Source organism: Colias philodice, chromosome 3 (assembly GCF_061535455.1).
Source record: "Colias philodice isolate Cphi_HAF_F1 chromosome 3, ilColPhil1 Martin Lab GWU primary, whole genome shotgun sequence".
Classification (NCBI taxonomy): domain Eukaryota; kingdom Metazoa; phylum Arthropoda; class Insecta; order Lepidoptera; family Pieridae; genus Colias; species Colias philodice.
In genome coordinates, this window is record NC_143088.1 from 10,758,858 (window position 1) to 10,820,780 (window position 61,923).

At 32.9% G+C, this 61,923-nt stretch overlaps 3 protein-coding genes across 5 annotated transcripts; 1 reads left to right on the top strand and 2 right to left on the bottom strand.

Annotated features, from left to right (window-relative positions):
• The first annotated feature begins 29,654 nt into the window (after positions 1–29,654).
• Positions 29,655–31,284, top strand: LOC149490008 (uncharacterized). The gene is made up of 6 exons (XM_089714783.1): positions 29,655–30,027; positions 30,116–30,225; positions 30,323–30,560; positions 30,688–30,759; positions 30,878–30,960; positions 31,065–31,284. Exons 1-6 carry the CDS (start codon positions 29,971–29,973, stop codon positions 31,276–31,278), a joined length of 774 nt encoding a protein of 257 aa, XP_089570909.1. The 5' UTR covers positions 29,655–29,970; the 3' UTR covers positions 31,279–31,284.
• A 13,210-nt stretch (positions 31,285–44,494) lies between these two features.
• Positions 44,495–48,268, bottom strand: LOC149490009 (uncharacterized). Of its 3 annotated transcripts, none has more exons than XR_016318398.1 (9): positions 48,177–48,268; positions 47,904–48,002; positions 47,413–47,569; positions 46,806–46,948; positions 46,527–46,587; positions 46,148–46,265; positions 45,596–45,691; positions 44,942–45,112; positions 44,495–44,546 (listed from the first exon to the last, which is right to left on the bottom strand). XR_016318398.1 is itself a non-coding variant. In XM_089714993.1 (8 exons), the coding sequence occupies exons 2-8, from the start codon at positions 47,998–48,000 to the stop codon at positions 45,020–45,022; spliced, it is 765 nt and encodes a 254-aa protein (XP_089571119.1). In that variant the 5' UTR covers positions 48,001–48,005; positions 48,177–48,268; the 3' UTR covers positions 44,941–45,019. The 3 variants fall into 3 exon arrangements, 1 of the variants encoding a protein (XP_089571119.1); XR_016318397.1 differs by having other exon boundaries at positions 47,904–48,005; XM_089714993.1 differs by lacking the exon at positions 44,495–44,546 and having other exon boundaries at positions 44,941–45,112; positions 47,904–48,005.
• Positions 48,269–50,430: 2,162 nt separating this feature from the next.
• LOC149490010 (uncharacterized) lies at positions 50,431–55,004 on the bottom strand. Its single transcript, XM_089714994.1, has 7 exons — positions 54,926–55,004; positions 54,090–54,219; positions 52,930–53,069; positions 52,296–52,356; positions 51,633–51,744; positions 50,812–50,907; positions 50,431–50,649 (listed from the first exon to the last, which is right to left on the bottom strand). The coding sequence occupies exons 1-7, from the start codon at positions 55,002–55,004 to the stop codon at positions 50,587–50,589; spliced, it is 681 nt and encodes a 226-aa protein (XP_089571120.1). The 3' UTR covers positions 50,431–50,586.
• Positions 55,005–61,923: the final 6,919 nt, after the last annotated feature.

The following is a 61,923-nucleotide window of genomic DNA, read 5'->3' on the forward strand; positions in this document are numbered from 1 at the left end:
GCTTAACTATGCATTATTATGTTAAGGAATATGGTGGGTTTTGAATACTATCGTCGTCTGAAAGTATCTCCTTTCGATTAACTGCATTAAGGATGCAGATCTGATCCCATCTTTGTTCCGTAGGAATGCTACGACAGTCTAAACGTTACACTGAACAAAGAAAATTGCCCTGAATATAGTCGGTTGTTCCAACATCCGTAATATGGCTAGCCTAAGGTTAGTTATCCCTTGATTGTGACTGCTACCAATGGAGGCATTGCTCTTGTGTTGTCCACAGTTGTGCGAGTGCAAAAATGAAGAACTGAGCTCGTGGGGAGCTATGTCGAATGAATCTGTGTTAAGATTATGACAGTATAGGACAGTTAGCTGTGGATGCGAAGACAGGACATTACTTTATTCATCCGTAAACACGCGAGGCAGCCACGGACAGCGATATAGCAAGAACTAAACTAGCAAAGTTTAGTTCGCTTACCAGACTTTGTCATGTTTTAAATGCAGTATATCCTCTGAATAGCATTGCATTTATGACTATTGATAAACTTAATTCACCCGTAAACACGAGAAGCAGGCACGGATAGCGATATAGCAAGAACTAAACCAGCAAGGTTTAGTTCGATTACCAGACTTATATTTTAAAAGCCGTATAGCCTGTACATTTCATTTATTGCCCCCCCCCCCCCCCCCCCCCTCAAAGCAAAGAAATGAGAAGTCATTTGGCAGAGCTTTCTCGTTAAGGGTAGGGGTTCCAAGTAATATCTAATAATAAGAGGCTTTTGTTTGGAAAGATTGACTTTCCGTTATTTATCCTCTATCCTATGTAACTCAACAGTCAGTATTCTCAGCATTCGTTGAGTACTTAAACGTTTTACGTTAATAGTTGTATATAACTTTATTATACAATATAATAATCCTGGTGGGATGACAAAAAACTTGTCTAACAAACGATTATCCTAATCCCTCAGCGATTTATTGTTTGAGCCCCGAAGAAAAGTCTCATGGGTGCAATAATGAGGTCAAATGGGTTGAAAAACGAGTCAAATAAATTGCCTACAAGACCGGGCAACTAAAATAGGCCTATGAGAGGTCAACTATACGTAATCAATCGTCATTTGTTACATTCAATCGCTTTGCGATTAAAAAATCTCTTCCGATGTTTGTATATGAAAATTGGTCGGCTAGTGCCATTTAATTACGATACCAAACATACCGTTGACACAAGGCTTGGTGACAATCCTCGAAACCACCGCCACAAATCATCTGCGAGATGATATTTGATCCGACTCGCCTTCCTTTGTTGTGATTAGGCTTTGCATTGGTAAATACAATTTGTTCAATTCCAATTTCCATAATTGGTAAACCAATGGTGGTTTCCTGATTCCTGAAGCGTAAACTTTTAGGATACGAAGTATCAATTTCATGCGCCCATTATTTGACGTATCTAACCTTTATTGTATTTATTAGGTCATTTACTATACTGCCCACTGTGAAGTAGATTTCAAAACCTTTTTCTACCTACCTTAGAAGAGTGAAGATCCGATACGGTCATATCCAAAACTTCTTTCGTGGGTCCTCGTTGACAAAAGCAAATATCTATGATCATTTTAATGATCAATCCTTTGTATATTTGCACCAATCGCCATTAAAGCCCCGCGAGGGCTGATATATATTTGCACCATTTCCCCGTGGGGACGGTTGTTATCAAAGCCCCGCGAAGGCTGATATATATTTGCACCATGTCTCCGTGAGGTACTGTTGTAATCAAAGCCCCGCGAGGGCTGATATATATTTGCACCATTTCTCCATGAGGGACGGTTGTAATCAAAGCCCCGCGAGGGCTGATATATATTCGCACCATCTTTTCCGTGAGGGACGATTGTAATCAAAGCCCCGCGAGGGCCGATATATATTTGCACCATTTCCCTGCGAGCGACAGCTGCGCGAGGGATGTTTGTAACTAGAAATAAGTAGGGCCTGCCAAAAAATGCTTAAGAGACACCCTGCGAGGGTGAATTTGACCTGGCTAACCCCTGCGAGGAGTAGTGGCCACATTTATGTATTCTGCTTCGAGCAAGAATACACCTTAGTGCTAATATAAAAATAGCAGTAAATAATCATTTAAATAATATAGCAATTAACAAGGTCCTTTAACTTATTTTCCAATGTTAGCGACATTTAATAAATTCATAATTCAAATCAATTCACTAAATTTTAAAATGAACTTCGATTCATATTTATTTTTGTTCATGCAATCGATGTAACATTTAGTTGCTTTATATCCGTTAACATTCCTTACGAACGCAACCATACCGTCGTAGGACGTTATAATATTTAATTGCACAAAATAATCTCCACTCACCCGCAATTTTTTACTTTTTGTCAAGGTGTACAAGTTTATAATATTATTCTAAAACGTTAGAAGTGAATTGTAAATCCTTTGAAATAAGTGTATCTAAATCTAATTAATTATATTAAGATATCTCGATAATTATTATACGATAACCCTTTCAGCACAAGTTCAGTAAACCAAAGAATTTAATTGTAAAATTTTTGGTACTTACTCGTTTTAACAAAAAAGTTGCATCATTTGAACATAGGAAACGTAATTTTCAATCAAATTAGCCGTGTGTAATATGTCTATTTTCACATAAAAACGGATCAGAATAATACTCATAAAAGGACACGTATAGACTACGGATAGTTTTGAATGTGTGGAACATTCATGGTACGTATCTACTATACATGAGCGAATTCCATCATTATTCAGTTGAGCGGTAACTCCCGTACGATTTATAAAATAATATCACAACGTGTTCTGACATGTCGTGACTTCTTGGAGCTGACTCATCTCGTTCGATAATTTTTAGTAATAAACTATGATAGGAATTCCGAACCGTTCCTAGCGATAACGACAATGTAATAAAGTCGTAGCAATGGATTGTATGCCTGTAAAGCTTTGAGTTGGCTCATATCCATACTAAGTATTAATTGTAATTTTTCCACGAAAAATTCACTTGTACCCTTGTAATAAAAACACATTATTAAAAATGAAATAAAATATTAAAAATATCTATATACAAGAGAGGGTATTTGATATATCTAGTAATATCAAATAATCACAAAAGTAATATTAACGATTCGAGTAAAGCCGAACGGTAACACCGTTAAAATAGCTTTACTCACAGTATTAAAAATTCAAATATTAATTAGTACATATTGCATAATGAAATATTTCAAAAGAAAAGTTACTATTTCAAGTAAAATGTAACGGTTGTATCGTTAATTTTAAATATCTTTATTCATGCTATTAAGTATTTAAGCATATTGAAAAATAAACTATTGCTGAAGGATTCATTAAAAACCTCAGCATTTTAAATAAAGTCCAACGATTATACCGTTGACTTTAAAGATTTTTACTCATTTTTAAGTAAAATATTATTAGAATAGATGTAAAAATAACTCACTGTACCGATCCGACGGGATACACTTTTTAACACTTTTAGCACTTGCTTTAAGCAATACTTAATACTTAATAGCACCAAGGTTGTAGTCTTGTAGACAACCTTCTCGCGGCGGAAGCTAGACGCCAATGAAGAAGATCAAGCGCCTGCACATTATCGTGCGCCGGCCGCGCCACCTGGTGGGAGGTGTGCCGTGTGCGAGAGAGATAGCATATATACAACGAGAAAGAGAGGGAAAATAGGCGGAAAAAGCTAGGTACCTTCTCAATAAGTAAGCTTCAAATTACGGTCAAGTGTTTAATGTATTTTTAACGTCACAGCAATAAAAATGATAACTACAAAGAAAACTATAAAAAAAAGTTAAATAAAAATATTATCGAACGATTACAATATCATTCTTTAGCAAAAATACACGAATTAATATTGACCTTTCAAAATGGTAGACTCCATTCCAAACTACGTACATTCTCCATAAATTTTATTGAAATTCACAGTGTTCACTACAATATTCACCATTGAACATCGCTATCAGGCAGCACTTGTAAAATAATTCGGAATAAAATTATAATCAATATGCAAAAGCGTTACAGAATTCACTTTCCGCTCGAACGGTTATAAAATTCGACAATCGTATTGAAATCGGCTTAAAATTTGCTGACGTTGACTGAATAGCAAGTCGTAATTGAAATAACGACTTCGCATATCAGCCCCCCTACCATGTCTTTAAGCAGTATTATTTCCAGTGTGGAAAAATGACAACGCTATATAAGTTTTCTAGCGCCATCACTTTCTTATACTGGAAATAAAACTGCTAATAGAAATTATGGTAGCCCCAAAACTGTCAATAACTTTCTCTAATTGAACATCAATGTTATTTAGCTTTGCTTCTTGCTAATTTGTAGTTTCATAAATACGTAGTTAGTATCTGATATGATATAATAAAAAAATGTTAATACAGTAATTCTGGGACTTTGTATAAAACAAAGTCACTACCCGCTATCTGACCGTCCCTATGTATTTTAGATGCTTTAGCTATGGAACGGATTTTGATGCGTTTTTTAGTAGATAGTCTCTAGGAGGGTTTGACCATATAATTTGTTAAGTTTTAGACAGAGCGGGCGAAACCGCGGGTGGAAAGCTATACAGCTCGTAAGTCTGATTAGTTTTGTTAAGTCTGATTAGTTGCATTGGTCTGAAGCTTGATTATTAATTATACAGAAAAGCTGGAATTTCCTCTTGAACTGATGACACAATATCTGATTAAAACTATAAATAACAGTACAATGGAACGCATTTGACGTTGGATTCGATATCCCTAAGGTAGCATTTACCTGACCGATATATAGTCCTGTATCTATTTGTAGACATGTTATTTAATAGAGATACCACGTGGACTGTATATTAGGGAATGCAATCCCGATCCCGCGGGATCCCGATCTCGCGAGATCTCGTGTAATTTTTCGGGATCAATCCCGACGCATTATATGACGAGATCCCGTTCGAGATTGACGGGATTGGGCGGCAGTGGTCAGTGACGCAACACACAACCACTCGGGGCGCAAGCGGCTTCTAAAAGTCCTTTTGCAATTTGCACATATATCCACGTCCACGAGCTTAGACAAATTAGAATCTACCATTAAAAAAGAAATGGATTTGTTTGAGTGTGGAGGAACAAGGGGGCGATTTTTGCAGTTTGCATACAGGGTGTAATCGTTAAGTGTGCACAGGCGATTATTCCATAAATATTATAGATATCAAAAAACTTTAAACTGATATTGAAAGTACTATACCTAATGAGTAAAATGACAATAAGAACTTTTTTAAAGTAAAACGAGAAATATCCAAAAATGTTACATGAAACGCTCCCATACATTTGATTTCCCATACATGTTGTATTCAAAGCAAATGTTCGAAATGGCATCCTCGATATGGAATACCATTGTATTCCACATCGAGCTCTATTTACAGTTTCCGAATGAACTTTCATTAAAATTAGCGAAGTAATTAAAGCACAAAATCAAATAAAAAAGCAAAACCTTTCATATTACATGTATGAAATTGTCATATTTCATACTAAATATATGGGAGCGTTTCAAGTGACATTTTTGGATATTTCTCGTATTATTTATAAAAAGTTAATAATGTCATTTTACTCGTTAGGTAAAGGGTTTTCGATATCAGTTTAAAGTTTTTTGAAATCTGCAATAGTTACGGAATAATCGCCTGTGCACACTTAACGATTACACCCTGTATAATTGCTTCGCCAGTGGCGAATCGCCACGCTGTTGCCAACCAGCGTTGAGTCGGAGAGGGCATTCTCAGCAGCGGGGTACATTGCAACGGACATTAGATGCTGTTTAGCAGATGAAACTATTAATACCCTTTGTTTTTTAAGGAGTCATTTAACATTTTCAAAATCACTTTTTTTCCTAATTTCCTTGAAATAAGCTTATTGTTTTGATTACCTAATTTATCTTCGTTAATTTCTTTACAACCTGATTATTATTTAGTTGGTAAGATTAAAGAATAAAGGTTTTTATTTTCTTTCGAGTAATATGTTATTTGAGTTAACCTTACAAATCACAAACAAGCAGTTATTAGCTTTTTCAGTCATCTGAACTCAACATTTTTTTTAAATTAGACGGGATCCCGAAAATTCCGGGATCCCGCGGGATTGATATTTCTAATCCCGCGGGATCCCGAATTTGCAATCTCGAGTCGGGATTGCATTCCCTACTGTATATTTTCCAGGTTCCTAGTATATGTTGCATGTACGTTTTCCTTTTAATAGGAATACCTACATGCAACTATACTCCACAGATCGTCGATTTGAAAAAATATTTCACTGTTAGATAGTCCATTTATCTTAAGGCTTTTATATCATCACGCTAAGACCAATAGGAGCGAAGGAATATAACTCGTAGGAGTAGTAGGCATATTACAAAATGTAGAAATAAGTTATTGATAAACGTTTTACTTACGACAGTATCAATAAACAACAATTGTCGTCTGTAATGAAACATACAATCAATATGGTAAATTAGGTTCGGTGTATCAAATGAATTTGAAAAAATCAGGGTTACCATTGTACACTTTTAGATAACAATACAATAGGTAAATCTATATTTACTTAAACACTGTATTCCATCCCCTTTAATACGTTATTGTTGCATCTTCCTGTTGTCTAAATGTCTCATTTATTAAATGACAACGATATTGTCCAATCATTTATTTATCAATCATCAAAGTTTATATTCGATCAGCTATTTTTGCGTGAAGAGGAACAAACATCCATAAATTTCAAACTTTTCAGTAGTATATGTTTAATTTTCATATTTTTTTTTTTTAAATAGAAAAAATTATTATTATATATAAATTATATTATATATATTATTATATTACGCAGATATAAATGTATGTAGATATAAAACACAAAGCAACTAAAGGTGTTGTGAAGAGAGCTTGAGCCCTACACGATTTGTCTCAAGGGCCCTCTCTCGACTCTGAAATAAAACACCAATAAGGGACTCAAAGGAGATATTGCTTTTGAACACGGGTTTTAATATAGAATTTATTATTGGATTTAAGACAATTTGGATGATTTTGTAATAGGAAAATAAATTGTTTGTTTATTTTTATAAAGAAACAAAAACAATACTATTTTAACTTCATGGAAAGGCTTTTTCACTAAAGTTTTAAGTAAAATGAGATGCTTTCATTTTGTTTGAAATTGTTTCACTTATTTGCGTATGTAGCTCTTTTCTTTTAAGATACTTTTAATTAGATAGAAATCTAATAGAAGCCTTTGAGATTATATTTAAAACTAGCGGTCCGCCCCGGCTTCGCCCGTGGTACATATTAACGTTTTCTCTACATAAGAACCGTCCTCGTACTTCAAGGAATATAATAAAAAAAGAATTATCGAAATCGGTCCACCCGTTCAAACGTGATGCCGTGACAACGCGAAACCGGTTTCATTTTTATATACATACTAGCAGTCCGCCCCGGCTTCGCCCGTGGTACATATTTACGTCTTCTCTACGTAAGAACCATCCTCGTACTTCAAGGAATATAATAAAAAAAGAATTAACGAAATCGGTTCAGCCGTTCTCAAGTTATGCGCTTACCAACACATTTTGGGATTCATTTTTATATTATAGACTAGCGGTCCGCCCCGGTTTCGCCCGTGGTACATAATATTTACGTTTTGTCTAAATATGAACCATCCTCGTACTTCAAGGAATATAATAAAAAAAGAATTATCGAAATCGGTTCAGCCATTCTCGAGTTATGCGCTTACCAACACATTTTGCGATTCATTTTTATATATAAGAAGATATAGATAACCACGAATTCATAAGAGGTGGTTAAATGAATTATTGAAAGCTTTTCTTGCAGGAAACGACAATAATTCATTCATTTATTCGAGCAACTATAAAGAATCAATGCGATGACTATATTTATTTTGTACTTTTAATTATTTTATTGGGGAAAAAATTGATATTCAAACGTTGTCTTGTATTTTTTATAAGATACCGGAACTTAAATACAACTGTTTATTTTAAAACATTTTTGAAGACAATTATTATTTGAGAAACATTCGACACGTCACGTTAAAAACACAGATGATTTATATTTGTTAAAGTTACTTGAACTCAGAGTCAAACAATAATTCGTTCTTACAACTGAAAAAATATATTTTATTAATCCCAAAAGATTTTCTCGCTAGAACTGAAAGAAATGTTGACATTTACAAAATATACGGGCAAAGTTTGAAATGTTCTAACTTTATTCCTACCAAGGATTAAAACATGACTTCAGCATTATTTATATGTGTTTTATGGATAGATTTTTCGACAAGAACCTTCATAAATTATGGTATTTCTCCGATATTTTTTGCAGGTTACTTCAGTGAATATAATAAGTATTTATTATCTAATATAATGAATGGTGTCCCATTTTGTTATGAATAGGTATAGTGTTCATTTACCAACTTAGAACATACTTTCAGATCAGCAAGCATTGTTTTTTTTATCATAATCAAGCGATTGACTCTTTGCTTGTAATAATAATATATGAGATAAAAGCAAACGATTGCAAATGTTATAACTCTTATTATGTGATTTGTATTCTGTAAACCAGTTATACAAACCGGTGAAAACTATGTTTAAAAAATATTGTTCTTTAGTTATTTTTCATTCAATTTGTCAATTTAATTGAAATAAATGTTTTCTTATCTTCTATTTACTTTTCAATTCTTTAACTAAAAGGTCACTGCCTTCGTCACACAAAAGCGCAAATAGCATTTTACAAAGCATTTTTAAGTAAAAGTCCGCCTTTTTGTAACGAGTTCTCTCAAAAAAATAATATTTCTGCACAGCTAAATAGTTCGTCGTCAATATATAAACAAACACAGGCTTCATTTATTTGCAATCATTAAAATATTTACTTCGCAAACGGAACAAAATAAACACGCAATACACGGAGCGTATCGAAATTGATATTTTTTATCACGTTTTATTTTTGCCTCTTCGTTATTTATTAGCGTTCATAGCTATTAAATCATTATAAATGCATGTTTTGATTGACGACTGGGATAAGCTAAAACAGTTCATGAAAATGTATTTATTTCGATTTTAAAGCCACAAAAAGGAACGTTTTTCATTTTGATTTTTTTGTAAGAGCGATTCTCATAAAGAATATATTCTTCATGTTGGGTAATTATAGGTATTTTTATGTTTTATAGAACAGGTTATGATTTCTGACATCAGATTATATAAGATAGAAAAACGTATATATGATTTTTTATCTTGTTTAATTTTAGGATTAAGAGCAATTATCATCTATACATATAATAAAATCGTAGGAAAGTCAAAACTGTACATTGAATATTTTTTTAAAAGAATACATATTCCATGATCTATAATCGATATAGAAGCCAAAAATATAGTTTTTAGAATTTTTGTCTGTTTGTCTGTTTGTCTGTTTGTCTGTTTGTCTGTATGTTTGACCGAGCTAATCTCGAAAAGTACTGCATAGATTTACTTCAAATTTTGCATGAATATTCCTTAGAGGTCGGGTGAGGATAGTTTATACATATTATCATGATATCACCTTCGGGGGAGGAGCTGTGAACCTTTATTTTTCTTACCTATTCTGTGTACTACGACAGCGTACAATCTAAAGACTCATGTTTAAATGTTGGTTTCGAGTAAGCCATGCTATTATCTAGCTTTACAAAATAAAAACTATGTCATTTACGTAATTTGGGCAGAGAAACAGTTAAATGAATCTTAGCAGTATAAGACAAATTTGAAACAGCGCCATCTATGAAGTGTCATGTCAAAATCAAACACACGTTAACTATTGGAAATTAATAATCAAATGACGCATATATAAATGTTGTTTGACAATATCTAGATTGACACTATAAAAATTATGCCATTTAAGTAACTTGGGAAGAGAAACATAAGTTGTATAATGTTAATTTTGTAACAGCGCCATCTATGAGATTTCGTAAAAATCAAATCAATTTACATGTTAACACTACTGAACACAATGTTAAAAATTAATAATTTAAATATAATTATGTTATTTATTTATTTAACTCTTTAACCCATATCTTCCCTTCCCTATAAGGTATATTTCGTGTAAATAATAAATATACTACATTTTTTTAAAGTGAGGGTAGATGTTTATTATTTTAAGTAAAACTAGACACCATTAACTACAGTTAATCTAATATTGATTGTGTTCATTGGTTACAATTTTAAAAATATTCGTGTTTTATAAAAATTTACTAGCTTACCGCCCGCGGGTTCGTCCGCTTTGTCTAAAACCTAATAAATTATATACTAAAACCTTCCTCTTGAATCAGTCTATCTATTAAAAAAACCGCATCAAAATCCGTTGCGAAGTTAAAGATTTAAGCATACAAAGGGACATAGGGACAGAGAAAGCGACTTTTTTTATACTATGTAGTGATATTTATAAAGCAATTGAATGCCATAAAACCAAAAATATCAAATGCAATCTTCGTGTTTTGTGAATTTTCACCATCATGCGTTCCCACAAAAGGTAAGTTGTTACTTATAGGTATTTATTTTTTATAATGATAGCAATTCATGTTTTTTGTTGGTATTAGAATGAAATATGTAAAAATAAAATGATGAATTCTTTTATTATTTTGAGGTGCATTGGGAACAGTAGTTTTTGATAAAATTTTATTTGTAAGTAGCTTTTTTTATAGATTTACAGTTAACTTTTGATTTTGTTATTTACAGATTCAATGCTCATAAAATTATATCGCCTTTGGAAGACGATTTCTGCTGATATTTTTACAACACCACTTGAAAATTGATGATTTGATGATAAAGATAGTAGCAGCGAGGATTAAGTGGAAATTAGTAATCATCCGCTTCGTCAATTTTTGACTGAAGTTAATGTCCAACGTCCAATGGTTCAATCATTGGAAGTATCTCGGGAAATTTTGGAGGATATTTTTCAGGAAGGAGAGGAGGGGCAGCCAACCACATATCAAACTACTACGTTTTAGTACCGAAAAAAATGTTATTGCCAAATGAAACGTAAATTTTGCACTCACAACTGTACAAGTAATGTTTTTATTTTGACTTTGCGGTTATCTGATTATAATATTTATCGTTATGGCTATCGAGGTACCGACCGTACTGGGATCAGAGTACATGATATACTACAGTTCATCATCCAGGATTGCTAAGAGCATTTTCACACTGAAAAAGATGTTTTCTTTGAATCGTAGTTGCTTCATTTATTTATTTTTAATCATTTTACATAATATGTTTTATATTTTATAAATATATCATTTTCATTATTTAAGTAGATAGATAAAATAAATTATGTAACGGTTTTATAAGAAAACACAGTATATTTATTAGGCGACGGTGATTTCTTCCAGGCAAAAGATAGGTATTCATCAGCTCAATAAAATTGAATAGTATGTTGTTAGTTATTCTTTAGATTCACAATTGTATGAGCATTTCCGCATGCAAGTTGTATCGTAGTTTAGATATATCATAGTTTTGACATATTAAAGTTCCAACAAAACCCTCAAATTTTTGAGTAGAGTTGAGCAAGATAATTTGAAAAATGTGCCGTGTTAAGTATTATAGATAAGGTTAGTTCGTTGGTAATTATTATTTCTTCTTCATTTACATGTTGTTAGTAAAAATAAACTTTGACTAACAGTCAAAGTACTTAGTCAAAGTATATTTTAACTAATACTACTTAATATCTATTATACAAGTATGTTCAGTATTTATCTGTATTATTATTGCTTGACAATTAAATATTTTCATGTCGTATACCAAATTATAAACATAAGTTTGATGTGTAATATTAGCTGGATTTATTTTTACACACTCACAGACTTATATTTTATGTTAAAAGCGTGTTAATAGTGTAAATCATAATATTTTTTCACAATTAAAAATAATCCTTTTTTCTGATGGTGTTGGCATTGAATTAAACCGCGCTGTCGTTTCGTTCCAAAAAGTGATGTTATGAGGAGCATATTCGGTCCTCATATCATAAAAAATCTGTGCGAAAACAATAAACACGTGTGAGGCCCTCACGGCAGATCGGGGCGGTCTGACGCGAAGTGGGGACAGCGTTGTCACTGTATCGCTCTTGCCACGCTGTTCAACAGACTTATTCGATAGTTCAGTTTTGTATTAAGACCGCTGTGACAACCAACCCGTGAGACAACCAAACCCGGTCTCCCCTACTATCCTGTGAGACCGAAACCTTCATTGAGAGGGTATGACGTCTCACAGCTGATCGCAAACGGCATATTGTACTATCCAGTGAGACCGAAACCCTCACTGAGAGGGAATTACGTCTCACTACTGATCACGACAGTCATATTTTATCTCGAGAATCTGAAACTTTACTCAATATGAAGACCGTTTGACAAATGATAGGGTGCATCATAATATTATTCGATCTCTTGAAGATGAACATGAGCATAAGCAATGACTAGAGTAGGGACGCGAATATTACAATTATATGAGACAAGAACGATTAATAAGTTTGTTTAATGAAAGATTAAGAATTGAAACTATTCGGTCTCTGGAAACGGACGAATAGCGTGAGGCCCGTCTTACTGCAGACAGATTGCCTAACTAAAAGTGATGTTATGAGGACCGAATATGTAGCCGCCTCAACTTACGGAAACGAGAGTAACCTGCGTTGTCTGTTAGTTATTGTATAGTCGAATTTAACGTTACATGGAAATTGGAATCTAAATATATTATGTATACTTATATTAAATCTGTACATGAAATATATTTCCTAAATAACTATCACGGGGTGATTAGGGATCGACACTGATGCCAAAGAAGCAAACAGTAAAATTTTTGTCCGTCTGTCTGTCCGTATAACCGTTATAGAAACAAAAACTACTCGACGGATTTAAACGAAACTTGGTATAATTATTTTACATATTCCTGAGCAGAGCAGTAAAAGTAGAGTTAAAGCTACACAGAAATCATATTGTATGAAAGAAATGTTCTCCTTATTATATAAAAAATATCTCCCGACATCATAAATGTATATCTTTTATGGTTGACTCACAATAACACGTGTAACTTCCGATAGCTTAGGAGTTCGAAGCTTTCTGATTATATTTGTCTATAACACTCTCAGTCCGTTTCAACTCAATTTTTATTTTCATGCATCAGTGCCACCTAAAAAATCTTTATCTCGAAAATCGAGCAAAGCTAAGAAAATGAGAAATAAGAGTTCTCAAGAATCGTTAGAGGTAAGAGGCTTACTATAGGCCGAAAACAACATGTGTTATGCCGAGAACCTGAAACCGCTTCACAACGAGAATTGCGGCTCACAGCTGACCGCGAACGGCATGTACTATCCCGTGAGACCGAAACCTTCACTGAGAGGGTATAATGTCTCACAGCTGATCACGGCCGTCATATTTTATCTCGAGAATCTGAAACTTTTACTCAATATGAAGACCGTTTGACAAATGATAGGGTGCACCATAATATTATTCGATCTCTTGAAGATGAACATGAGCATAAGCAATGACTAGAGTAAGGACGCGAATATTACAATTAATTGAGACAAAAACGATTAATAAGTTTGTTTAATGAAAGATTAAGAATTGAAACTATTCGGTCTCTGGAAACGGACGAATAGCGGGAGGCCCCTCTTACTGCAGACAGATTTCGACATAGTCTTAATGACTTAGATTAGAGGTAAACATAGAAGATCAATCTACGAATTCGGTGGTGGGGTCCGACAAATATAAAAGTGGGTTTGCTTAAAACCTCACAATTGATTACAGATCATCTTCTGTATAGGCGATATTAACGTAGTATGTTATTTTTGTAATGCTTTAAAGTGGAGTAAGGAGTCGGCTTTCGTTTGAAGATACACCGGAACCTTTGAAATCACTACTTTTAGAGGAACATGTGCAATATAAACAGTTCTTAGACAATATTCGCTCTTATAGTAGTGCGTTTCAAATAATCCTTTGGTGCTCAACAATTATCAGAAGGTCCTTTCATGCTTACTTTTAGGATACAAAGTCAAGTTTACCATTTGATAGGATCCCTTTTGCCTGAAGGCCAACCTAAGTTTCTTTAAATATATTTTGTATTCGACTACAACGAATAGTCTAATACAAGAATTATCAATATTTCTTGAATTTAAAACTGAACTCATTTCACAATTTTAGAACATGTTTCATCAGGTTAATTCGTATGTATGCAGTTTTAAATCGACATTAGAAGCTTTTCCTCAAGATGGTGATATTAATATAAAATTGTTATAAATGCCGATAGACGGACGTCTATCTGAGTGCCGATAGACGGACGTCTATCGGCACTCAGGAACTTCCTGGGCGTGTTATAACGCCCAGGCCACAGTATTACAATTTTTTCTACAGCAGGGCGACGAATGTATTTTCGCATAGCAACGGAGGGGAACTCGCGGGGGGTCAAGTGACGCGGGCCACGTACCATTAACATGCTTAGTTTGTGGTACCGAGCGCGAAAGAAAGTCATCGTGTTTTTGTTTTGTTACTATGTAAACTAACGTAATTTAATACTTAGGTACACATTCTATAACGGTGCGCTCAAACTGTTAATCTACATTTAATTTAGATTATTATTTGAAATACTAAGTAACGTAGAATTTAAATCACATTCATTCATGTTTTCCTCAGATTTTCGATTTCCTCCGATTTTAAGATTTTCTTATCAGTGTTCAATTTTAATTTAGTTAAATTTTATAAGAGACAATTAAGAACATTCAAAAATAAAGTGTCACGTATTTTTTTTAAACGACGAATGACGAAAAACGACCTAATCGCGGACGAAGTCGCGGGCAACAGCTAGTAGTAACTATATATTTCAAGTTGTGTTGTGTGTTCATAGTTGTGGGTAAAAATCTCCATTTTGTGGATCCCCGACAAGGGTAAAAGGCTGCGTGGCAGGCTCCGAATCAGATGGCGAGACGAACTGTACTCTCATTGCAAGGAATGGAATAGGAAGACGTGGACGGAGGGAAGAGAGGCCTTTGCCCAGCATGTCTGTACATGGTTGAATAATAAATAAAATATTTCTTATCAAAACTTTCTGTTATTTATATCCTTGAAAATGTTAAATAATCCCTCTATAGCTGAGTATTTTGCCTCCGTTCAGTAGATATTGCAAATGCGGTTGCATTATCGAGATGAGATACAGAAATAGAAGTACTACCTACATGGCTGACTAAACGTGTCCCGGTGTAAGCCAGCACTTCAATTTGTATTTGATACTAGCTTTGCTCCGCGGTTTCACCCGTGGCTCCGCTCCTGTTGGACCGTGATGATATATAGCCTATAGCCTTCCTCGATAAATGGGCTATCTAACACCAAAAGAATTTTTGAAATCGGACCAGTAGTTCCTGCGATTAGCGTGTTCAAACGAACAAACAAACAACTTCAGCTTTATAATATTAGTATAGATAAATGCCAATAAAATCCAATCCAAATTTTTGAATTCTCTATATAAATTATACAGTAAAAATAAAATAATTAGTAAGATTTCATGCGATTAATCCGCATGTTCCCTCAAATAAATACCTATTTCACAGTAATTTTATACAAAGTTCAAGACTTAAATATAAACTAAATATCCACACACACCTTACCAACACCACATCAACAGGTAACCATATTGATCAACAAAACACTAAATAATTAAACAGAAGTTTCGCAACTAATTCTCACGTGATATTATACTGGCGCCATGTTCTGTGATCCTACATAATAGATGTGACAAGTTACTTACGGAAATTTTCTTAACACACGACGTGTCGCGGGAAATACTTGTTCTTGGAAATTGTTGGTCGTTTATAGGTTACGACTTTTTTTATCGTGAGGACGAGGAAATGAAAATTGAGCCAGGTCTACACACATCATTTTAAGGTAGAGCAGTATCGTGGCTAAGAATTTTATTAATTGTATGAATCAATTAATTTATTAATAGACCTAAACATTTCTGTTTTAATCAAAGAATTCACAATTTATTCATACAATAATATAGGTAAATAAATAAGTAATACAAATTTCACAGTAAAAATAACATCATGCATAAGTTGGTATTTGTATTTTTTTCTACCAAGATATTGTGAAGTTTTTTTGAGGCATTTTTATTTACAAAACTGATTTATGAACATTTCATTCATAGTGATAAATATAAATTATCAGTTTTATTAAGCTCTTATTAAAGAAACATTGTATTTAAATATTTTTCCTGAAAACATCGTATAGTGTAACCAAGGGCATTATGTTGACGATAAAGTTTCTCACCATTCTGTTTTATCAAACGATATACGTAACCCTATTTCACTTACAATGTTACAAAACACATAGTTATGAATGATTAATTTATTTTTCTAGATTATAAAAAAAGTTTAAGATATTTAATTAAATAAGATTTTCATTTAATTTATTCAGTCTTATAATATAGAACTAGTTGTGTTGGAGGCCGTCTTTCTACAACTTTTTTCTTGCAACATAGGTACTTGAGATTTACATAGATTATTAATTTAAATTACCCGTAATATCATCATTTACCAGTACTTATATTTTGTTAAATTAATCGCATACAATTTCATACGTGGAATTTCATATCACATAATTTGCAAGAAAAACCTTTGAAATAACAAAATTCAAAAATATACAACTTCTGTAATAGGTATTTTAGCTAAAAATAGTCAAAACCTTTTCATATTCTACACTGAGTATTTCTCAAGTTAATCAGGATTTGTAGTAATAATATCTACATATTTTCTTTATAGCTCCTGAACTGAGCTTTATTCTCCGAGCAGCTTATATTCTCATGTACAATTCATAAAGTAATGTTAATATTGAGGTCGACTGTTGCTAGTTTTTGTGAAAGTTCCCAGTGGAACGAACAAGGACATATTTTATATGAATCTTATTATAATGAATCGCTTTTGACCTTATTTTAAATAATTTTTAAACTAAACACTCAATAATTTTTAAAATAATATATATTCGCATATGAATCTTATCTAACACTTTTATTTAAGATAATGCCCGTATTGATGGAATAAACTGTTATGGAAATTACTCAACGTATAATAACAACGTACACAACACAACTGAATGGCATACGAAAACATCGGCCCAAAATATTCATTATAGTCATATAAAACTATTAAAAAAACATTACTTTTTTGACGACAAAAAATACCTCCTAGGTACTTTCGATAATGGAAAAGCAATACTTTACACAATATAATTTCACAGATTCGTTGTTGAAGGCTGACAAAAGATAATTAAATTCAATCTGACACCCAAAGATCAATGCAACAAAAGGAAAAGCATCGACTTCAAATCCACATCCGTCATTTAAGTTGGAAACACAAATTAACTTTTACAAACATTTATAGAGCCTATAATTTCTAATATCCCCAGATATAAAAGAACTACCAATAACAATAATTCCTAAACTAGAAGACCATTTCATATTTTTTCATCAAATCGATTTCATACGTCATAATTGAAATATGTGCGAGAAATACTCACAAATCCTTTCAAAAGTGGAAATAAAGGCCACATGGAACCAAAATAAGTCTATAAATAGCTGGAAACGGGCACCCCGGACATTTTATCGAACAATGGATACTTAGACTGCGTTATCATTTCATTTGTTTCTTGACAAGATATTTTGTGCAATACTGCCAATGCTTTGGTTTGAATATACTTCTTCTTCTCTTTGTGTTTGGCCCCAACCAGGCTTGTAATTTAAATGACAGAATTTCTTCAAATGGTATTTCGCTTTTCTTACAATTAAATTAAACTATAATAACAATTATTATCAAATAGATTGGTTACATCCAATAATGTAGTACAAAGTAGTCTCTGGATTAAAGATGAAAATATATGAATACTACCTAATCTAATATCTAATATCTAATATCTAATATTCTAATATTCTAATATTCTAATATATATTATAAAGGCGAAAGTTTGTAAGGATGTATGGATGTATGGATGTATGGATGTTTGTTACTCTTTCACGTAAAAACTACTGAACCGATTACAATGAAATTTAGCACACATATAGAGGGTAACTTGGATTAACACATAGGATCGTTTTTATCCCGGAAATCCCACGGGAGCGGGAACTATGCGGGTTTTCCTTTGCAAACGCGGGCGAAGCCGCGGGCGGAAATCTTGTATATAATATTATGAATACTAAACAGTTCTTCGATGTTAAATACCTATTTTACAGCAGATAAGATTCGCAATTTGGAAGAAAGAAAGAAAATACGATTATTTACACAAGTAAGAAGAAAAATTTCAAAATATTGTTATGTTTGTTCCGTTCCAATATTCTTAAAATAAGTAGAATCTTTGAGAAAACAAAAGAGGGAATTATTTACACTCTGTTAAGTGTTTGATAATAATGTCAAAATAGCTGTGTTTTACCTGAAAATAAAACACATATTAAATACTTACCTATATTTGAAGCTTACTTATTGAGAAGGTACCTAGCTTTTTCCGCCTATTTTCCCTCTCTTTCTCGTTGTATATATGCTATCTCTCTCGCACACGGCACACCTCCCACCAGGTGGCGCGGCCGGCGCACGATAATGTGCAGGCGCTTGATCTTCTTCATTGAGTCGAAATCCTCAACAGGTGGACGTTAAGTGTAAGCTTCAAATATAGGTAAGTATTTAATATGTGTTTTATTTTCAGGTAAAACACAGCTATTAAACACTTGACCGTAATTTGAAGCTTACTTATTGAGACCTGTTTGTTACCCACCTGGTGTACAATATATGGACGCCAATGTGAATTTGAATAGGTACATAAGTAATTACTTATTTCTTTATTTGAAAGAGTAAGGTGTGCAGATAGTATACCAATAAATCACACAAATTTTTATATTATTTATATTAACAATCCCAGATGAAAAGTTAATCAAATAAGAACCAAAAAGTTAATCATAATGATTAAAAGTATTAGAACTTATGAGATTGGTTCAAGCGTACCTTAGTTAACCTTTTGGGCTTGAAAAGTTAAAGTTACTACAATTTTCACTATCTTTAGCGTAAATCTGCGAAAGCGCCAGTAACGACTTTCAATTACGCATTTAGATGTTACTTACAAAATGAAGCAACAGCTGATCCCGACGAGGCAAAAATACCTCAAACTCAAACCTTTATTTATTCAATTAGAACTCTGTAGAAGCACAATTGAATCATCTTAACATAGAATTACCACCTGTCTCAACTCACACAGTTTTAACCCAACCTGCTACAAGCGGACAAGAAGAGAACTTGGTCCTTACTTTTGGGGTCAGAAATAAATTTAAAAGGTCACCCCTTGAATAAGGCAATAAAATATCAAAACAGGTAAACGGTTTTAATTATAATACAGATTTTTAACATCCAACCAAACCGTGCGGTATCTATTAATGTTTAGAGCCAACGCCACCAATCATAATCTAAACATGGCTAGTACTTTCAGTACAATGCATGAATTATTTATTTAAAACTGATAGGTCATAAACTCTGTACTGGAAACAAATATACTGAACTTAAGAGACTAAAATGATAAGGAGCTTATCTGTGTCCCAAAACTGCAATTACTACAGCCAAGTACGTTACTTTTAATCAATTCGGTTTTAAGATATAATTATGATTTACATCAGAACTTATATACCGAAAGCCTCGGGACTACATAACGTGACTTATCTTCTTATTCTTATACTTATATAAAAATGAATCGCAAAATGTGTTGGTAAGCGCATAACTCGAGAACGGCTGAACCGATTTCGATAATTCTTTTTATATTCCTTGTAGTACGAGGATGGTTTTTATGTAGAGAAAACGTAAGTACCACGAGCGAAGCCGGGGCGGACCGCTAGTTTATAATAATAGTGTTTGTGCACAACACTAGGCAGTCAACAGCTATATGAACGTCAGATAGGAAAAGAGCCAAATTTATCCAGTCAGTAACAAAGGATTTTAACTATAGTTACTTTATTCTAATTCAACCAACTGCTACTAGCTACTCCGTATGTCTTTTGGATAGACGGAGGCAAATAGGATTTTTATTCCAACTATATCATTTGATATTTTGAAAATGTACTCCACATTTTCATACCGTCAGAGTCATTTTGCAGATTATAGTGGTGCAGCACTGAACACTGTCTATTAGGTGGCTGATGCTGCTGACCGGGCCTTCAGTTCCGCTTTCCAGAATACCTTCACCCTTCTAGGTGTTACTACTACTGAAATAGCGGTACTCTATCGCGTCGTTCAGGTCTCTAACTGACATAATGGCAAGAGAGATTATAAGCTTAACTATGCATTATTATGTTAAGGAATATGGTGGGTTTTGAATACTATCGTCGTCTGAAAGTATCTCCTTTCGATTAACTGCATTAAGGATGCAGATCTGATCCCATCTTTGTTCCGTAGGAATGCTACGACAGTCTAAACGTTACACTGAACAAAGAAAATTGCCCTGAATATAGTCGGTTGTTCCAACATCCGTAATATGGCTAGCCTAAGGTTAGTTATCCCTTGATTGTGACTGCTACCAATGGAGGCATTGCTCTTGTGTTGTCCACAGTTGTGCGAGTGCAAAAATGAAGAACTGAGCTCGTGGGGAGCTATGTCGAATGAATCTGTGTTAAGATTATGACAGTATAGGACAGTTAGCTGTGGATGCGAAGACAGGACATTACTTTATTCATCCGTAAACACGCGAGGCAGCCACGGACAGCGATATAGCAAGAACTAAACTAGCAAAGTTTAGTTCGCTTACCAGACTTTGTCATGTTTTAAATGCAGTATATCCTCTGAATAGCATTGCATTTATGACTATTGATAAACTTAATTCACCCGTAAACACGAGAAGCAGGCACGGATAGCGATATAGCAAGAACTAAACCAGCAAAGTTTAGTTCGATTACCAGACTTATATTTTAAAAGCCGTATAGCCTGTACATTTCATTTATTGCCCCCCCCCCCCTCAAAGCAAAGAAATGAGAAGTCATTTGGCAGAGCTTTCTCGTTAAGGGTAGGGGTTCCAAGTAATATCTAATAATAAGAGGCTTTTGTTTGGAAAGATTGACTTTCCGTTATTTATCCTCTATCCTATGTAACTCAACAGTCAGTATTCTCAGCATTCGTTGAGTACTTAAACGTTTTACGTTAATAGTTGTATATAACTTTATTATACAATATAATAATCCTGGTGGGATGACAAAAAACTTGTCTAACAAACGATTATCCTAATCCCTCAGCGATTTATTGTTTGAGCCCCGAAGAAAAATCTCATGGGTGCAATAATGAGGTCAAATGGGTTGAAAAACGAGTCAAATAAATTGCCTACAAGACCGGGCAACTAAAATAGGCCTATGAGAGGTCAACTATACGTAATCAATCGTCATTTGTTACATTCAATCGCTTTGCGATTAAAAAATCTCTTCCGATGTTTGTATATGAAAATTGGTCGGCTAGTGCCATTTAATTACGATACCAAACATACCGTTGACACAAGGCTTGGTGACAATCCTCGAAACCACCGCCACAAATCATCTGCGAGATGATATTTGATCCGACTCGCCTTCCTTTGTTGTGATTAGGCTTTGCATTGGTAAATACAATTTGTTCAATTCCAATTTCCATAATTGGTAAACCAATGGTGGTTTCCTGATTCCTGAAGCGTAAACTTTTAGGATACGAAGTATCAATTTCATGCGCCCATTATTTGACGTATCTAACCTTTATTGTATTTTATTAGGTCATTTACTATACTGCCCACTGTGAAGTAGATTTCAAAACCTTTTTCTACCTACCTTAGAAGAGTGAAGATCCGATACGGTCATATCCAAAACTTCTTTCGTGGGTCCTCGTTGACAAAAGCAAATATCTATGATCATTTTAATGATCAATCCTTTGTATATTTGCACCAATCGCCATTAAAGCCCCGCGAGGGCTGATATATATTTGCACCATTTCCCCGTGGGGACGGTTGTTATCAAAGCCCCGCGAAGGCTGATATATATTTGCACCATGTCTCCGTGAGGTACTGTTGTAATCAAAGCCCCGCGAGGGCTGATATATATTTGCACCATTTCTCCATGAGGGACGGTTGTAATCAAAGCCCCGCGAGGGTATATTCGCACCATCTTTTCCGTGAGGGACGATTGTAATCAAAGCCCCGCGAGGGCCGATATATATTTGCACCATTTCCCTGCGAGCGACAGCTGCGCGAGGGATGTTTGTAACTAGAAATAAGTAGGGCCTGCCAAAAAATGCTTAAGAGACACCCTGCGAGGGTGAATTTGACCTGGCTAACCCCTGCGAGGAGTAGTGGCCACATTTATGTATTCTGCTTCGAGCAAGAATACACCTTAGTGCTAATATAAAAATAGCAGTAAATAATCATTTAAATAATATAGCAATTAACAAGGTCCTTTAACTTATTTTCCAATGTTAGCGACATTTAATAAATTCATAATTCAAATCAATTCACTAAATTTTAAAATGAACTTCGATTCATATTTATTTTTGTTCATGCAATCGATGTAACATTTAGTTGCTTTATATCCGTTAACATTCCTTACGAACGCAACCATACCGTCGTAGGACGTTATAATATTTAATTGCACAAAATAATCTCCACTCACCCGCAATTTTTTACTTTTTGTCAAGGTGTACAAGTTTATAATATTATTCTAAAACGTTAGAAGTGAATTGTAAATCCTTTGAAATAAGTGTATCTAAATCTAATTAATTATATTAAGATATCTCGATAATTATTATACGATAACCCTTTCAGCACAAGTTCAGTAAACCAAAGAATTTAATTGTAAAATTTTTGGTACTTACTCGTTTTAACAAAAAAGTTGCATCATTTGAACATAGGAAACGTAATTTTCAATCAAATTAGCCGTGTGTAATATGTCTATTTTCACATAAAAACGGATCAGAATAATACTCATAAAAGGACACGTATAGACTACGGATAGTTTTGAATGTGTGGAACATTCATGGTACGTATCTACTATACATGAGCGAATTCCATCATTATTCAGTTGAGCGGTAACTCCCGTACGATTTATAAAATAATATCACAACGTGTTCTGACATGTCGTGACTTCTTGGAGCTGACTCATCTCGTTCGATAATTTTTAGTAATAAACTATGATAGGAATTCCGAACCGTTCCTAGCGATAACGACAATGTAATAAAGTCGTAGCAATGGATTGTATGCCTGTAAAGCTTTGAGTTGGCTCATATCCATACTAAGTATTAATTGTAATTTTTCCACGAAAAATTCACTTGTACCCTTGTAATAAAAACACATTATTAAAAATGAAATAAAATATTAAAAATATCTATATACAAGAGAGGGTATTTGATATATCATATCAAATAATCACAAAAGTAATATTAACGATTCGAGTAAAGCCGAACGGTAACACCGTTAAAATAGCTTTACTCACAGTATTAAAAATTCAAATATTAATTAGTACATATTGCATAATGAAATATTTCAAAAGAAAAGTTACTATTTCAAGTAAAATGTAACGGTTGTATCGTTAATTTTAAATATCTTTATTCATGCTATTAAGTATTTAAGCATATTGAAAAATAAACTATTGCTGAAGGATTCATTAAAAACCTCAGCATTTTAAATAAAGTCCAACGATTATACCGTTGACTTTAAAGATTTTTACTCATTTTTAAGTAAAATATTATTAGAATAGATGTAAAAATAACTCACTGTACCGATCCGACGGGATACACTTTTTAACACTTTTAGCACTTGCTTTAAGCAATACTTAATACTTAATAGCACCAAGGTTGTAGTCTTGTAGACAACCTTCTCGCGGCGGAAGCTAGACGCCAATGAAGAAGATCAAGCGCCTGCACATTATCGTGCGCCGGCCGCGCCACCTGGTGGGAGGTGTGCCGTGTGCGAGAGAGATAGCATATATACAACGAGAAAGAGAGGGAAAATAGGCGGAAAAAGCTAGGTACCTTCTCAATAAGTAAGCTTCAAATTACGGTCAAGTGTTTAATGACAATTTTTACTGTTTATGCCTTTTATACCATTGTTAGGTAAAAGACAAGTCCGTATCATATAAAAATTGAATTTCTACTTCGGTTTTTAATGCGGTTAAAATTTTAGCTTCAAAAAGTATCATAATTACCATATGTATCTCTTTAAAATTTCAGTGTACTACAAAGACTTAATTTTAAACATGTATTTGGTATCGACACAGCTAACCTACGTTGTAGATTATTTAAAAAAAACTTACCTAGCATAAAACTTCACGAGGTTTATTTTACGATGAAGTTGTTATAATATTTGAGTGATTAATAAAAAAAAATACAAATAATATACTTTCTTTTATATCCTACACTAGCGGTCCGCCCCGGCTGCGCCTGTGGAACATGTTTACGTTTTCTCTACATAAGAACCATCCTCGTACTTCAAGGAATATAATAAAAAAAGAATTATCGAAATCGGTTCAGCCGTTCTCGAGTTATGCGCTTACCAACACATTTTGCGATCCATTTTTATATATAAAGATTATTACTACTTTGTAAATAACAGTATACACGATCATACATCTCAAAAACAACAATAACATCACATATATCTTACGAAACCTCAATAACATAGGTTCATCATGCCACATTATCACACAAAAATACCCTTTTCTACGGATTTATTGTTATGGCTCCCAAAAGACATCCATCTCTCCAAAATATAATGTGTACTCATTCGCTACAAGAAAAACTACGACACAAGCAATTAGGCGAATTATTTATTGTTATTACTTTTGAAAGTAATTTCACTGGAGATCTTTAGTGGCCATTTTATAGATTTTAGCTAGAACTTAATAATGCTGTTAAATTTAGCAGCAAAGTTCATTCTGAGCCATGATGAACAATTACAACAACAAATAGTGCTCATAAGATACCTACTCGTATTATATTACTAGCTTTTCGCCCACGGCTTCGCCCGCGTTTTCAAAGAAATACCCGCATAGTTCCCGTTCCTGTGGGATTTCCGGGATAAAACATATTTATTAATCCAAGTTACCTGTATGTGAATGCCAAATTTCATTATACCTAATCAGTTAAGTAGTATTTGAGTTGAGTGAAAGAGTAACAATCATCCATACATACATTCTCACAAACTTTCGCATTTATAATAAGTAGTAGAATTCAAAAAAGCAAGCATAAAATTAAATGTAATTTTATACGATCAGCAAGAAAATATACATATTAGGAAAAAATTTGTGTTAATCCATACTAATATTATAAATGCGAAAGTAACTCTGTCTGTCTGTCTGTTACTCAATCACGCCTAAACCAAGGTTGGGTCGCCTAAGATCGGATGTGACATAAGATCGGATGCATGGAATAACTCGCAAACTAGGCAATATTCTCTACTGCTACCAACACTACTAGATCCGCCATTTTGTTCTGTCCCTCTCTTCACTCTGCGGCCGGCCAGCGACCAGACGGGACGTGTACACAGGTGATTCAGCAGAAAAGGTGTATTTTGTGGCGAAAATCGTCGATCCGATCTTACCTACAAAATTTTGATGGCTCATTGTGGAGAGTACTTTCATTGAAATAATGTAATTAATTATTTTGGGGCAGAATTAGCGAATCCTCTTTCCATCTGTATACTTTGATTACGCCTAGGACGTTCACAACCCAAGATCCGATCTTCCCTCCCAATGCCGAAGATCGGACCGAAGTTTAGCTCTTGACTGCGCCTTATGCAATAATGCGCAATAATTATTAACTTTTAATATATTTAACTATCCAATGACGCTATGACTATCAGACCTTAGGTACATTTTCATTATTTAGTCCTAGAACACGGAGGATAAAAGTTTGAGAAACTTAATTAGGATGAGGAGGGAAGACCGGACTAAAAAAACGCAATAAAAAAAAAAACTTCTTTGTCAAATTTTTTGAGGAATTTCCTGACTCAATCATTGATGCTCAATGTATGGACGTAAGTCCGGATGTTTTCCTAATGTTAATATTATTATTAAACGCATAGAAGTGAAGATACTACATAGTCCGATCTTCGGCCGAACTGTTATTTTCTTCACTATGGTAAGTCGAAAAAAGTCTGCTTTTTAGGCTCTAAATTTGCTTAGATAGATAGCATCTACGCAAACCAAAAAATTAGGGGTTAAACAACATTTTCTTGTCATCAATTTACAGTTGACCGCAACAGAAAAACGACATCGAATCATGAGAAATAAAATAAAAAATACAGTACGTATAAAATTTTCGGCATATGCGTCCGATCTTAGGCGACCCAACCTTATTGAATCAATTTTCATGAAATTTGGTATGGAGATATTTTGATACCCGAGAAAGGACATAGGCTACCTTTTATTGCGAAATATGTACCACGAGCGAAGCCGGGGCGGACCACTAGTAGTTTATATTTATTTTGTATGTTCTCTTGTAGCGTATAGGTAAATTCAGTGTAACCTTTTGAAAGAATATAAAGGTTACGCAGTAAGCTATTATAATATGATATATTATGTTACACTCTTTATTTGGGGCACGGCTTGTTTTGTACAGACGAAATAAAAATAGTGTAGACTAGTCTCTTAATAAACAGATATTGAAGAATGGTCCCTATGTATATTTAATAGAAGATAGTAGTAATAGATAATATTAGTTCTTTATACAGGGTGTCCCAAAAAGTAGTGATGAACGGAAGCTGGGAGGTAGAGGACCTAAAGGGCTATCCGAATCACCCCCATGTATGTTATGCGATTTTTCGTATTTTCGGAGTTATGACGTTTTTTTCAATTTTTCACCTATCGCCGAGTACGGTGATATTTTCACTCATGGTGACGTCAATTATTGCGGAAGGTGCTTGATTTTTTTTGTGTGCTAAGCTGAAAGATAGGCCAATTCAGTATGGTAACATTTACTATCGTTAGATCTTTGAATGGAATAAAAAAAAGAATTAAAATGCCAAGAAAGATAAAATTACCCAGTATGTTCTCCACTTCAAGGGCCCGTAAAAAAATAAAATCACATAAAAAAAGTTTTCCATTTGGCTTTTAAAAACTTGCTCTATCTATCAGGTAGCTACCCTGAAAATTTCATTTTATTATTCAGAAGGCTTCAATCGAAAAATTGAAATCTAAATGAGGTAAGTGCAAAAATTGAATTAACATGATGATTAATAAAAACAAATTAAAACCAATAACAAGGTGTTTAATTACCAGAAATTTTTAAAATGACCCCGCTATTGCTCAGTGCAAGTGCGACATCACCGTAAAAAGTTGTCTTTTAAATGTCTGAATGCCCTTTTATCATTTTTACCCGACTACGGCAAAGCAAAAGGAGGGTTATGATTTTGACAGGCTATGTATGTATGTATGTATGTATGTATGTATATATGTATGTATGTATGTATGTATGTTCATCTGTTCCCTCGTAACTTCTAAACTACTTATCAGAATTCGACAAATGACATATCATTAGAAGCGTCTTAATTGTCCGCTGGTTATAGGCTATATGGGGTTTCACAAAATCTAATGTGGCGCCCTCTAGCGGACAAAACATACAGAGTAAAAAAATAAAGTTAAGATAAATATGCCGTGTTTGGTATCATTTGAAAGCTTTTTACTTGCACATTTTGAATATACATATATATATAACTAGCATTTGCTTGTGACTTTACCTGTATTCATGGGCTGATTGCATATAATTCACATCTTTTCGTTCATAGCTTCTTTATTAGTTCATCAATTTAACTTTTGTTTTATACTTTTTCAGCGTCGTTTTTTGTCGTAGTTGGGTTTTAGTTGTTTTACTTTTTATCTTGTTAATGGTTTCTTCTGCTACTATGAATTTCCAGGTTATTTCGTTCAAATTGTGGCAGTCTCTCGTCTTTGTAGTATCCCCACGGAAAAAAATCAATAGGGTTTATGTCCGGGGACCGTCGAGGCCAGGCTAAAGGGCAAAGATACCCTGAAAGATGGATTGGTCGTTGCAGCCTGCGCATGCGCTGGTGACGCCTGCCTTAAAGCCTGGCCTGCACGGTCCCTCGACCTAAACCCCATTGATTTGTTTCAATGGGGATACTAAAAAGACCTCGGCTACTTGAGAGAATGCTACAATTTGGACGAAATAACCCGGAAATTCATAGTAGCAGAAGAAACCATTAAAAATGATAAAAGGGCATTCAGACATTTAAAAGACAACTTTTTACGGTGATGTCGCACTTGCATTGAGCAACAGCGGGGTTATTTTAAAAATTTCTGGTAATTAAACACCTATTTATGGGTTTTAATTTGGTTTTAATGATCATCATGTTAATAAAATTTTTGCACTTACCACATTTAGATTTCAATTTTTCGATTGAAGCCTTCTGAATAATAAAATGAAATTTTTAGGGTAGCTACCTGATAGATAGAGCGAGTTTTTAAAAGCCAAATGGAAAACTTTTTTTATGTGATTTTATTTTTTTATGGGCCCTTGAAGTTGTGAACATACTGGGTAATTTTATCTTTCTTGGCATTTAATTCTTTTTTTATTCCATTCGAAGATCTAACGATAGTAAATGTTACCATACTGAATTGGCCTATCTTTCAGCTTACCACACAAAAAAAAATCAAGCATCTAGCGCAATAAGTCACGTCACCATAAATAAAAATCTCATCGTACTCAGCGATAGATGAAAAATTGAAAAAAATGTCATAACTCCGAAAATACGAAAAATCGCATAACATACATGGGGGTGATTCGGATAGCTCTCTAGGTCCTCTACCTCCCAGCTTCCGTTCATCACTACTTTTTGGGACACCCTGTATAAAGATAAGACTCGGAAATCTTCGTGTCACCATTTTAATAAATTTCTCATCATTTAAACCTACTATGAACTACGTAAAACATTTCAAAATCTAAATTGGCCCAATATTGAGTTTTTGTGAGACTATACGAATATCGATTGATTTTTATATAAAAAGATTACCAATTAGGTACAATATATACAATAAAGGATGGCGTTTCTTAACACCAATTAACTAATAAATACAAACACGTGATAATACTGTCAGGTTACGGAAGCTACGCATTTATCACAATTAAGATAGCTCCCTGAAATTGTACCATCTCATTCCAACGAATCCCACCTGCGTTCTATTGCATGGTCTATTTACTATATATATACTTACGTGTATATGAGGATATATTTGACAAATTCGTATTGCTATATACCAAAACAACAAACTAAATGTATCATCAGGATACATAAAAAGAAATATTATTTATATTATGGAAGAAACTACGACTATGTGAAATATAATTATTATAGAGATATCAAAAACTAAAACAAGTAGTTCATAACATTAAATTATTAATTCAAGCAAAAATGAGCTCATCAAAATGAACAGTAGGTATTCTTCAGTAGGTAATTCTTAAAAGATTATCACTTTAACATTCTCCAATAAGCAATTTATAATATAAAATTATTAATTTTAACATAAATAAGTGCATCAAAATGAACAGTATTAAAATAAACATTTTCCACTTTCCTTTTATGTTAAATCCAATATAATTAAACACAGCCTTACTTATAAAAACTGACTGATCTGTTGCTTAAGCAACTCTCAGTTAAATAACTCTCAACTCCTTAAACAATGATTAAAATAATCTTACTTATAAACCTGTCTCAGCAGTGTCTCAACTAAGTAACGTCAATATATTTTTTTCTAGTAACATTATCGAAATAAAACCCGCTATTCACGTAAAACTTGACTAAAAATGTACTTTTTGACAAATATGAATGGTAGACTTTATTTTGTATGACGTTTAACTGACAGGTTATTGATAACTTTCAAATTTCAAACATTTGTCGTTAACACAGATTTGAGATTTTTGATAAATTCAAATTCAGTTTTAATTTAAAATGAGTTCAATGATCAATAAACGTTCTCGTTCGACGAATTGGAGTGAGGAGGATAAGGTACGTAATGTACACAAGAAATCTAATAGAATGTACTTATTTCCTTACATGTTTTAATGCTTATTAATAAATATATATTGCTCTTTAGAAAGTGCTTCGAAAATTAGTGCTCGAGCGAGCACATATATTAGAGAATAAGGATACATCGACTAACACAAATACAGCAAAAAAACTTGCATGGGAAGATGTTTTGTCTTGGTTGGTGTTGGTTATTTTAGTTTTACTTATTCTAACAGTTTCTTGTATTTAATAAATTGTTACCTGTAATAACATTATTATTGTTTTTATATTTCAGTTATAATATCATTTCACTCCATAAAAGGGACTTAAGCCAAATACAAAATCAGTGGAGGAATTTGAAGAATCGGGCTAAGGCTTCGGAACACAAATTTAGAACGGCAAGAAACATGACAGGCGGGGGACCTCCGCCACCAAGTCCTCCGCCCGAAGATCAAGAACTTATAGCAGCTCTTCCTAATGAGTTTGTGGTTGATAACAATCCTTTTGATAGCGATGCAACACATGGCCAACAGGTTTATATTTTTTACATTTTCTACTGCTATTATTCCTTAATTTGGAATATCCATTAAGGGATAATAGCGCTATGCATATATAGTTTTTTATTGTGAGATTGAGTAATTATATTTTATATATTTATAGGAAGTTACTAAGGAGTCTGCTGATGATACATTGAAATTGAATGAAAATTATGAAAGCACTGCACATGCAAAGGTAATCATATTATATAATAATTTGTATAATATTTTTATCAGTTATGTTATACAAAAATATCAGTATTATAAATAAAATTTATATTATTTTAAAATAATTATTTTTTTTTTATTTTTAGCCTGAATTGCCAAATTTCTCCACTGAATTGCCACGAATAACAAAACCTACACATCATATTTTCAAAGCTAAACCAAAAAAAACGTAAGTATGTAATGTTGAAAATAGAATTTCATGAAATTTCCTGTGCTTATTGTTCAGCTGTGATTTATGTGAAATAATGTTTAATGTTTATGTTATTTTTACAGTGGGAAATCAAATTCTAATTACGAGCATCAATTATTCCTCCTTGCAAAAAAAAGCAGGGAGGAATTAATGAAGCAACAACAAGAGTTGCATCTAATTAGGTTAGAACAAGAGAGGGAGCTTCACCTATTAAGAATAGAACAAGAGAGAAAGAAGCTGCAAATACTTGCATTAGAGGAGGAATATTTAAAAAAGAAAATAAATTTTGAAAAATAATAAAATATGGTTTTTATTGATTAAAATAAGTTTCAATATAAATGGCCCTGTTTATATTTTCGTCTTCATCTTCTATATTATCAGGGACAGCTGTTGGATAGATTAATAATTGATTTTCAAGGCCTGAAGGATCTAGAAAAATACAAAATAAAGTATTAAAATATGCTTTTTTTTTATGTATCAATGGCATTATTAAATATACTTTGTTTACATATTAGTTTGCACAAATACCTTGATTTAAAATAGACTCATTAAAGAGTATTGCTAAATTGTGCAAAACTGCACAAGCAACAATAGTGGTCTTGATCACTTGCAGAGACCCTCGCATTGTTTCGTTGAGTATGCGGAATCTTTGTTTCCACACGCCAAAGCAACGCTCTACAGTATTCCTCGTTCGTATGTGACTCAGGTTGTACCTTTCTTCTGCCTGTGTCCTTGGTCTTAATATTGGTGTTAGAAGATGCGAAGTACAAGGATACCCGCTATCTCCAATCAGCTTCCCATGAAATTCATTCTCCTCAAACCTCCGCTTTATTGAGCTTTCTCTATATATGCGGGAATCATGTGTACTTCCTCTCCAGTGACACACAATATCGCAGATTTTAAGGTCAGAGTCACATACTACCTGTAATTATTGTCAATATTATTATAAATTAGAAACACATAATAGCACACATAACAATGAAAATTTATTACTTTAAATACACTATGATCAAACTAAAATGTTATTGTACAATGTTCATACTTGAGTGTTAATGGAGTAATGTCCCTTCCTATTAACATAGTACTGTCCAGCCTCTCCACTCACTTTGCGTATCTTAATATGAGTACAATCTATTGCACCAATGATACGCTTCATCCCGCATATGGCCTCAAATTTCCTAATTGCTTTGGCTTCCTCGGTTGAGTTCGACGGCATATTAATATAACGCGAACTTTTAGAAGCTAACGCAATAGCAACATTTCGGGACAAACGGGAAAGTGTCTGTTGACTCATTCCGTGAATGTCAGCACAATCTTCTTGGATCTGTAATGTAATAGGTCGTTATACAGGCTTTTCTATTGTATATATCCAAAACTAGAGCACAAAAGTCACATCTACCTCATGCCGGCCCCAATATCGAATAACTGCCATCACTTGCAGTTCCACTGGAATACCGCCCCCTCGAGTGTCCACGCGAAGGTCATCCCGAATCAAATTAATGATTTGTTGCATGTTATTCTTTCCGAATCTATACCTCGACCGGAATTCCTCTTCGTCGAGGTCCAAAGGATTCACCCTCTGTTTATAATTTTTTCTTTGTCGCCTACGAATATTAAAATAACGAATCTCCTGCACATCATTGGTAAAATCGTCGATCAAGGTATCATTTATATCCATTTTATTGCAAAAATAATAAAAAACACTAATATAACTTTATTATTTGCAACTATTGACAACAGCTGTTTGACAATAATATCCGCCATGATGTCTCTCAAATAGATTTAAAGCAGGGTCGGACGTTTCTTAAATTTTGACATTATATAACTGTTACTTATACACCTCTCAACACTGAATTGGGTTTATAAGTGAAAAAAACGTTGATCAACAGCTAAGAGGGGCTCTTAAATTTGAGAGACGTTTATAAGTAAGGCTGATAAAAGCTAAACTACTATGACATTTGCTAATACACAGCTTAAGATATCAACAGAATCCGTAATAATTCTCACAATATGGTTTTATATTAGAATAAATGAATATCAATTTAGAACCGTTTATAATATGATCCTCGCCCACAAAACATGCGTTAGCCTGACCTTTGAAAACTCATATTTTGCGATCATAATATCATAACGTAGGATGAATTATTTGAATTGACTCTGAAATAGTCATATTTTATGTGAAATATTACCTCCCACGACTTTGAGTTAAATGAGAGTTTCAGGAAATGATTATCATTCTTTCTCGAAAATATAAAGTTCATATATTATTACGTTATCACCTATAGTACCAACTCTTGACAACTGCGTCCAAATGATTTCAGTGGTTTGAAGATTAGCATAGCCAAAAAAAGTATTAAGCTATTGCAAAGCTTCTATCGCGGGCCTTGAGCGCGGGGACCGAATCCAGAAATTGCGTAACGAAAAACCTCACGCTCCCCACTCCGACGGGCGCGGAGGTGTGGCTTGAAGGCATAGCATGCAATAGCTTTACCGCGACAGTCCCCGAGTGCCACACGTCTTTTTTTTTATGTCAGAGCATGATTCCATGTTAGTGTCGATCACCACCGCCACAAATATATTTTTCATAGTTAAGGAAATGCATTGCTTGTTTTTAAGGGGGTATCGGAAAAAAATAAAATGAAAATGGCTTTCAGCTCCCCTCTTCGCAAGAAAACACTGAGTTCGCATGCTATTATTATATGCCGATCTGCTAAGGAAGGAAGGTACAAAACCCCCAGGTTTGGAACCTTCTACGGTGCGGATTAGCTCCAATTCCTTCTCTCAAAAGTTCTCGTTTTCCACATTAAATGCCATCACAGTAGAACGTAGAATGAAAAAGTAGACCGGCTCCAAAAAAAACATATTTTTATGTTTATTTAAGCAAAAAATATTCCTACCAAAACAAGCCCTTTGTTGTTCTACCAAAATACATTAAAATACAAAAACCCATCAATAATTCGATATTAAAAATATACTCCAACATTTTATACGATTACAATCCTGAAATTGCGGGTTTATTAAACGAATTTAACTTTAATATTCCGAGGCGAGGTGTAATCAGGAAAACCGCTAAATAGGTTTGTCGAGTGCTGATATCATTCCTGTGAAGATCCCTTATACAATTTGTATGAATTTACTTACTCTCCCGGTTCCTAAAACGTCGTATGAATAATGTAAGGCATTTTAAACTTTTGTTATAGTATAAGTAAGTTGGTTCTGTCTGTCTGTTTTTATATGCTTAGATCATGCTTAGATCTTTTAAACTACGCTGCTGATTTTAATGCGGTTTTTGTAATAGATATATATACAGGGTGTCCCACTATTGGTATACTAAGCGCGAAGGAACTTGTAGTTTTGCATACACTGATCACGTAAAAAATACTTTAAAAAAAAATTACGTCCAAAATTTTTTGCTAAATTTTTCCTGAAAATCCATGTTTTCTTCTCTAGCTTCGCGTAGCCGGCATATACCGCTTCTCTAATATGAGCATTTTATCTATGAAAACATAATCTTAAACGATAGCTCACGTGCTGGTGGCAAAGTTGGGCGGCTCGCTTGTTATGGGTGTACACATAGAGTTTTAAGAATTCATCTATTTGAAAAAAAAATGCGTCTGGAATTTTTTAATTATTTTTTACGTACTCAGCGTATGCAAAACTATAACCTCCTTTGAGCTTAGTATACCAACAGTGGGACACCCTGTATATAATAGAGTGCTATTTGAGGAAGCTTAATTTCCCAATAATAACATTCTAAAATAAAAATATGTATTATCAAATACTTATCCATAAATGGAGCAATATTAATAATGTAATGAAATCAAGATTTTCTTTGAAAGGATCTTTTTAAGCGTAATTTTGAAACGTTTTCATTTTCATTCTAAAAATATTGCTTACGATTTAATAATTCATTTTTAATCTGTTGGTACATTACGATTTAATATTTTTAACGCTCATTCCTTGATCATTCAATAGAAAAAGAAAAAGAAAAATACAATACAAATCTTTGTATTGTTACAGACTGAAAGTACAGATAAACCCAAGATTTGTAAAGACCAACATTAAAATTTTAAATATAATTGTACCAAATCTTAATATATATAAATCTCGTGTCACAATGTTTGTCCTCAATGGACTTCTAAACCACTTAACCGATTATAATAAAATTCGCACACCATGTGCAGTTCGATCCAACTTGAGAGATAGGATAGTTTAAACATGTAGGTACCACGGGCGAAGCCGGGGCGGACCGCTAGTAGGAGTGTATAAATTAACAAGCATCCAATTTATAGGTCTAAGGGTACTTATATAATAACTTTTAAATCTAAATTTCAAGAACTTAAATTTAATTTATCTTATGTTACTTTTACGTGAGCGTAAATCGTAAAGCAAAACGGACTGAAAATTTGCAATAATTATTAAAGAACTATCAACTTTTGGTTTCTATTTAAGGGCCGATTTTTCAATGCTTGGATAAAACTTATCCGTCCAATAAACTATTACACGATAATATTAAAATGTCACGTAAACTGTCAAATACGGGCAATTAGAATACGTTTTAAAAATGGTAGTTTTATGCATTATTCGACGAATAAGTTTTATCCAAGCATTGAAAAATCGGCCCTAAATAAAATAACCCAAGAAAAACCATTACAAAAGTTTTTAAGATTTAACTACACTATTACTAACCTAACCTAACCTAATAATATCGTGTTGATAGTAAAATCTCTAATTTATTTGCATCTTCATTCATCCCTAACACAATGCGCTAAAAACCAATGGTACAAAAAGCTCTTAGTATAGCCACAAAAGGCACACAATTATGTTTCCATTTGCCATAATAGCGTGACAAATGTTCAATCATTTTGCTGACGTCACAACGTGACATTGAGTTATCTAAGACTGAAGTTTCACCAACCTGCCCCCGTACCTTCTTAAAGCAAGATTATTTTCAGTGTGCAAAAGTGACAGCGCTATAGAGTCGTCTAGTGCCATCACAATAAACTGAAAACAATACTGCTAGAAGACATCATGGTAATCCCCGGGGGTTGTATTCAAGGTTTCATAACATGACGACTTCGTACTTCCTTGTAAAAAGTCGACAGTATAACATTTGAAAAGTTATGTTTCGGGTCTATAAAATTGTGTAATTGAAGTCATAAATACGGGCACACTAAATTCCTATTTGTGACAACACCCGTTCTGTGAGATAGCTCCTACTACTAGAGAATAATAGTAAGAGCTATCTTAGCTCAATATTATGATATGCTAATAGTTCAAATTTATATTTAAGTCTCACATAATAAGAGCCATAATTCCGGAACAACTCCAAACTAAAGGAATTTCACAGTCCCCAAAAGACTAGAAACACTTTAGTACACTAATATTCCAGCAATGATATTTAAACTTAATATACAAGCAGTAATCCTGGAACAATTACAAACTACTGAATAATTCCACATGCAAACAAGATAGTCATTGATGATAATAATCAAAGACTTTACTAGGTATATGAAACTCAAAATCCCACTTGTATCATTCTCCTTTAATCACCATAAATTAATAACGTTTATAACGAAGTTTCTTCGTGTCATAGCCTTTTTACATAACTCATTAGAATTGTTAAATATTGAATTTAATGTTTATTTTGAGTAACTGAAGGAGAAAACGATTATTCAGTGTTTCTTAAGGTTATGATTTGCTGCTATGGTATTATTGTCATAATATAATAGAACCAATATCCAAATAAAAGAAAAAAAACCTTTAACATGTGAATTGCTTATTAAATTCCAGTACTTTGTTAATACTTTCATACAATTTACTTAATAACATTAGTTTGTTGATTATGCGATTAATAAACAGCATATTTAATAAATTCAAAATAAAAAGGTATCATGGGAATTAAGTCTTAAAGTACTATTATTTTCAGTGTGAAAAAACGACATAGATCCTCTAGGGCCATCACTTAGCCATAGTGGAAATAATACTGCTTAAAGACATCATTGAAACCCTCCAGGACGCTACTAATTAAAAAATAAAAAAATACGTATTTTTTCCACAAACCACGATAATGATAATAACAAGGTTTTATGTAAATGAAGTTTTCCCTGTCACGTCCCGGTATTCGGGAGATTAATGCAAATTCAAGAACTGCCCACAAAGGGTTGACGAAGTTTAATTATCGCAAATCTTTTTAGTTAACTGAGATGTGCAGGAGGAACATTTTGGCTTTTAAATATAAATTTTAAATTCTAAAATTTTTTAGGGCTGTTACAGATGGAATTTTAATGAAAATCTACTTTTGTAAACGATTTTCATTATCATCAAACTAAAAATTTTAGTAACACGTAGTCACTATTTAGTAATCTGAGGTAACTCTATATAGAGATCGAATATTATGTCAATAGATGCTACTTTCTTTGCGATTACAGATTCAGTATGAAAACATTTGACCAATTTTTAACACATTTTTAATTTCTTCTCTAGGTTTTTCAATTGATTTACGATTGATTAATGCAATAATAAAGAATTTATATTAATAATATTTGGTAAATGTAGACCTTACAGAAATGACCAAATAAATCATCATATATGCATAGATCAAACATAAATTATAATATTAACTTATAATTTATATTATGTCGCTTTTATCAAGACGTTTCACAAACTGAACATTTCAAATAATTACGGTATCATTTATTCCCAGCCCTCGACTTTTGTTTAAAGGTAGAATCCTTAACAGATGAGACTGTTTTGTACTTAGAGCCCACTCAATAATTTAAGGGAAGCATAAATAATTAACTTATTATACGTATTCTCTGAAGGATTAAGTGTCCCATTTATGTGAATGGGAACACTTTTTCGGGCAACTTTTGACGTGAAGCTTCTTTAGGTGGGTTGAGAGTAAAATTTCAAGATCGCGTCTTGGTAATACCGTCACGTCATGGGGTAAGGTGACGATTTTTGTATTTTTGAATCTAGCCAAAGAAGTTTCACTTCTGACACGTGTGCTTGGCACACACGCTCTTTTTTGTTGTTGTTATAGTTCATAATGGCTCATAAAGAATACCTACCTATTGTTTTCTGCTAATTTTAACATTCTTAAGATTTTCTAAATAAAATCTATAAATATGGCCACTAAAGTTCGCCACTAAATCTATTTCAAAAGTAATAACAATAAATAATTCACTGATAAGGCCGCCTAATAAACTATACTTTTCTTCTTTTGCTTTGTATAAATTAGCAATAAGTATCCTATGTATAGTTTTATTAAAGAGTAAATAAATAAATAATTCACTTAATTGCTTGTGTCGTAGTTTTTCCTGTAGCGAACAAGTACACATTATACTGCTTTGAGTAACATACAAAAGTAAATGGACACAAAAATAAATGTTCCACAATATATTTATTTTCCCCATATTTATCTCACATAATAAGGAGAAATATAGTCATAATCCGACTAAAATTCCAAACTGCAGGCACATGGAACGATCCATTAAGACAACAAGCTACCTAAGGGACGTATTCGGATCCCAGTTTACCTACGAAACAGGTCAGATACACTCTACAGGTACAATACACATAGTTACATGGAGACACAATATCTATACACTAGTTGAATCACACTACTTCGTCTACGCTTTTTTAAGGGACTTTTTCTTTCACTTTTCAACTTTTTTTTTTACTGCTACGCTCTGATCCGTAGATCATAGCGTGATGTTTACTAGCTTACCGCCCGCGGCTTCGCCCCTTTTTCTAAAACCTAATAAAGTATATACTAAAACTCTTTCCTCTTATTCCTATTGAATCACTTTATCTATTTAAGAAAACCGCATCAAAATCCGTTGCGTAGTTTTAAAGATTTAAGCATACAAAGAGACATAGGGACATAGGGACAGAGAAAGCGACTTTGTTTTATACTATGTAGTGATAGCAATAGCATTATTTGCAAAAAGGTGCTTATTTTTCTCATAGCCCTCCTTGATTACTGACTATCCGGTATGAAAACATATTCAATTCTAACTATAACTTGCTGTGATGACCGCGTTCAAGCTATAAATCAAAATGTACTCATAAAATTATTACTTCCACGATGATATCAAAAGTTATAAGTATTTAAAAAAGACATTTGGGGTTAGTTTACTTTATTTAGAGTCAATTTTATATTTTTCTTAGCTTTGGATTGGCCTCCATAATTTCATTTATATTCAAACTTATTTTATACTATCCTACAAAGTGCCTACAAACGTTATAAGCAAAAGAACACAACAAACAACAAATGTCAAGTCGTGATTCAGGATTTTTTTGACGTGACAACGTCTATTGAGCCGGCTGCACGCACGAAAAAACATGACTCATGCGGCGTTACCTCGCTCTGAGGCGTTCCATGTAAGGCTTGAAGTGCAAGCGAGAGCGCGGAACAAGCGACAAAGAAGCACAATCGGACGTTGTCACGTTCAACTATCGTCAGTAAACCGACTTTACAGACAACCAATTTTTTTATATAAAAGACGCAAAAATTTAGGCACTATAAAGCACTCCATCCTAATTAAGATATAAAGAAAAGAAGCGTTAAATATTTCATTACGTAATGACTCTCATTTTTCACCAAAAAGTTTATATAAATGGACCTTAAAACAATTTCAATACCCTTATTTTCATAACCGCGAGGCGGAATAAAATGGCGCGAAAGTCATAATTAATCATGGAAAAAAACAAAAAGCCCTCGATTTCTTGAAAATTCCTGCTCAACTTTTGACTTTACAACTTCTTTATTATTCAGTTCGCAGATAATCTTCAAAAGTTTTATATTCGGCAATTCTTTTTTTTTTTTTAATATTCATATCATTTTTCGAATAGGCAGATAATTTCATTATACAACAATTATAATATCATAGATGATGTTAGAATTTTTTATCTGTGCCAACGATTGCCGCGCAAATCTTCGCTTTCTAATTCGCTTTTTAATTAGTATAGACGAAATTCCACAGATTATATAAGCCTTCATTGTAAGGAAGATAAAAGCAAAATATCTATTGATGTAAACATTATAATTAATTAATACAGCGCTATCACGTTGCGCGACTTATAATTAATCACAGAATATCATGGCAAAAGCTGCTTTTGAGATCTGACAGTTACACAATATGAAACTGAATTAAAATTCTCGTGTGTATTCCATTAAAATGTATGATTAAGTATGAACATTAATAAAGTGAAGTGTTAAAAAAAGACGTGTGGCACTCGGGGACTGCCGCGGTAAAGCTATTGCATGCTATGCCTTCAAGCCACACCGCGCCCGTCGGAGTGGGGAGCGTGAGGTTTTTCGTTACTAAATTTCTGGATTCGGTCCCCACGCTCCAGGCCCGCGATAGAAGCTATGCAATAGCTTAAAATCCACACAGAATTTACTATGTTTTTGACTTATGAATAATGGGAGTTATAAATATGATAATAATATTTCTAGTATAGTATTATAATATTATCGGAGATTATCTGTGATATATTATCTGTGATAATCTGTGATAATATTATACAAATTTGAAGTAAATTAGAACTCAACTATACAGCAAGCTCGTGCACGTAATAAAATAATTCCCATCTAAGTAGGTACTATTTAATGAAACATACAATTTTAATGCTTAATAGTATTCCTCAAATGTTAAACTGCAGACGTATTCGTTTACTCACAAAATTACTCACAAAATTAATAATTACCCAGGCTTGAATTCCATTTACTGAGCGTATCTGATCTCAGCAAAGCGCAACTCGGAATAAAACCACATCGACTTTATAAATTAAACTTGTAGAATACAGTTTCTAGTGCAGCTATTTGGCCTTTGGTTTTAAGTATTATTTGTATTTCTTTATCTATCTATACCAATATTATTAATTAATATTACAAAACTGAAAAATTTGTTTGTTTGTTTGAACGCGCTAATCTCAGGAACTACTGGTCCAATTTGAAAAATTATTTCGATGTTAGATAGCCCATTTATCGAGGAAGACTTTAGGTTATATATCATTACGCTAAGACCAACAGAAGCGGAGCACTGCGAGTGAAACTGCAAAGCGCAGCTAGTCAATACTATGATGACAGAAACAGTCAAATGATACGAAATTATATTATGACACTGTGTTTAATTTGTATCCGATTCTGATTTGGTTTGCGGTTGGCTGTCGAGGTTTAGCGGCTTTAACTAATTAACATACAATTGTCGGTAACTAATACAGTCTATAGATACTTGATCTATACAATATAGGGTCAATTAGATTTTGAATTCCGTGAATTTCACGGATTCCAATCAGTATTATATTGCGGTTTATTGTATGTTTGTTTAGAAATTAGAATATAATATGTTAAAACACACACGTAAATATCAGAAGACAAACAAAAATATTCGTAACGGAGACGACAAGAGCATTTTTCATTTGATTTAACTTTAAAAATTATTTCTTCTTGATATTAGCCTAATAAATGAAACGATTTTAATGATCATCAAAAGTGTTTAATTCCGTGATCTAAGGAACTCGACGTTTAGTTAATAATTAATTTAATTAAATAGAATGTTATTATTAATTATATAAAACATTAAAATGTAACTAAAACCATTATTTTCGTCGCCAAAAGCTTCACCTCAATATCATTCTAACTTATTTTGTGTCAATACTTTACAATTTTTAATTCATACATCTAACCTCACGCAATGTCACGGGTTACAACTAGTATGTCAATATTCTAAACATTCACTAATTGCCTAACTTGTAAAGAGAAGTAGACGGTAACTAAATGAAAGGTCCTTGCAAGTCGTTAGCTTAATCAAATAAAAGTGCATCTTCTTTAATGGCCTTAGCTGTACCAATTACTCCGTCTTTCTTCACTGTTTTAGAATTTTAAGACGGCTACTGTTTACTAGAAGAGAGATTGAGTCGAAAAAAACAACTGGCAAAATCTTTTATACCCTATTTGAATTCATTTTGATTCCAAATAAAAAAAATGTGTGCGTGTACTAGTGCATGTACACACGTAAGAAGTGAAACTTCTTTATGATCTTATTTTTCAAAAATAATAAAATTCTACATATAACATTATTATAAAAGTTCTTCTATTTATTTTCATTGTGATGATAATAACGTTTCATACGGCTAGACCAATTAAATTATTCCAAATGTTGATGTATCTCTGCTTAGTCTGTAAAAGCATTATTTCAACATTCCTTCTCCTCTATATCTTTTAACTAGCTGTTCCCCGCGGTTTCACCCGCATTGCTTCGCTCCTGTTGGTCTTAGCGTGATGATATATAGCCTATAGCCTTCCTCAATAAATGGGCTATTTAACACCGAAATAATTTTTTAAATCGGACCAATAGTTCCCGAGATTTGCGCGTTCATACAAACAAACAAACTCTTCAGCTTTAAAATATTAGTATAGATAAAGGCAATAACTTCATATCTGCCAAAAACTCTAGACAATAATAATTATCGTACCGCCACCCTTTTCTAAAAACAAATCCTCCATTGTTCTCACTGAATAATTAAATTAGCAATGAGCCAGCTTCCTCAGCCCTCGTTAAATAAAATAAAAATGCAGTGCAGCGAACGTAAGCTGCAGCTTAGTTAAAGAGAGCATTTGCATTGCTAACATGATAGGGTTTTATTTACCAACCATTCTGCCCCGTACGTCTTAAAGCAGTATTACTTCCAGTGTGGAAAAATGACAGCGCTATATAAGTCGTCTAGCGCCGTCACTTTCTCACACTGGAAATAATACTGCTACCTATATCATGGTAACTCCCCGGATTTACTGTTTTGAACTCAAATGCTCGACACGAAATGAGCTATTGTAAATTTTAATACGTTTTCCTTTATATTAATGTTTGATTTAAGCAGTATTATAAATGGAATATTAAAACTTTTAATGGGTTTACAACGTGATTTACGACCAAAGGTTTTGGTTCGATACAGTTGCTTATTACGTTGAAGATTTGTCGGACATAATATTCCTCGATATACATGCAGTGGATATAAATGCAGTGAATCGATATATATAAAATGTATTTATAGCATTCCTACTGAAAATAAAACACCTTTATTAAATTGACTTTGTAAGACCTAAAAATAAAAAGATTCTACAACACGGCTAGAGTCATAACTTAATTTTACAATTTTAAAAGAGTCCTAACTTTATTTTGGAAGGTTAATCCTAACTGTATTACATTCTAGCTAATCTTGAAGCGACCACAGGCCCATACAAAGTAGACACCTATCAAAGTATGCGACACGAACGGAATTTCTGAAACATCAACTTGGTATTTTCGAGGAATTTTAATGTCAAAGGACTGAAGCGTCGCGGATCGCTTTGTCCATTTAAATAACTTTTTTAATCCTAAATTGTTTTGTTTATTATGTACTATTTCGTTCATGTGATTTTGCTCGCATTTGATGATCTAAATGCGAAAGACAAACAAACATATTACAGAAATTTCATTATTACTAACATTAGATGAAAAATTGTCGCAAAATATTGAATGCCTTCAAATATAACTAACGGTTTGTTTCAAAACTGCTGAATTGTTTTTATTTACAGTAATTTATTAACATTAATTCGGCCAAGTTCAAATATGAAAAACATTTCAATCGACCACATGTCATCGTTCAAAATTCAGCTCCTCTTTAAAAAATGTCTTATCAAAACTTAACTGCTTATTGGTAATCTAACAATTCCAGTCAAAAATTAAAATAAGGTATTTTCAAATTCAAGGTACAATTTTGCCAGAAATAGAACAGATCCGATCTTGAATAAAAATTAGCTTACGTAATAAAAATGTACTGTGAGTCTGCACAAACTACCAATTAAGGTATTCCATTTTAAATAACATCTAGTCATTATGACTATTAACAAAGCCGGGGTTGTGTAGATATTCATTAAACATTGTCTCCCTAACATGAATAGACAAATATTTTGATAATCACAAAAAATTAAGGATTATTTTTTTGTGATTTTCGTTACACCTAGGCGCATCTTCAGCTATATTTTCATGTTAGGACAATGTTCAATGAATATACAACCCCAGTTTTGTTAATAGTCATAATGACTAGATCTTATTTATTATGGAATACCTTAATTGGTAGGTTGTGCAGACTCACAGTACATTTCTATTGTACCTACTGGTAATCTCTAAAATTTATTCAAAAAGACTTCTTTTAGACGCACATTTGAATGTTCATAAAATTTGATGTGTATTCAATATCAAATATTAATTTGCAATATAAATTAATAGGTACAAAAAGTTATCAAGTTATGGGATTATTTAGGAATAGCGCCATCTAGTAGTAACATTGTAAAACTGAAACTTTCAGTTCTCTCACAATCTGAAGCACTTCACTGCTATATTTCAAGATGTCACTATTATTCAGTTATTAACGTTGTTAATAAAGTAAACACATTTTTTATAAATAAACATTTAATTTAACAAAATTTTATATTATAAATTAGAAAAGACCAAAACTTGTTGGTCATATTATATATTTAAAAAACTTTGTAAATCATTTGTAAAATTAAGGCCCTGCGCAGACGACAGACTATCCGTGACGCACTTTTTAGTCTGTGAAAATAGAACCTATGAAATTATATGCAGTAACGCACACGACGCGCAAAAAGTCCGGCGCACAAAAAATCCGTGTAATTCGGGCAGACCGCACCGCGCCGCTCCGCACAAAAGTGTGTGAAAAGAATTGAACGTTTGCTTCAACGCGCGCTAACGCAGACGGCGCACACTTTACACGATTTCCATAGCGTCTACGTCCCTACAGCTCTGCCGACAAAATGATCGAAGATGTGCGTCGTGTGCGTTGAGTCTGTGAAAAATCCGCGACCGACTTTTTGCGCGCCATGCAGACTTTTTGTGCGCCGCAGACTCGATCGCACAAAAAGTGTGCCATCTGCGCAGGGCCTAAACACAACTCAATAGATCAATACAATTTCTTCCTTATAACATTTTTTAATTGTATTACTTGTAAGTACTGTATCGTCATAAATTTATGGTCTGATAAGATCAATTAAATCAAGATCTTTTAGAATTTCATTTCCCACAGTGAGTACGGTCTGGCTAAGGAATTCGTTGATATCATTCTGAAAGTAGAAATATTTTTACATTATTTACGTTATAAAAATCGTTTCGATAATGCTTAGTTTTAGAAACAATTTATATAAACACAATAAATATGAGGATAATCTATAAACTATGAAAGATGAATAACATAATACAAAATTTAATTAAAGATATTAAAGAGGTCCTGAAAATCAATAATCGAAAAAACTTATATCTATTGCACACCAACTTATAAATATAATATGTTGTATATTAAACCCGCATAGTTCACGTTCCTGGCGGAATTTCTGGGATATAACCTACTCTATTTCCTTTCTTAGGTTTCAAACTATATTCGTAGTAGTACCAAATCTCATCCAAATCGGTTAAGTTATACTAAAGGCGTGAAGAAGTGAGATACAGTCAGACAAACAGACCTACATAATATAGACAGACAGAATTACTTTCGCATTTATAATATTAAATTGGAATACCTTTATGATAAAAATAAAATAAATATTTACCTCAAAGAAATCTAATAATTCAGGAATGAGGTTCTTCAGGAACGCCGAAATGAAAGCACTTGATGTCTCACTACCCCAGAAACCGGTGATTTCGGGCTATAATGAAAAATAATTTATTTTCATCTTAATTCTTATGCGTAAATAAAATATGTTGCTTTGCATTTAATTATTTTTTATTATTTAAAATTGAAAAGTCACTACTAAACTATTTGAACCTCTAATCATTAAATTTTGCATGCATGTTACTTTCTTATACGTGGGCAAAGCTATACAAAAATCTGTTAAAATATAAACTAAACATTTACAAAATACATTTAAAAACGTAATTAAATCTCAATAATCTAAAAAGTTTACTCAAGTTAAACTCAAACTCAAATATTTATTTATTCAATACGACTTCTGAAGCACTTTTAAATCGTCATAACATATTTTTAACATTGTTGTTTATGTTTTGTTATTGCTTTTATATACACTAACCCAGCTAAAATCGAGTCTGAAGGAGTCGATTACATACAAACATACATGTGAAACTAATAAAAACGTATTAAATACCTCAAATGATCCAAGACCGATAGCTAAATCACATTCATTCAATATCAAAGATATTCCATTATTAGTGGTTAGCGCTGCCTTAATGACTCCATGCAGTCTTGGCATTTTGATTTTTAATCTGTAAAAATATACGTAAGTTGAATTTCCGTTAGTAAAAAAATGAGGTTTCCTTAATGGTTAAAGAATAGAAAAAAATAGAAGAAAATAATATGAGAAAATATGCACTAATTTAAATTAATAAGAATATAAAATTTCTCACTTGTGTTAGAAATAAATTATAATGTATGTTTCGTACTTCAATGTACGTTTTAATTTAAAAGAAAACTCTTCAAACTACTTCTTATGTACACAAAAGAATATAATAATCTAAAAAACTTACTTCATGTCACCTTTTCCATATACTTCTCCTCCAAATATTTTTAAGTACATATCATAGCTACCTGTAACATCCAATTTCAACGTTAATAAAGAAAATAAAAATATAAAAACTTACTTACCTATCACGCTAGTAAAATTCTATATACTTCTACATTTATTCGGCACTGAAACATCTGGTTGAATATCAATTTCATTTACAATAATTACAGTCGAATTAAAACTTCTTTACTAGTCAAGATCTCTGGCCAAGAACCTACAATAGTATTAAAATAAAACATACTTGTATCCAAGTTAATTTCTGGAATATGGGCGTCCAAAGTAATTGTGTATCTTTGAAATATAATGCCTTCCGTAACAAAACCCAAGTCAACGTCGAAGTCACTCAAATTCGACACCGTCAAGTTATTTAATTCAATAAATGACCTGTAAAATAAACAATTTTAAAACAAAGCCTACGAAAGTAAGGAAAAAACAAGGTCTCGTCATCAATTTACCCTTCCTCTTCATGAACAGTAAAACTTATATTCCCTTTCTCTATAATAGTATTAACTAAGGTTATAATCTTAATTATTGATGTTGTTAGATTGTCAAAAAAAGTTTTAACGTTATCAAATCACACAACATCTCATAAATTAGCATTTTCATGAAAGTTTATTGCTTGTTATGAACCTTTTTCGACTTTAATACTTTTATAAAATTGATTCTTGGGGCGTTCCTTATACACATAAAACCAAAAGAATAGATAAGGTCGATAAATCTGGCGAGGACTGGCCGAGAGCTAAACTTTGCTGGTAAGGCAAAAGACGCGGGTTCGATCCCGCCTTGTGATAGAATTTTTTGTATCTTTTAAAAAATTCTCAAACTTATTCTTATAAATAATAACATACCCAGGTATTCCAATAAGATTCTCATCAACATTTATGGAGCCAACATTCAAAGGGTCAAGTACAGGAATATCGCCAGAGCCATTTCGCATCAGCTCCCGGATTTGTTCGAGAAGATCCAACACTATATCCTCTATGATACGGTTGTTTGCACCATTACCTAGAGAGTTAATTAATGAAAAGAAATGGTCGAACTATCCATCGTCAATACTCAGACAAATGAATTATTAAAGATATCTAGGAAACATGAAAACTGAAAATTGTAGGTAAATTAAAAGCACAACAGCTTATAAAAGCATTCAATCCAAGTTAGACTATTCCATCAGACCGCTCGGCTCTAGTATTCAAGAGGGAACCAAAATGTCTTAAAGCAGTTTTAATTCCTGTGTGGAATAATGACAGAGCTATAGGTCATCTAGCTCCATCTCTTTCTTACACTGGAATTAATCCTGCTTTTAGACATCATTTAACCGTTAACATACTTAATTACTCACGATTTGCCTTCAGAGCTTCATTGAACTTCGCCTTGTCTATATGTAAATCGGACGCTGTGCCTAGAACGGCTAACACCAAAATGATAAACAGACGCATGACTTCTGAAAATAATAGTTCATATTACATCTCTAATGTACTTATTTCTACCTCAAAAAGCTCAACATTACTTTGTACAAGAATTTATGTAACTTTAAACGATTAATCTGCATGCCAAAAGCTACGAAATGATTATTACCAAAATGTTAAAAAACGAAACAATTCTTAAACCTTACCTGTAAATGTAATCAAAATTCCTTAATTAACGTGCTACCAATATAACAAAATATAATTAATTGATAACAAAAAGATTTGTAATCTGTGTCGTTTATTAATCACAGTGCAATCAGGGATTAAGAGTTAGTAATGATAATTGCTGTATTTATTTAGTTATTAACTAGCTTTCCGCCCGCGGCTTCGCCCGCGCAGTCAAAGAAAAACCCGCATTGTTCCCGTTCCCGTGGGATTTCCGGGATAAAACCTATCCTATGTCCCGGGGTAAAAAGTAGACTATGTCCTTTCTCGGGTATCAAAATATCTCTATACCAAATTTCATGCAAATTGGTTCAGTAGTTAAGGCGTGATTGAGTAACAGACAGACAGAGTTACTTTCGCATTTATAATATTAATTAAAAGTATTAATTTTCGAGTATTACCTATATATGATAATGGCACATGAAGATATCAAGTGTAAGCATTATTTGTGATGTTCTATTGTCTCTATTTCCTATCGTTTTTGATATATTATCACATACTCAAGATAGCTTGTGGACAATTATTGTTCGTAGAAAGTTTTAGAAATGTATAATAATAAATGTATAATTAATAATTAGTATATTATTTCGAATTTCCTAGATAATCTTGAAGCAGTCGGTACTCAAGTATCATAGTATTCAGAAATTTTATAATATAAAAAATTGAGCAATGTATCTACAGGGTGTAATCGTTAAGTGTGCACAGGCAATTATCTCGTAACTATTGCAGATATCAAAAAACTTTAAACTGATATAAAAAGTACTTAACCTAATTAGTAAAATGACAATAATAATTTTTTAAACATAAAACGAGAAATATCCAAAAAAATTACATCAAGCGCTCCTATACATTTAGTATGAAATATGACTATTCTAAACATTGAATATGAAAGATTTTATTTTTTTATTGGTTTTTGTGGATTAAATGCAATCTTCAAAATCGGTCCCAACGTTTACGCGTTACACCTTGACCAAGGGAATTATCGATTGATTGTTTTCTATACAATCTATACATCTATACAAATATTATAAAGAGGAAAGGTTTGATTTTTTGTTTGTTTGTTTGTTTGTATGAATTGAATAGGCTCCGAAACTACTTGGCAGATTTGAAAAATTCTTTCACTGTTGGAAAGCTACATCATTTCTGAGTGACATAGGCTAGGTTTTATCCCGGAAATCCCACGGGAACGGGAACTATGCGGGTTTTTCTTTGAAAACGCGGGCGAAGCCGCAGGCGGAAAGCTAGTTTTATATATAGAGATGGAATCAAGTTAACATATTATGTGTAGATATAGAATCCTCCATTTTCAATATTTATCAATTTAACTTATACAGAATATACTATCTATATCAATATTTCTATCGTTAATCGAGAGGAAAATTAGGATAGATTCTGTGTGCATTTGGTGTTTTATTAAATTATTTTTAGTTTTTACTTAACCACTAATTCATTGTATTTAATATCAATAATTCTCAAAAATAGTTAATAGAACTTTCTTAAAATCTAATTGCTTAAGATTAAGGAAAGATAAGAAAAAAAATATTTTATTGAAGATCAGACTCCATTACAAACTAGGACTACTTATTGTGGAAAATTGAAAATGTGTTTATCTCAATAACAAAGAGTTGGATTTCATTAATTCTTTTTTCGTAGGAAACATTTTCGATTACAAACTATAATTACTGTAGAAACAAATCGAAGTGTGGTAGAAATATTCCAAATTCCTGTGGTAACGTATTAAACTACCATTTCAAAAATGTATTCTAATTGTCCGTATATGACAGTTTACAGGTGACATTTTAAAATGTTCGTGTAATACTTTATTGGACGGATAAATTTTAACCAAGGATTGAAAAACCGCCCCTTAGGGCCGATTTTTCAATGCTTGGATAAAACTTATTCGTCGAATAATGTACAAAACTACCATTTTAAAAACGTATTCTAATTGCCCGTATTTGACAGTTTACGTGACATTTTAATATTATTGTGTAATACTTTATTGGACGGATAAGTTTTATCCAAGCATTGAAAAATCGGCTCTTAATCTAATAAATAATTTCTGATAAAACTTTCTATTGAATTAATTCAGATCCAAAATGTTATGTCAATGATATGTATAACGTAACTAAAATTTAGAATTGTAATTTCATAAGTTTTTATAATACTAAAATATATATTCCGACTGGTAGTTATAAGGAATAGGGTAAAATATAAAACAAAAGATCGTCAGGACATATTATATTTATTTTGTCTCTTAACAATTAATGTGTAGTAGTGTAGTAACACAACAATTATTGAGTATGGAGTAGTTTTTAAAATTGATCACATTGTAGATTCAGTTAATTTTGAAAAAATATGATGTTTTTTTCTTTTGGTTTCTCCCCTTTCTTATTAACCCAAGATAAAGTCAGCAATGGTTTTGATCATGTCAGTCAGGAGCTGGTTGATCTCTTTCTGCAAATTAATTAAAAATAAGATTAACATCATTTTTCAGATTTAATATCTCAAGCAAAACACGATAGATTTAAAGAAATTGTCAGAAAAAAATCACTTATATCACATTAAATCAGTAGAGGGTTTTTTAGTAAGATAATAAATGAAAAATATTTCTTTTACCTCGTAAGTCTTGAGGGCGACAGGAATAACATGGCTGAGAAGATGGTTTAACTCAGGAGACAAGTCATCGCCGAACAAATTAAGGTAGAGGTCAGACTGTAAATAGAAAAAACAATTGGTCTGTAAATATATTATACTCTTATAAAGCTGAAGAGTTTGTTTGTTTTTTTTTTTCAAGTAAGCGAATCTCAGGAACTACATCCGATTAAAAAATTTTTCAAAGGTCCGATTTGTAAAATTCTTTCGGTGTTGAGGAAGGCTTTAGGCGTCATATCATCACGCTTAGACCAACAGGACCAGAGAAAAGCGGGTAAAAACGCAGGGCACAGCACAAAATATACAAAGCATTCTGGAATTTAAAATATATACGGTCGAATTTAGAACCTCCTTTTTTGAAGTTGGCTAAAAAGAAACAAATAAGCTGTTCAATTGGTTTAAAATAACACGTCAAGCACCTGTTTACCCTCTTTTTATATTCATTACTAGCGGTCCGCCCCGGCTTCGCCCGTGGTACATATTTATGTTTTCTCTACATAAGAACCATCCTGGTACTTCAAGGAATATAATAAAAAAATAATTATCGAAATCGGTCCACCCGTTCTCGAGTTATGCGCTTACCAACACATTTTGCGATTCATTTTTATATATAAAGAAGATTATTTCCGTACCAATTATACACTCTATTCAAAAGTCTATTCTGTAGCTATGTATGCTCAAAGTATTCAGCCTTTGATGTCAAAGGCAGGTTACTATCAACTGTTTTTAATCACAATAATAATAGTAAGAGTACAAAACTAGCTAAACCTAAAAGAGTAACTCACAGTGATTCCTCCAAGGCTGAACTTGATCTCCATGCTACGGATGCTGATACCGGAGATGATGCCAACATTAACGCGAACCTCACCGCTGAGACGGATGCGAGAGATTGAAGACCTGTCGACATAAACATAGTAATTGAAATTGATTCCATTCAAGCAATAATATTATAGCCTCAATGATCGGCCGCCATTATATCCGTAATGACCGTTAACATCGACGATCAGTTGTTGGCCCAACGCTACAACGATATAGAGGGTTCATTTCAGTGCAGGATGAAGAACGGAATACTTTATTAAAAAGCATTTGTTTTAACAATAAATTTTAAAGTCTAATCAATATGATAGAAAAAAAATTGATACATAGTCTTCTTATTTCGCTGCTATTTTTGTAATTGCATTTCATTTTTAATAATAATAATAAAGCCAATTTGGTGTTTTTCCAGCCTACAACATTGATTAATTATTATTGCTGGATCTAGATTGTAGCATTATCAAAGCTTATTTTTGCATTTTTATCAGCCACGAATTCATTCTATCATTTAATTACGTTAATTAGTTGCAAATGTTCTGCAAATCATCAACCGGTGACTGCAATTCTTTATTATTATTGTTTTAATACTTCTTTATTGTCCGCCTATTTAAAATTGTTTCTTTTTTTATCCTTACATGCCCTTGAAATAGATGTCGTATTCGTTTCCGAGGATATTAGCTTCAACACCAGAGTTACCTGAAATGAAATAATAAACACAAGTTCAAACATTTATACATTCAACTAGTCTTCGATTAGAAGAGTTTAGTTTTGAATTGTCAAAACCAGTCACCACCCAAAGCAGTTTCATAAGATTTTCATCTTCCATACATTCAAAAATATAATATTGTGTAGTAGGCTCTCTGAAGTCTGAACTAATACGTTTTTTATCCATGTTTCAATTAATTTAGTCCTCCTAAACTCTTTAATGCTATGAGAACTTTTTAATGATTTTTTTTTGTGACGAAAAGTAACATATTTATTTAGTAAAAAAGGTTAAAAAGAAAATGATGAATAAATTATATTTAAAAATGTTTTGCTAGTTCTTGGATTAGCAACTACAGCTAAACGAAACGGTATCGTGATGGAACTGACGAGTCGAATCAAAAGATCAAAAGATATGTGACATATCCTATCATAGGAGACCCATGTCAGTTTGGCAACTGCCAACCTGCACTGGGCCATAGTGGTGGATGATGGCATATACCCTCATAGCCATGCATCCCAACAGTAGGGACATAATGTGCTTATGATGGTGATGATGATACTCACCGATTTCCAAACCGAGCAATGGGAGTTCGATATCAAATCGCAATCTGTTGAGTAAAACTGAGTAGTCGAGGTGGTTGATCCTGATGTTGCTAGCACCAACGAAGGTGAGGTCTTCGACGAATAACCTAACGTTCAGGAACCTGTAATAAACGCAGACACATAAAATACACAAAAATACTAGCGGTCCGCCCCGGCTTCGCCCGTGGTACCTACATGTTTAAACTATCCTATCTCTCAAGTTGGATCGAACTACACATGGTGTGCGAATTTTATTATAATCGGTTAAGTGGTTTAGGAGTCCATTGGGGACAAACATTGTGACACGAGATTTATATATTATATATTATTAAGATTAAGATTAAGATATATAGTAGATCCACGTGCACTTGTCCAGCGTGGTGGATTATGGCCTGTACTCTCATAGGAGGCCCGTATCTCAGCAGTGGAGTATATGGGCTATTCGTATATATGATATATCGTAGAACTTGAGAACGATGATATTCGTAGATTCAATAGAGACAAAGAGAGAAAATTAAATTCTTGGACATCTTAAGCAAATAATAATAGTTCACGCAGAAAGGGCATGATGTCCAGACAACTAGACTGACAAAGCAACATAATAGACGGGTTTCTCAACCTTTAAAGCCAACGAACGATAACTATTATCACAACTTTATAATTTTAATTTTAAATTGAATACATCTTTTAATTGACTTCTATGTCGCGACTTAAAAATGTCACATTACAAAGAAATGGAAATTTCTACTACCTAATTTTGATTCTAACATTTTCTTGCCTGTTATAATCTATACTAATATTGTTGCTGAAGAGTTTGTTTGTTTGTTTGAACGCGCTAATCTCGGGAACCTGGTCCGATTTGAAAAATTCTTTCGGCGTTAGATAGCCCATTTATCAAGAAAGGCTATAGGCTATATATAGGCTATATATCATCACGTTAAGACCTACAGGAGCGGAGAAATGCGGGTAAAACCACAGGACACAGCTAGTATTTTTATAACAGGCAAGAAAACGTTAGAATTGATCAACTAAGAAAAACTATTGCGTTAATTTCCTCATTTATATCCTGCCATTATAAAACTTTATAAGTGTCCAATCTTAATAAAATGTGTCCAATAAAGAATATATAAATAAAAACTTACAGAGGAATGTTATAGTTAAACTCCTTTCTATCAATAAAGAGGGGGTCCAGGCCATTTTCTCGGATGACCTTTTTGATGTCTTCGATGATGTTCTTGATGACACCAGTGACCAAACGCTGTTCCTTGTTCACTGCAAATATTATAAGTATTTTAGTTAAAGAATAAAGCGTTTTTATTAGTTCAAAAAATAGTGCTTTAACACAATCGTCCAAAAACCGATCAATTGTACGAATAATTTTTATAAAATTTTTAAAGATTTACCAATTACCAAAAAATTACAACTATTTACTGGGAAGGATAACTAAAGAAAATCGATCAGTGAAACAGATGTATAATGCATCTGCCCCTTACCCCACTAGGGGACATGAGGCTTCACTTACTTACTTAAACTATTTACTAACCATATTTCTATATTTGCTTTATAATTATTGATACTATTTTCTTACAATATTTATTGTATTTAAAACTAGATTTCCGCCCGCGGCTTCGCCCGCGTTTTCAAAGGAAAACCCGCATAGTTCCCATTCCCGTGGGATTCCCGTGGGATTTCCGGGATAAAACCTATCCTATGTGTTAATCCAAGTTACCCTCTATATGTGTGCTAAATTTCATTGTAATCGGTTCAGTAGTTTTTACGTGAAAGAGTAACAAACATCCATACATCCATACATCCATACATCCATACATCCATACATCCATACAAACTTTCGCCTTTATAATAGTATTAAGATTAAGATTAAGATTAAGATTAAGATTAAGATTAAGATATTAAGAATAAGAATAGTATTAAGATTAAGATTAAGATTATTAATGATGATTCTGAAGAAAATACTTACTTAATTCTACATCGTTGGTTTGGGGGAGGGCAGAGGTGCCCGCGATGAGGAAGGCCACGGCAAATACTAAGAATTTCATTTTTTTGCTTATCTGAAACATATGAAATAAATATAATATAAAAAGACAATAAAGGTATAAACGTTAAAACCGAAAAAGGGATGAATAATTTGGTAAACGAAACCGTTTTATTTAATTTTCTTTTCCCCCGAAGTAAACCAAAAAAATAAACTATATTGTATCCATTAAATTCTAGTAAAAAAAGTAAAGATACAATGTTTTTTAATATGAAATTTTTCCACCTCAATACCTCATACCTATATCACAATAAAGTAATGCGCAATGATTAAAATATAATAATTACTTCAACTTACCGTCTACAAATGTATGCCAAATCACGAAAAAATCGCACTTATATATATGTACGATAAGTATCTCATTTTACCCTAATTAATTATTAGCAATCAGATATAGTTATCTATCGATACCAAAAATATCTATTGGATTAATTAAAATTTTACAAATAATCATTTTCAAATGATAATCTCCTAAAACCATCATATTTTACAAGTTAGCAATTTCTATATGGAGGACAATTTGCACAAAGTGTGCATACATATGCACACTTTGTATTAAATGTTAAGTTACTTAGACTGCAAATGCAAATGAATATAGAAATATTATAATAATGAAATGAAATGAAAATTTATTTGTCAGAATTGTGGTTACAAAGTTTTTATAAAAATTACGTCACGACCGCACAATTCGCAAACAAATCGGCATACAAATATTTATATGTTTATTGAATTTAATAAAGGAATATTTTCACCAAAAGACCTAAAAATACACTTGAGATTATCTCACGTCGACGCGGACGAAACAAAGTAAAGCGTCACGGGCAAGGGCCGGATTTTTAAATGCTTATAACTATGGTTTGGTTTCCCCAGTTGACCAAATTTTTCAGAAAAAAATATCCTGGTAGTTAACTATTTAAAATATATTACAAAAATTTTAATTTCATAGCTGTTATAGGTTCTTTATTGATATCTTAAAAGTAAAAACCACCTTTTATTTCGCCCCTGACTCAGTGATGATCATCCAAATTCATAGGATACTTTCCGAAGTCTCAAAAAGCTGATATTTGTATGTAGTATTGATACACTTACAACAGAAAAATTATAAAACTGGGAACTTTTAACCCTTAAGCGCGTCACACACGGTGAAGATACTATAATTAAGATTACGATTCTCTTCTCCATAATACTCGGGTACCACCAGAAGGACGGTACCCGGATCTTTGGAAGGCTTACGTGGGGACACGGATCCAACACGCAGAGGCCCTTTCGAGACTTTGTGGGACACCAGCCGCAGCCTGCCCATGACTGCAGTATAGAGATACAGCCCTAGGCAGTCCGCGGCCGATGTAGGACTATTGCAGGGTATGGAAATTTAATAATTGGGCTATGGATTGGGATGCTAAATGGACTGGTACTGGGGACTATGGAAAACTATGGCACCTGCCTTTCTACTAAAAGAAAGTAAAAATATGTTGGCAGGTGGTGACTCGCCCGATTATTATTAGAGACGAAATATTGTGACAGTGTTTCGGGTCATTTGTAACAGGATGGCGGTTCTACAGGGGTCTTAGTACGCAATGACAAAAAGAAAAATGATGGTCAGAACGCTGATACCGGATACCTTAAGATACTGTAATATTTTATAGTAGAGAATCTTAACATAAAATATTATAGTATCTTCACCGTGTGTGACGCGCTTTATCCCCCTAAAAAAGACAATAGATATTTGTATGGAATCTCGCCAAAATGAAAGGGTTTTACACATAGAAAATTAATTGTTAGAGATCAAAAATTAATAAAGTTTACACTTGAACATGCAATAACATGGTATTAAAAAGGAATAAAACAATCTTAAAATAAGTCGGGTTTTTGAAGTAAAACTTCTTTAGGCGCGACTAGGGAGTAACTCAGATTTTTTTTCTGACGGAAGTAACGCTTACTATAGTCTGTGTAGTTTCCGCCATTTAAAAATAATAATTCTGATTGGTTGTAAGTATATGTCATATACTACACGCTTCTTGACTTATACGCCAGCTAGTGGCAAATATCATAATCAATTAGGATTATTTATTTTCAAATTTTCAAACGGATCAATTGTGAATAGCAAAGTGAATGAAAAATTCAACAGTTTTAAAAACATTATTTTAAATTGCAAAATTTTTTGAAAATCTCTAAATATACTTGTTTATTTATTACTTTTAAAATAAGTAAATTAAAAATAAAAATAAACATGTTGCGGATTATAATCAATCTATTTTAAATATTGCTGAAGACAAAGTAGTATCCATAGCAACAGATATGTATATAGGTTGTCATTCAGTTGAACAAGAAGCATATGTACGCCAACAATTTCATAAAATGTCAGTTATTGATACAGGAGGATCGCCTTATGAAATCATATTAGTTCTTAACAAATTTTACATTATTACAACCAATATTGATGTATCTGATGGCTTAGCCAACGGTTGTGTTGGAAAGTTAGTGTATATTGAACGTGATGACAGTGATAACATCATACGGCTCATACGGCTTGAGTTTCCTGGTAAGATAGGAGAGAAAATTAGGAAAAAAGCTGCCCATCATATTCAAACTCTAAACATTAGTAGAACAGCAGTCCCAATTTTACGAAGATCGTCATCTGTACCAATGAATAGAAATAAGACAATATTTGCAAAGAGAAATCACTTTCCATTAGTATCTGTTTGTGCGCTTACAATACATAAGTCTCAAGGTGGTACTTTTGATCAAATCGTTTATGAATACAATAAAAGTCACAGTCAGCAGCTGTTATATGTAGCATTATCACGAGTAACTGATATAAATGGATTGTTCATTGTCTCAAACACCGATGACAACAAATTTTATCATGGAAGAAAGCGTCCAGGGGGAATAGTTGATTTACAGTGTGAATTTGAAAGACTTTCAAATTCTCGCCTAATAACACAACAGGAAGAATTATATAACCTTGTAAATGAGAGTAACATTACACTATTTTCCTTCAACTGCCAAAGTTTACGTGCTCATGTTTCTGATCTGAATGATAAAGTATTAAAAAGGTCCACATTGCTGTTATTTTCCGAAACTTGGATGAAAAATGACGAACAAATTCTTATTGAAAATTTTTATTGCGTTACCCAATACAAACGACCCAACTCAACTGCTGGTGGAGTAGCTGTATATCATTCATCTACAGATACACTGAACAATGTAACACCAATTCAAAATATTTCACCAACTATATTATCACAAATTTCCGATGAGGTTTCACAAATTGGTGACATCGCCTTGGTTCGATGTGTTAATACGAATGACCAACCTGTGATTATCGTTGTTATTTATATTTCTACAAATACTAGCCTGACAAATATCATAAAATTTATTCATCAGCAATTACTTCACTTCACAATTGAAGGTTCTCGACTTTTAAATAGTAATTATCATGAATTACCGATGATTCTAACTGGAGATTTTAATGTTAATTTTCGCTCTCAGGAATCTCAGCCGTTAATTGATTTTTTAGAAGAAAAATTTGATTTATCTATGAATACTTCTCGACTTCATTCAACAACGCGTTTCGGTACAACGATAGATGCTGTATTTTCAAGAAAAGTAGCAAATTTAGAGAGTAAAATTTATGTTTCACATTATAGTTACCACAAACCTATAATTTCGTACGTAAGAAATTATGATGACATTCAATTACCTGTTTCGAATGAATAATATTAATATAACATTTAAATAATCTTTGTAAAGCACATGAATAATAAATATAATTAAATTATAATATAATATTTATTTATTTAAGTTAATATTTAATCATTTCAGTGATATATGTCGTCAACGCCAAAGAAGTTTTACTTCAATCGCGCGTAAAGGTTACACGCACACACTTTTTTTATATTTCTACAAATACTAGCCTGACAAATATCATAAAATTTATTCATCAGCAATTACTTCACTTCACAATTGAAGGTTCTCGACTTTTAAATAGTAATTATCATGAATTACCGATGATTCTAACTGGAGATTTTAATGTTAATTTTCGCTCTCAGGAATCTCAGCCGTTAATTGATTTTTTAGAAGAAAAATTTGATTTATCTATGAATACTTCTCGACTTCATTCAACAACGCGTTTCGGTACAACGATAGATGCTGTATTTTCAAGAAAAGTAGCAAATTTAGAGAGTAAAATTTATGTTTCACATTATAGTTACCACAAACCTATAATTTCGTACGTAAGAAATTATGATGACATTCAATTACCTGTTTCGAATGAATAATATTAATATAACATTTAAATAATCTTTGTAAAGCACATGAATAATAAATATAATTAAATTATAATATAATATTTATTTATTTAAGTTAATATTTAATCATTTCAGTGATATATGTCGTCAACGCCAAAGAAGTTTTACTTCAATCGCGCGTAAAGGTTACACGCACACACTTTTTTTTTTAAGTAGACAATTTTAGAAGAACACATATTACAAAAGACACATTATGTACCAGGCCTGAAGATGAATCATGCCAACCAATGTTTAAGAAACTAGAACTTTTACCTCTTTCATCCATTAACATAATATTATACAATACTAGCGGTCCGCCCCGGCTTCGCCCGTGGTACATGTTTACGTTTTCTCTACATAAGAACCATCCTCGTTCTTCAAGGAATATAATAAAAAAAGAATTATCGAAATCGGTTCAGCCGTTCTCGAGTTATGCGCTTACCAACACATTTTGCGATTCATTTTTATACATAAGAAGATATATAAAACTCAAAGGTGACTGATATAGTGATCTATCAACGCACAGCCCAAACCACTGGACGTATCGGGGTGAAATTTGGCATGCAGGTAGATGTTAGGACGTAGGCATCCGCTAAGAAAGGATTTCCCGAAATTCTTGCGGGAACGGGGAAGAACGGGGATGCACGTACAAAGTCGTGGGTGGAAGCTAGTACAATATAAGTATCTGCTTTTTTGGAACGAAGTTCCTTATCGCGCGTTGCGAAAGGAGGCTAGACGGAAAACATTAAGACGAAAATTTGTAACGACATTTTTTACTACAGCCGTGCAGCGTGCGCGTGTTTCTCTATCTGTCTCTATCTCTCATAGAACCTTCCGAGTGTCCCTTAATACCTCGAGTTTTTTTTATTTGCTTTTCAAAAAGAATTGTTGTCATCATAGATGTTTGTGAATGAATGGAATATTGTATGAAGCAATTTCTAGAATTGCTATTTAGTCGCCTCTTATAGTATTAAAGACGTTGATTAATACGTGAGATAATGTCGAGATTGGCAATCTTATTTATTATTATATCATTGTTACATAAATGTTACGATAAAATTGATTTATTGGTTTTCAAATTTTTAATTTAATTGACAAATTTGAATGAAATTATATCGCCATTTTTATGTATGTAATAATAATAAAGGGCTACCCAGTATAACGTTTCATACTATAACCGTAATAGGAACGTGTCAGGGTCGTAAATAATATTCTCTACAAGTGGCCAACTAGACCGTATAATTTGTAACAGCCCTACCAAAATATGTAAGACATTTGTAAGTTCTTAAGAAGATTTGTTTCTGAACTATTTTTTGTGATATAAAGTTGTACCGGCTTCAAAATATTCTCGCCGAATATGTTGATTGTTAACGCTCCCTGCATGCCACGTGACCGTGCTGATCAGTGACGGAACGATCTAGTCTCATACATTCCAATACAAAGATTTGTTTCTTTCCTGTCACCAGTTGAGTCCTTTTAGCATTATAATATTGTTTTCAATGAAGGTCAACATACTTTACTTTTTTTACTGTTTTTTTGAGCATTGCGCTCAAAAGAACAATTGAAATTACTATTTAATACTATGGTAACAAGCAAAACAATTGAATTATTTTTATCAAAATTAAATAGCCGAATTTATATGCAATTTTTAAAATTCTTATCATTTAAGTATTACATTGATAATAAGTAATTGAATTTTAAAAAATATCATCCCCAGATAACCAGGTATACATTAAATTTTTAGATTACAATGTATAAGGACTAGCCGCTTGTTCTGGTTTCGCCCGGATTAGAGAAGCCTTTAAGAATTCATGATACATCATACAACAGCATTACTTCTGAAGATTATGCCATACAAACATTCAAAGTTAAAAGCTTGACTCCTTTCTAAAAAAAATACAGAACTTGTTAAATTAAAATTTCATATACCTACTTGTGTTTTTGTTACGAATCAAAATTGTTTATAATAATTAAATTTCTCTTTAAATTATGGAAAAAAAAATTAGATAGTTAATTCAACAGCAAAGAAACTTCCAATAGATTATTGGATGTTGAAATATTCGTGGTGACAAAAAACATATAAACAAGTTGAAGCCGTCCTCATTTTGTCACAAATCGAGAGCTTCTTTATTTTATTTAGTTGGTTAAGCAGACAAGTTTTATGAATGATATATCAAAGAAAAACAACAGGTGCAGATAAAGCTATCTACGACACAAAATCAAGATAACATACTCCTAATTAACAAAATCGCTGAGATATCGAACAAAGGCAGTGGTTATCTTTTCATATCAATAATTAATGAATTTGTATTTCCTTTTACAAAAAACTGAATGGGACTAGAGTTTTATAGCTATTTTACTAGGACTTGATAAGGTCTTTGGTCTCTTACAGACGATATAATCAGCTTTACTGTCTGAGCAATTATTTTGGTGTCCAAACAATCCAATACACAATCGGTATCGGTAAAGCATCTTGAAAAATGAAAGTTTAAAAAATCTCTAAGTTTAATGTGATAGAACGTTCTTCCATGATAGAAATAGACTAGTAATAAATAATTATAGTCCTTATAGAAAATTAGCAAAATAATCGTGTACTTTTGAAAGTCGCTACAGTTATTCCTTGACATAACTATT

What these genes read in the sequence shown, in the direction of transcription:
- LOC149490008 (XM_089714783.1), top strand. Translation starts at nt 29,971, where the DNA reads ATGAGTTCAATGATCAATAAACGTTCTCGTTCGACGAATTGGAGTGAG. An exon ending in TGGGAAGATGTTTTGTCTTG is followed by an intron (nt 30,226 to 30,322) that starts GTTGGTGTTGGT and finishes TTTATATTTCAG; the next exon opens with TTATAATATCATTTCACTCC. An exon ending in ATGCAACACATGGCCAACAG is followed by an intron (nt 30,561 to 30,687) that starts GTTTATATTTTT and finishes ATATATTTATAG; the next exon opens with GAAGTTACTAAGGAGTCTGC.
- LOC149490009 (XM_089714993.1), bottom strand. Translation starts at nt 48,000, where the DNA reads ATGCGTCTGTTTATCATTTTGGTGTTAGCCGTTCTAGGCACAGCGTCC. An exon ending in TGAAGCTCTGAAGGCAAATC is followed by an intron (nt 47,570 to 47,903) that starts GTGAGTAATTAA and finishes TTAACTCTCTAG; the next exon opens with GTAATGGTGCAAACAACCGT. An exon ending in AATCTTATTGGAATACCTGG is followed by an intron (nt 46,949 to 47,412) that starts GTATGTTATTAT and finishes TTTATTTTACAG; the next exon opens with GTCATTTATTGAATTAAATA.
- LOC149490010 (XM_089714994.1), bottom strand. Translation starts at nt 55,004, where the DNA reads ATGAAATTCTTAGTATTTGCCGTGGCCTTCCTCATCGCGGGCACCTCT. An exon ending in AACCAACGATGTAGAATTAA is followed by an intron (nt 54,220 to 54,925) that starts GTAAGTATTTTC and finishes TAATATTTGCAG; the next exon opens with TGAACAAGGAACAGCGTTTG. An exon ending in TCGCCCTCAAGACTTACGAG is followed by an intron (nt 50,650 to 50,811) that starts GTAAAAGAAATA and finishes ATTAATTTGCAG; the next exon opens with AAAGAGATCAACCAGCTCCT.